General features: G+C 38.8%; 3 protein-coding genes across 4 annotated transcripts; 2 read left to right on the top strand and 1 right to left on the bottom strand.

Moving 5' to 3' along the window:
* The first annotated feature begins 27,980 nt into the window (after positions 1-27,980).
* On the top strand, positions 27,981-32,675 carry LOC113348075 (ATP-dependent 6-phosphofructokinase 6-like). The gene is made up of 13 exons (XM_026591776.1): positions 27,981-28,226; positions 28,683-28,729; positions 28,823-28,862; positions 29,028-29,090; positions 29,176-29,313; positions 29,795-29,953; positions 30,061-30,114; positions 30,479-30,547; positions 30,778-30,907; positions 31,019-31,272; positions 31,468-31,516; positions 31,608-31,762; positions 32,298-32,675. The coding sequence occupies exons 1-13, from the start codon at positions 28,113-28,115 to the stop codon at positions 32,475-32,477; spliced, it is 1,452 nt and encodes a 483-aa protein (XP_026447561.1). The 5' UTR covers positions 27,981-28,112; the 3' UTR covers positions 32,478-32,675.
* Positions 32,676-33,068: 393 nt separating this feature from the next.
* Positions 33,069-38,197, bottom strand: LOC113348074. Of its 2 annotated transcripts, none has more exons than XM_026591774.1 (8): positions 38,003-38,197; positions 37,803-37,847; positions 36,816-37,217; positions 36,614-36,687; positions 34,454-36,428; positions 34,164-34,371; positions 33,830-33,994; positions 33,069-33,354 (listed from the first exon to the last, which is right to left on the bottom strand). In XM_026591774.1, the coding sequence occupies exons 3-7, from the start codon at positions 37,195-37,197 to the stop codon at positions 33,868-33,870; spliced, it is 2,766 nt and encodes a 921-aa protein (XP_026447559.1). In that variant the 5' UTR covers positions 37,198-37,217; positions 37,803-37,847; positions 38,003-38,197; the 3' UTR covers positions 33,069-33,354; positions 33,830-33,867. The 2 variants fall into 2 exon arrangements, with proteins under 2 accessions (XP_026447559.1, XP_026447560.1); XM_026591775.1 differs by having other exon boundaries at positions 36,816-37,213.
* A 173-nt stretch (positions 38,198-38,370) lies between these two features.
* LOC113353556 (AP-4 complex subunit sigma-like) lies at positions 38,371-40,878 on the top strand. Its single transcript, XM_026597119.1, has 4 exons — positions 38,371-38,551; positions 38,761-38,847; positions 40,319-40,387; positions 40,505-40,878. Exons 1-4 carry the CDS (start codon positions 38,411-38,413, stop codon positions 40,637-40,639), a joined length of 432 nt encoding a protein of 143 aa, XP_026452904.1. The 5' UTR covers positions 38,371-38,410; the 3' UTR covers positions 40,640-40,878.
* Positions 40,879-72,089: the final 31,211 nt, after the last annotated feature.

Genomic DNA, 72,089 nt, shown 5'->3' with positions numbered 1-72,089 from the left:
ATTGGAGTTGGAGTTGTGCTCTTCTAGTGGTGACAATCTCACGATTGTTCACACAGGCCCACCTACTGTTGTTGATAACTGGGATAAGAGGAATGACTTCATTATCAACACTGGTAAACGAACCACCCGAGGTGATGAAAGTTCTCCAGGCTATATGAGTTGGTATAACAACGTATCACATCCTTTGGTTATCCGTGAAATCAAATCCAACACTACTGCGGCGTGTTCAAGTTATAATTGTATCATCAAAGACAAACCAGCTGGTTATGATAGACTGGTGCGTGTTCTTATATTTTTGTTCATTTTATATTGTTCCTATAAATCTTAGGTAATTACCGTTTGATGTTATGTCATTACGTATAAAAAACAGGTGAATAGGTTCAAGCGTGTTTCCAAAATGTTAATTGCATGCTTGAAGAGCGGAGATCCCATGCCAGCTGATAAGATCAAAGAGGCTAGAGACCTAGTTGATAATATGGATAACGAAGATTATGATGCCCAGTTTGGGGAGAAAGTCACGAAGAGGCATCCACCCAAGGTGGCAGTATCAAAGACGGGTAAAAGAACTCGAGCTTCATCGAGCGCTGAAGGTGCTCCAACTGAGGCTGCTCCAACTGAAGGTGCTTAAACCCGTGGTCGTGCAGGACTGGGAGGTAGTCACGGTCATAAAGTAAAGAAGAGCAGATAAATGACAATGATTTGTGTTGTACATTCGGGACTTTACAAGTGCCAATATAAAAGGTTAGACAACCCATATTCGGAAGTTTGGGTAACTGAGTTGACTTCCGATTATTGCAAGTTCAAAATTTGAAAAGTATCAGTTTTTCCCAAATTTTGATTTTTGGGCCATCGTACATTCGGGACTTTACAAAAAAAAATTGTCCTCCGAATATTACAAGTTCAAAAAAAACCATGCCATGGCTCTAGGTGGTTCCAAGGGCCAATATAGAAGGTTAGACAACCCATATTCGGAAGTTTGGGTAACTGAGTTGACTTCCGATTATTGCAAGTTCAAAATTTGAAAAGTATCAGTTTTTCCCAAATTCTGATTTTTGGGCCATCGTACATTCGGGACTTTACAAAAAAAAATTATCCTTCGAATATTACAAGTTCAAAACAAACCATGCCATGGCTCTAGGTGGTTCCAAGGGCCAATATAGAAGGTTAGACAACCCATATTCGGAAGTTTGGGTAACTGAGTTGACTTCCGATTATTGCAACTTCAAAATTTGAAAAATATCAGTTTTTCCCAAATTCTGATTTTTGGGCCATCGTACATTCGGGACTTTACAAAAAAAAATTATCCTCCGAATAATATAGTCGTGTTTAGAAATACCAACCTAATCGGTAGATAAAAATTTAAGTTCGCTACCGAATGTCCTTTTCGGAGGAAATACGTGTATCGTTAGCAACCGATTGTAGTGCATCATTGATACGAAACCTCAACGACCCTATTTTCAGAAACCTCAACGGCCATATTTTCAAAAATTAGAGCCGTTGGAACTCTAATCTATATAAGGAGGGTAACCCCTCTCAGTTATTATTGAGTAAAAAATCAGAATGAAAAACCTTTTCAATGACAAGTCCATCATCAATCGACAACATACTTCAAAGATGCCAGCAAACAACTACATCAATTGCAGCAATGGAAGAAGAAATACAAAAAAGGAACAAACAACCCAAAAAAATTAAACCATCGTTAGTGGCAACGAAGGAGGAGGAAGAGGAAATCAAGGCTAAGAAGCGAGGTCAAGAACAATTCCATCAAAGAGAAAGATTAAAACAAGTTAAGGAAGAGACCGAATGGATAAAAAATTATTACATTGCGAAAGATATACCCAAAGAACAGCAAGACGATCGTATATTTTGGATTAACGTTTCATTGGGTCCTTTTGTTGGTAAGTACAAGAAGCCACGCCACAATTATGAACCATCCCATGTTTCTTCAAGGGTGCACCATGTTATAAAATTGTGCACCGAGTACAACCGTATTCTTGCTAGGCACAGAGACGACAGGTTTGCGACACAAGATGCTTATTCCAAGTGGAGAGGAGAGTCGTTTCTACATTTTGTAGCCGCGTTGATTGTTGCATCTCGGACTTGGAAAAAAGAATAACATGTGATGTTTGAGTGCTGTAAATTCAAATTTTTAATATTAATCGGCGGTTTGATAAAATATGGAATTCCCGAATATGATTAACCGGATTGAAGTGTTATAATACTGTTGTTCCGATTACATAGTTTCAAAAAAAATTATAGTCGTGCCTCGAAATACCCACCAAAAAAACTCAAAACGTGTATCATTACCAACAGATTATAATATTCGGAATCAAAACGTGTATCAAAGAGCCCGATTCCTGCATTCAGGAGACAACATTGTATTTTTTGCGACCGATTAAATCATATATCTTCACAAAAAAGTTTCCAAAAAACTTGTACAAATTACATGTTCGAAAAAAAAACGATCAAACATCGTCATCATCCGAGGGGATCAATTCGAATAACTCAGCGGGAATTTTTTTTTCCATAACGCGATCCCAATCAACCATGTTGGACTCATATTATTTCACCCAATCCTTGCAGTGGTTCATCGGGAAGTAATCGTGCCACTTACTCAACGGAGGTAACAGACAATCTTTCTTTACTCTTAAACCGATAAAATGCATTTCATTCACAAATGCCATTACGATTCTTCTGTCTTTAACCGACTCGTCGCAAGCCGTTCTTGTGGGTGCAAATGTCATGCTAAGTCCATACATAGGAGGAACAAAGAAATGTACCACGTAATTCAAAACGTCCGCTAGGAGATATCCAAATTTAGGCATTGTCATCCAATACTTGGATCCGATTGTCTTCAATCCCTTTCGGCACTTCACACGTGCAACTAAGTCTTTGAACTCTTGTTCTTTGTCGTATCTATCTCCTCGCCTCATCATCTCCATATAAAAACCCTTGTCCTTCACTAGTTGTACCGCCATCTTATTTCTTAAATATTGGCATTGGGTGACATCTTCGATATCCGCCTCTCTAAAGTAACCCATTTGTTCCGTAGCAACGTGAAACCCACAATTTCCATCCCCATCAACCTCGTCGGTCGACAAAACAAATAGAATGATAAGTGGAGGGAGTTGTTCCAAGTACTCTTTGTATATTGTATATGTGGATCTATTTGGTCTTCCATTAAGATTTCTAGGGTAACGAAGAGTACCTTTGTCCTCTTTTATAGTAAGAATTTCCATTGGTTGGGTTTGTTGCGAGGCGTTCATTGACTCAACAACTTCTTCGACAACATTGGGTTGACTTACTTGAGAAGGCTCTGTAGAGATCTTTGGCCTTACTTGTCGGGTGGTTGGTCCACTTTGATCATTTCTTGGACGACCTCTTTTCTTAGGTTCCGGCTCATCTTCAAATTCGGCTTCCGAACGCTCGTGCCTAGACAATATTCTTTTATTAGACAAATACTCCTTCAACTCTTTTCTTTGGATGGTCCTCGACACTTTGGTGTTCGTCCTACCGGTGTTCTTTTGCTTAATAGGTTCATCAACCTCTCTTAAACAAGGGTGAAGGGCTTCCTCCAAATTATGCATCAATATTTGCTTTTTGGTGCCGTTTGATGTAGCGTAACGCTCGGCTATTCGTGCACACAATTCCGACTCCAAGAAAGACGGACCATCAACTACCGGGGTGTTTGGAGTGAAATTTAATTGCTTCCAAAATGGATGAATATCATTGATGTCAATCACTTCAACATACCTACCCAACTTATGACGACACGGGAGTCCAATACCTATCATATCCTTGCAAACACAAACCGTATTCTCGTCATCATAAGTTTTATATAACTTCAATTGTTTCATCATGTGATTTATTTCCCATCTTGAAACTTTATGAACAACTCCCCTTAGAAGCAATTTTCCTTAATATGTTCCATCGGGAATTGGTGTACACTAAATTGCATACATTTCCTAATCTTTACGAGATCACGATTGGTGAATTCATGGATTGCTTCTTGGATCGACACAACTCCATTTTGACGACCAATTAGTATTTTCTTTAGTCGACCATGAGACCCCTGCGCAATGCTTGTCGCCTCGTTCTTGAAATTACGATATTCATATGTCCATGCAAACACAAACCTCTCCTTAATCGTTAACCATTGTTTTTTACAATACTCAACCGGTTTTGGGTAATCCGTGCCGTATTCATCCTCAAATTTATTCAAGTTACATTCGTAAATTTCCTCGGTCATCGACCAAACGATTTTGTCCCATGCTTTCATGAACATTTTCCAAATAATTCCATCCTCCTTCCACTTTTCTTCAAATAACCTATCCTCTTCCTTACGTTCTTCCACGGTTAATTTACTAATGCGCTCATCCTCTTCCTTTGACCTCTTGGTACCCTTCCTTAGTCTTTTATCTTGGAAATGATGATGGCAATTGGTTTTGAGATTGCATTGAATGTGCCACGTACATTGCAAGTTTTGGGCTTCCGGAAACACTACCGCTATTGCATGCATTAATGCTTGATCGTTATCCGTTACAATAACCCTTGGAAAATTATCACTGTTATAAATGGACCTCAACGTCTCCAACATCCAAATGAAACTCACATTGTTCTCATGATCCATTAAACCCCATGCAATCGTAAACGTGTTTTTGTCCGAAGTATGGCAAGCAATGTTCAACAACGGCATGTTATACTTGTTTGTCTTATAAGTAGCATCTATCAACAAAATTTGATGAAAGCATTGAGCCAATTGGATCATTTCGGGATGTGCCAAGAAAATATGAACCACTATACCATCCTTTTCTTCCCTTCTCAAGGTGTAGCCGTGTAACTCCGCTAACCACTCCGATTGTTGCATGACTGTTCTACCATCCCATTCAGTCCTTTTGATCGTAGGTAGGGCCGACTTAATTGTAGACAAAGAAGACAAGTTGTCGGGGTCGTCCGCCTTTATTTTACTTAAGATCGCACTCGCTTTTTGGATCCGCATAGACCTCACCGTCTGCATTTGATGTGGTTTTAACTTGGCAACCATTACATGTCCAATTAAATCCAACGGATCATCATGGTTGTGACAACCGTTATCAATTTTATACATTTTATACTCTTTACCTTTAATACCATTGGGCTTATAGAAGACAATCTTAAATGGGCATCCTATCTTCTTGGTATTGTTTCGGTATTTCCTATTCGTCTTCCGTACGTACTTACTATTCTTTCCCTCGTGACTCTTTCGCGTCCCACCTCGCTCACAAATCATTTCAAATCGAGTGTCACTAACATGATTATTGTGAACTACCACGCACATGTTATCTTTTGCCTTGTTCATAAGCATTCCTTTGCCTCCTTCTTACTTCCAAATGTCTAAACGTGCATAAAACAAAACAAATCTAATAAGCATAACCATTTAACATATAAATTTTGAAAAAAAAAAGTAGTAATGAGTGTACCAAATCGTTTGCATAGTATAGGGAAGTGTCGGGCCTCAAATAGAAATCATCAACAAACTCTTCAACGGCCTGCATATGAAAGCAACAAATTATTATACAATAATCGAAGGTTATTAAATAAGTCAAACTGCCGAATATACTATATTCGGAATCCTATCGGTTACCCAAAACACCCGATTTATGCAAATGAATGTACACAATTTACTGAGTGCAAAAAATGATATAATCGAAAGCTAAAATATATAGTAAAACAGCCGAATATAAATAACCGGGAGATAATTTAATCGATAAACATCCGATTTTCAAGTTTTCGGAAATTTTATTTTGAGGCCACTGTTATATTCGGCAGTCAAATAATGTTAAACTATTACCGATTGTAAAGGATAAGAATGCTAAGTTTTGAAAAATTTTGAGGAATTCGTTTTTGGGGTCATTCGGGGGTAAATAACTCTACATAACTACCGAATGTAGATTTTTTTGGAAAACCAGTTTGGGGTTTTTTTCTCATATTCGGCAGTAAACTACTATCTTGGAACTACCGAATATACATATTTGGTACTATGTGTGTTATATTCGTAAGTTTATTCGAGAAATTATCTACCGAATCTGAGTAGTTCATGGCATTCAATGCATGCAATAATCGGTTTTTCTTGTTTACAAAAGCACACAAACGCATGCAAATCGAGTATTTGAGTTTCTTAACACAATACCTGTGTTTTACATGCATCGTTAGCTTCAATATCAGGCGATTCTCCATTTTCTTCCATGAAAGGGTCGTCTAGGTTTTCCTCTCCACAAAAGTTTGGATCATTCAACATATACCCCAGATCGTCTTCGCCATGACTCTCACCTTCTTCTTCATATCCATCCATTTTTGTAGTGATAAAATGGGTTTTCCCTTTTTTCCTTCACCTTCTTCTCTATAACTCTAACAACTCAAAAATGAAAAAGAAATGGAAAAAATGAAACAGAAATCATTCTAATACTGCACCGACTATAATCGGAAGTCTGGGTAATATTTTGGTTTCCGATTGAAATCGGAGGATAAAAATATTATCATATCCTCCGAATATATAAGGGTAATTTTGCCATTACGAATTACGCGAAATAAGGGCTGGCTACATTTTCCCTTTGGGTGACCTTTTTTGTTTTATTATTGGTCCCTAAATCCTTTTCAGTGGCCCTAAAAAAGCGAGGAAAAATAAAAGGACAAGAAGCTATTTTGTTGTTCTCTATCTCTCTTCTTCTACTCATTTGAGTTCCTTCTCACCACTTCAAAGAATGTAGCACTTCTTTTCTTATAGTGTTTTTAGAATGTTAAAAAAAAGAAGGGAGTCTTGCATGTGAAAAATAAAACAAAATAGAAAGAGAATGGAGTTTTTTGTTTTTGACTTTCTCCCTCTCTTTGAACCCATTAAAAACATTCTGCTCTTGTAGTGTTTTTAGACAAGATTCTCTTACAAAGAATTATTCTCACGTCAAGCAAGAAAAGGCACAAAAGCTTTTGTCTATTAAAAACAGAGAAATAGGTGAAAGAGAATGTGTTCTTCTAGAGTACTGATATTGTTGTAAACAAAAAAAATTCTAACGCGAAACAGAATTCCTAGTTTTTGTCAGTTAAGAGAAAGTCAGTAGGAAAACAAGTCTTCACGCGTGCATGACAAAATACATAGTAGGAAAACATGTACAAATTTTTTGTTTGTAAACTCGTGTGAAAAGGGCACTCACGTTTTAAACATTCACTTGAAAAAAAAGTAGGGATCAAAAGGTTTCGGGGTCAAACCAGATTAAATGTTTTAGTTGTTTAAAACCAAATTGTTTTTCCAACACATCTCCTTTATTGGTTTTTTATGTGTTTGGTTTGATTGTCACAGTTACTTGGATAAGCATTTTCAAAGTAAGTTTTTCATTTCTGATTCACGAGTTTATTAATTACAATTGGTATTTTGATTCAGAATAATTATTATGTGTCTTTTTTTGTATGAAAATTACTCATATATGCTTAGTTTTTTTCACTTTGGTATTGTTCTGTTTGGTTTTATGACCTTTAGGTTTAGGATGAAATCAAGCGGGCTTTTATTTTGCCAAGAATTACCCATTTCATACGCTACTAGGATTTGTAGGTTTTTGTACAATGTTATAAGTTTCTGCAGCATTATTCTTATACAAATTTTATACGGTCTTACGAGTATCTGACCAAATCTTACTTTGTATATGGAGAAGATGAGAGTGGTGATTGATTGAATCATAATCATGTTACTGTTGGCGTAGAGGCGTTTTGTTCAAAATTTTGAGTAGAAGTTATTATCAGCTATGAGTTGTTCTCTTTATGTTAGCAAATACTAATACAAATAAGTTGGTCGAATGTGTTTGTGAAGTATCCCAAGATGTCGTGTTCTCCTGAATCAAGATGTTCATTTTGTTCATGTCTTCCGTAAGGTATATCGACTATCTAGTAAGCTTTAACATGCACTTAATTGATGCTTAGGCAGAAACATTAGTTTGCATCCATTTGCAAAAGCCCCCCCACCCCACCAAAAAAAATAAAATAAATAAATAAACGTGTATGCTTTTATAAATATTTTCACTCAAATTTTGCAGCTAATGTTCCTATCTATCAATTGAAAACTGATTTGTACGAGAATGTTATCAAAGAATTAAATGATGCAAGAGAGTGGGGATTTCAGTTTAAGGTATGCGTTAACTTTGAGGTCTATCTGTTCATGTATCTTATTTCTTGTTAATCTTTAGTTTTTGTTCCAGGCTAGCCTGCTACTGCATTCAAGGGAGCTTATGAAACTCTACGACTTGATATATCTGGTAAAATGTCACCATGCTAAAGATCTGACACTGAATCCAGGTACTCACTATTTTAACCGTGGTCATGTGTTAATACATTATCTATTTATTTGAATGTAATAAGTGATAAGGTGTAATTGATTTCTTTGCATCGAACGCAGGCATTACTGGGTGAAGACTCTGACATTAATCCCATCATATGAAGGGAGATTTCACTAGAAAGTATATCCTTGATAAAATCGAAAGTGACCTTGTACAGGTTATGAAAAGATCGATTGCTTTTGTAACTAATTTAATAAAAGATTTAGAGGTTATAAGTATTTAATAAGTTTCAATGTTTTTGATTTACCGCATTTTTTTAAAACTACAAAAGAGCGAACATGATTTATATATGTGCCATACTGACTCGGGAAAGGTGTTTCTGGTCTGGAAAAATTTGTTAGAGCATTGCTTGGTTGAACTCGCATGCGTTGCTATCTCAAGCATGTTTGTCAAGTTTAGTTGTCAAAATTGTATGTCTTTATTTCTAGACTACTTATAGCTAAGTCTCGGTTAGGACAGATTAATGTAGTTAAGCTCCAAACTCCATGGAGATTATCTTACGAAGACGAAAAACTACTCAAAGAACCAGTGGAACTTCATCCGACCAAAAAGGTATGTGGAGACTTGAACTTATCTACCACTCAAAAGTCTATATACTTTATATCCTACTCTTGAGACAAAGTCGTAAGTATGATAGTTTTCATACATACACATTTGCTATTTCGAGCCGAGTTTACTCGCCTATCTTTTTCTCGAAATATATGTTGGTAAGCTTTTGCTTTAACCATTATTCATCTTATCCGTGACGCAAGTCATGATGACATTTCAATGTGAAAATAACTTTAATGACGATAGTCGTGAATAACGATTATAACATTAAAAGAATGTTTCATTGATTGAAATGTAGAGTTGAGATTACGTAACCTACAATGGGTATAAGCATATATAGTGTGTTCGCGCATTAGTGTATAAATCCATGTGCCGGAAACCAAGTGTGTGCATTCGTGCATACAGTATTGGCGAAAGAGACATGTTGGGTACGCGTACTTGCGGAAGTTTTCGAACCGAAAATTTCTGCTGAGGTTTGTTATTTTACAAATTGGAAAACCGCCACCTTTGGTATGCGTACCCGTACGCGTACCCTCGGAAGTTTTCGAACTGAAAATTTCTGCTGGGTTTTCAAACCGAATTCCGATAAAGCTAAAGTACACGTACACGTACCCAAGCTGGTTATATGTAAGGACCTTCAAGCTCTTCAACGCTATTAGACCGGTCAAGAGTCGATCAAGAGACGATTTATCCGCTAATAACTCGATTAGTGTAACACGAACGTTAATTAATAAAAAATAATCTAACAATTATTTAGATATAAAACTAGTATCGTTAGATAGATCTCGAAAATTTACGTGGAATGAGCTACTCGAACGTGTCAATCAGATACCAGACGAAGAAGTAATCATCAGATTGGTTTGAAGGGAAAAATAGTCTTTTAATAATTAGATCGACCAGACTCCCCTTATCATTTCGGAGGGTTCCTTTTATCATTTGTCTTTGGTCTTATCTCACCAGACCGAGCGGATAAACCCACATATTTTTCCTTCTTCTTTCTTTCTTTCTTTCTTTCTTCTTATCTCTTTCCCTTCTTCTTTGTTCTTCCTCCTCTGCGAGTGATGAGAGCTGGTTTGAGAGAGAGATACAATCGATGAGTTAGAGCAGATGAATAGATTATGTTGGTGGAGAGATGATGATGTTGTTGAGGTTTATTGAGTTCAGGAAGGAAGAAGAGATAATATCTAAAGAAATCAGATTGGGGTTTAGGTTGGTTTTTGAGTTTAATCAAGTTGATATGATAATTGAGTTCCTAATGGATGAATATTGAATGGGTAGATGGTTAACTGTAGTTTTGAAGATGAATCGGTGATGAATCAGTAAAGAAGAGAACGAATTAGGGTTGCAGATTGATTCGAAGTTTAAGTGAAATTATTAAGTTGATCGAGTTCTTCATAGACGAAGGATAAATGGGTTATTATTGAATTGATGATGTGAAGCATTCTGTTGAAGATTCTGCAAATTAGGGCTTCGTGTAAATGATCACAGATGTGTTAGAAGAAGAAATTGAAGTTGACGAAGACTGTGAGGCGTGATTTGAAGAGTGGTAGAAGCTGAACGTGTTAATGAATTGAGGTAACTGCTTTTCTCAGTAAACCTAGTAAAGAGATTTATTTTTATTATTAGGTTTATAAGTAAGTTCGTGAATTTAGAATTCTAAATGATGTCTGGGTTTATATGGGAGCTGTGTAGATACTTAAAAGGAATTAGTATTAATTGAGATGGAAATACAGGTGATGGTTCTGTACAATGAATGGAATTGGAGTTGCAGGTGAAAGGATGATGTTAGATATAGCTGGTTGTGTTGGGATGGAGTTACAGTTGTGGACAATGGTGGTACGCTCAAGAACAATGGCTATATGTTGCGAGAATTGAATGTGTTGCAGAATGGTGGCTGGTGGTGTTGGTGTTATTGTTCATGGGATTGGCAGTGATGCCAGTGTAATGAATGTGGTGGTATTATAGCTATGTTGGCTGATGCAAGTGGTGTTGCTTCAAGGAAATAAGTTAGTGATGTTGTTGTTGTTGCAGGAAAGGTGTTGGTGGATTATTGTATTAGTGGAAGGTTTGTTGTGGTGTCGAGATTGAGAGCCAGCATGGATGAGATGAAGATGAAATCTCAGGGTTAAGAAGATATTGAGCTTATCTGGATGGTTGGTGGTGTTTTAACTTTTAACGCAAAGAAGCTGGTTTTAGAATTGTTGTTAATCTTGTTAAGAAGAAGTCATGTTAATGCTGATTGAAAGAAGTGGAAATGTTGGTTGTTATTGTGGTATGTGATATAACTGTAATGAAGAGTGAGGAGTAGATTGAACGATTATAATTTGGTGGTTTCAGTGGAGGACTGCTTAGAACTACAATTGCAGGTAAACTGAATTATCACTTGTAATTGAGTTATAAAGTTTAATTAAGAAAGTGTAATGTTGAGATTTGTAGTGAAACAAAATAGTAACTGCTGATGAGAGTGGTTGGTTGTATTGATGTTTCAGCAGTGGCCCTAGTGAGAGCCTGCATCTGCAGATCTAGGTAAGCTTAATTACAGTTGTATTGAAGCTATAGAATTCTATTTGAATAAAGTTTATTTAAGATAAATTATTGAGTTGTTGTTGTTTAGACAAAAGTTGAATGAATGAATTGATGTATTGATTAGTTTGAATTTGAACTGGGTTAGAATTATATCTGTATGAGAACCTTTAGTCTGTCTGACTGAACTTATTCAGTCTGAATCAATTTTGCCCTTAGCTGACTCCGTTAATCTGGCTGAGTTGAATCGGTGTTAACTCACTGAGAATCTCTTGACCAGAGTTGACCAGTGCACCTGACCTTGGCCGAGTTGGATCGGTTGACTAGACCTGACCTTGACTGTTGACTTGACCTTTGACTGTCGTGTACCGTTAGTTGACCCGTTGACCGTTAGTGACTGTTAGTTGACTGAGATGGACTGGACTTTAGTTAATGGGCTTGTTTAATAAACTTGGGCTTAGGACTAGTTTAACTAGTTTGATGAATTAGACCCTTATGGTCTGAATTAGTCTTTGGCTTCTTCTACAAAGTTGTAGATATTCAGAAGACTTAGATAATGGACTATAGGATCAACCCAATTCAATTAGTAAACCTTAGCTATGCTAAAGATAGATAAATAAAATATGGAGAATCTTAAATGGGCCTATCATCATCAGAAAGACTTGTATAATACTTGTGTGAGCCATTTTGGCTAGAATCTTAGAATTCTTTTGTGATTAACAGTTAGTTATTAACAATGATCGATTCAAAGGATGAACCAGTGGATCGTGGATCTCGAGGTAGGCGTGGCTTGTCATCAAAAGAGGTGGGAATACATTTGACTCTTTGGTAACCATTAATGTTTTCCTTTACAAAAGCTTATGTTTAACAAACTCATGTATTTCTGTTTGTGCGTTCTATGCATTGTTTAACTTGTTTTTCGATAATTCTGTTGATTCTGTTAATCTTTCCATGGTTTGGAAAGGACCTGTAATGTTTGTTTGTCATATGAATTGTTATGGAAAATACGAATTTCCACTTGTGGTATATAGGATACGCTCCTTCACATTTATAGCTACATGAATTCAGCTTTTATGCTTATATCGGTCGACAGTTTGCGAGTTCGGAATTGTCGACATCCATATTTACGATTAGGTGTGGATTTGCGAGTTCGGAATTGCACAACCATAGTATACATTGTTTGAAGAAGGAGTTTGTCCATATACATGTTTGTTTACTTCTGTGAGGATATGCTCTTTCACATTTATACCTAAAGCTTTTATGATATGTTGGTCGACAGTTTGCGAGTTCGGAATTGTCGACATCAATACTTATGATTAGGTGTGGATTTGCGAGTTCGAAATTGCACAATCAGAGTATACATTGTTTGAAGAAAGAGCTTGTCCGTATTCGTGTTTGTGTATCTTAGTTATTTGGTCACTATTTAATGTCTGAGAAAACATTATTGTTTTTGTTAATCTTGTTTATGATTACTTAGAAGTTAAATGTTAATTATTTCCACTTTCAGTTTTCAGAGACAGATCAGAGTTGCGCAGCGAAAGCCACAAGTGTTGACTCCGTTAATTAGTTAATTTCCGCTATGTTTATTATGTTGTTTATTGTATCCGTAAACGAATTGACTATTATATATGTATCATTTGAGAGAAGTTCATGTATATATATTCTGAGTGGGTTTAGTTTTGGGATAAATTTTGTAGCAGATTTCTTAATTGAATGTTTAAGTATTTGAATTAGATTCGTAGTGCCTCTTTATTTAGTTAATCTCTTGGATTAGTCAGCTGCTAGCTTAGGGGGCGCTACATTATATCTCAAATCGGTAGCTCATGAACTTAAAACAATAAATCATTAAGGAATGCAATCTGCAAACAGTGGCTATATTGTTCATGGATTGATTCAAGTAAATCAAACCGATTTTGTTTCAATTGTGTCTATTATAAAGATCTAAGCAATTGAAAAACTCTTGAACTAGTTCTTTTTAATTCATTTGAACTAGTTATGAAGAAGATGAATATGATTAATATGAAAGTTACTCATATGGCTAACCATTGGTCAACCATTCGTGAACCAACCAAATGCATACGTTTAGGTACGGTTACTCAAACCTAAATAAAAGCATTTCATTTGTGTGTGACAAGCTAAGTTTCGATCTAGCGGTTGAAAGATATTACCTTGGAGAAATCAGGTTTTTCATATGATGGTGAATATTGAATGTTTTGTTACTAAGCTAACATAGATTGCAAACCCTGATTTGAAAACTATATAAGGGAAACTCTAGCATCTGTGCAAAACTAATCCCCACACCTCCTGTGTGATACTAGTTGGTTTTGCTAGAGCCGTTTCTCCTTTAACCGTAGGTTTCTTCTCGAGACCCTTTCGGTTAACGACTAAAGACTTCATTGGGATTGTGAAGCCAGACGAAACTACTTCTCTTGTAGTTGAGCGATCTGATCTTGCCACTTTCTATCGTACGAGTTCAATTATAAGATTGGCTTGAGATTTATCTCCGATATAGCAAGATATAAAAAGTAATCACAAACATCTTCGTCTCATCGTTTGTGATTCCGCAACATCTTGTTTCGCTACCATACGATTAAGATTGTTGTGGGGTGATTGATAACTCTAGGATGTTCTTCGGGAATATAAGTCCAGATTATCAATTGGTTCTTGTTCACCTTGATTTATCAAAAGACGGAAGAAAACCTTTGGGTTTATCTGTGGGAGATAAATTTATCCATCCTATAGACTTGTTTGTGTGATACAGATTTGTCTATTCAAGTCTTCGACTTTGGGTGGTAGCAATTCTTGGTTGTGGGTGAGATCAGCTAAGGGAATCAAGTGCGTAGTATCCTGCTGGGATTAGAGATGTAAGGAGCACAACTGTACCTTGAATCAGTGTGATGTTGATTAGGGTTCAACTACAGTGCAGACCGAAGTTAGTTTGTAGTAGGCTAGTGTCTCTAGCGGCTTAATACAGTGTGGTGTTCAATCTGGACTAGGTCCCGGGGTTTTTCTTCATTTGCGGTTTCCTCGTTAACAGAATTCTGGTGTCTGTGTTATTTTTATTCCGCATTATATTTGTTATATAATTGAAATAATACAGGTTGTGCGTTGTATCAATCAATTGTGAAATCCAACCTTTTTTTGTTGATTGGAAATTGATTGATCCTTGGATATTGGTCTTTGGTACCATCCAAGTTTATTCCTTGTATTTTATTAAGACTCGCAGATTTCTATTTGCTTGAGTAAGATCAAATCAAGAGAAGAGATATTAACCCCTCGATATACTTTCGCCTAGATTGAGTCTGACTGTCTAGTTGATTCTCTAGAAAGTATATTGGAGTTAATCCATACAGATTTCTAATCAAAATATTGGGTGTGGTTGTTAGACCCCCGCTTTTTCAATTGGTATCATAGCAGGCAAACATGTTCAAGACCTCAAAAGTATGTGTTTGTAGCGATCTGACTCTATGGACAGAAGTGCTATCTCTATTAACGTACCACCAGTCTTCGATGGATATAATTACTTATGGTGGAAAATTGTTATACGAGCTTTTCTTCAATCGCATGATTTTCAATCATGGGTATATGTTGTTAATGGTTATGATGCTCCCGTTGTTGCAGTAGGTAACGTTAATGTTCCAAAAAATATTGGTGAATAGGATGCTGCTAAGATACTTGTTGCAAAGCAAAACTACGATGGTTTGAATGCCATCATACATGCCATTAACCCAAATCTTCAGCACCATGTGTCTAATTACACTAGGTCTAAAGATGCGTGGGATATCTTAGAAAACGTATTTGAAGGAAATACCAGTGAAAAGGAATCTAGGCTTCAAAACCTTAGTTCCGATTGGGAAAACCTTCGTATGGCAGATGAAGATTCATTTGATGAGTTTAATCACAAAGTGTATGATCTATTAATGCATCCTCTGCGTTGGGTAAGACTATTCCTGAAAAGGACATTGTGATGAAAATTCTCAGATCGCTGCCATCTAGAAATACTAACTCCTATGTTTTTGTTATGTTATCATGTTCCTACTATAGTTTGACATTGATTTTTATCTTCTCAATAACTTGTAGATCTATTTTCTTTTAACATGTATTCTTGTAGTGACCTGCTGGGGTTGGGTTTATAAATGGCTTTTATTCTTGTCAGGATCCTTGAATGTTATCACCAATATTTCTAGTAGATGCAGTAGCAGGTTTCTGAACTAATAACTAAAATGGGTTATCTGAAGTTCAGAATTTCCGACATTCATCTGAAATCGCATGACTAATAACATCAATGGACCAAGTGTGATCTTGATTTGTACAACTATTTATCTTACTTTTTTTTTTGTAGATGTAATTTAATCTAACTTACTTTTAGTGTTATTAGTTGTTGATCGATTGTTCGTTCATTGTAATCAAATTTATATCTTTGTTTTATGGCTTAACAACGACAAGGCAATGGAGTTGAAAAAACAACCCCTCGTACTAGTAAGGAAAATAATAGAAATTTGAGCAAATATTTTTACATGTTTGGACTTTGTCCTTCTTTTTTATTTTTTTTGTTACCCATGCACAAACTTTACCCTGTTAGGCCGCCTATTCCTATGCACTAGGTCAAATAATTTTATTTGCTATACCGGGTGGTATGACAAATAGGTTGTGCTAATATGGCCTACTATGGGAAAACTGTTGAGCGACAGTCTTTTTAGCAAACGATATTTGACAATATCGTGTGCAACAGAGTCTTTATCGCTAGAGATACTCAGAATATCGCTCAACAAAAAGTTTAGCGCCAACAACTGGCTCTTTGTCGCCTATAAATAGGTAGTTTTCAAACTAAAAATTTACACCAAATTTTTTACACAATTTTTTTATTTCTATTGGTCTCTTTCTCAATCTAAATTTTTTCAAAATTTTTCAACTGACAGAATTTCAAACGCAACTTGATTTTTCTGGAGTAGTGATTAAAGGTGTTGTTAAGAAGATATGTGATAGTTCTAAAGAAATAGGTAAAAATCAAAGAAGGCCAAGCAAATTTGAAGACGAAGAAGAAGATAAACAAATGAAACTCCATTCATGAGAGCATTGGTTGGAAGTTCTGTGAAATGAAAAAGATAAACAAGATGAAGAACATTGTCCCCTATTTTTATTTTTAAAATCCATATTTTAAATTATTATTGTCTAGTTTTATGTCTTGTAAAAAAATGACTGTTAATGATTCATTTGAAATTTATCAGAAAAACTCACTTGTTCGTGAATTCTTCTGTCACAAATATCAAACTCAATAGTAGGAGTTTCCTTAACACCCTTAGTTCCAGTGTTCTTATCATTTGAGTGGTCATTACTAACAGATTTTTCTTGACACCCCTAGTTCCACTCTTCTCACCATTTGAGTGGTCATTACTAAAAATATGCTTATCAGACTGTTAACCAATCATATCATTATCACCATTCGTTTCTGCATCCATATTTTGTTGTTTCCTTCGACTTATAAATTCTAACAGTTAGATGTCCTACAATCTTGCAGTGATTGCATACTTCAGGTCCATTATGAATGATAATTGTTTGAAATAACCCGCCAAACTTTGTTTTTATCCAAATCTTACTGGGAATTAGATTTCCAAAATCAATTTCAACCAGTAAATTTGATTACTTGGACAGGAATTTGATTCTCAATTTCCCAACCTCAATTTCTGATTAATTGATTCCCATGAACCATTTTTAATATACTTCTTTTCTGTTTCATTATCCAACTAAATAGTGAAAAAACTTCTTCCTAATGGAATAAGTTTACAATCTCCAACTAAGTTCATTGACTTCTTGAAATTACCGCAACATCAACAAATTTTGATTTTCATGTAAATCCAACCTTCCTTACAAAGAAAACCTCCATGGATCTAGACCATCTTCAAAAAAAATCATCTAAGTAAATCGAGCGATGGAAATTTACCATTATTACAATTTCACGGAAGATGATCCGGATTTATCATCTCCAGATTTGTAACTATTAACTAGATTTAACAAGAAAACTAAACATATCATGAATGCCTATTATTAACAGAAAATCATTGTTAAGAATCCACCAGATATTTGCTTCAAATCAAAGAAGAAATCTAGAATTTTCAACTCCGACTTTAGTCAACATCGTACAAAAATCCTTCCCTTTAACTGATTAACTTCTTATAATTCTTGTTCGAAGGTTTGGTTTTTGGATCACGACCTTTTCGAACCAATTTTAATCGAGAACAACTTAATATCTAGTGAAATATCTGATCGTCTTGATGAAAAAAAATCGAGTCTTGTTACAGGGCCTTCATCCCATGGATGTGCGGTCCAAAACAGAAGTCTTTTGGTATTCCCTTATCCATGTATATAAGGATATTGTATCCATGTAACCAGACAAACTCTAATCAATGGAAAATCCTTCTCTTTGTGTTCTTTATCCTTCTGTATTATTCACTGCAAAACGTTATCGCCACGATGCTCAACCACCGCCGAAAAGAACGACAAGAAATTAGTTCTGTTTTTTGGGTCCTATTCAATCTCTTGTTAATGGAAAAAATCTCTTGTTCGTCTGCTGGGTTCCTCTTGTTTGCGACGTAGAAATTCTGATACTATCCTCTTGCATTTCACCTGTTGGTGATGAAAACAAATTTGGAAAAAAAATAAAAATAAATCTAATCTCGTGTACGATTATGATGCCGTCTGCTGGCGTTACAAATTTGGGCAAGGAATTAGTTCTGTGGCCGTCTCTTGGAATCCTCTGGGAAAAGAAGAGAATGAAAATCCCTTGTTCCGATCCGGGAAGGTCCATTATAGCCTGGATTTGGTACTTCCCTTTGTTTTTGTTCTTCCAGTCGTACGTTCATTGAGAAGCTGGAATCAAATCACAGATAAGGAAATCTGTTGTTTTTTTTTCTTCTCTCTGTTTTCCTTGATTTTGGCATCTCATAATAGTAGTATGTTCAATTTCATAGTATTATGATAATGATGTATTCGTGTTTATGATATGATTGATTGGTGAGACGGTTGGAATGGTCGGGGAACGAGGAGAAAGGAAATTTGAGATATGTCCTGTGAGAGACGGAAGTTTGTGCGAGGAAAAAGAAACCATGTCACGTGGGTAATACCCGGTCCATCCCTGATCGGTCCAACCCACCCTTTCCGGTCCATCCAAATCGGCCCAGGCGAACCGAACCAACCCGATTCAGGCGAACCGATCCAATCCGGCGGCCTTATTCCTGGTCCCCTGTTCCTGTTCTCCATATGGGACGTGCGCGACTAAATCCATTCTGGTTATGTCTATATACAGGGGGAACCAACAAGGTATGTAACTATAACATTAATGCGCGCTTTTAGATTAAATACTTTCTAGGCTTATATTTTTGTTTTTAGAACATGCCTAGTTTTATTTATTTGTGTCTTAAGATAAGTCCATATTGGTTATAGTTGAATAGTGTCTTTTGTTTAATTAGTCGTACCAACTCAATTCCAATGTATTTATTTGGGGTTTAGAAGTACTTGAGCACGATTATTGTTTATTTGATATTTTATTCCCAAATTTAAAATGTTCTGAGGGATGCAATCCACTGGCTTCGTCAAGGCTTTGTCCCACTGGGTTTTCCTTGTCAAGGTTTTAATGAGGCAACATATTCAAATCCAACTATGTTCTAAGTTTGCTTAATACTGTACTCTTTTTCTTTAGTTCAGATTTTGTCCCTCTGGGTTTTCCTGACGAAGTTTTAATGAGGCAATTAACTTAGACTTGTCGGTCTTTGAAGATCGTATTGCATGTGATGAACTACATGAAAATTACGAGACAATATGTGAAGTACTACGTGTGAAGAGTTGCAACAAGGTTTTATCCCACTGGGTTTTTCCTTGTCAATGTTTTAGTAAGGCAATTGATTTCGGCAAAAGTCATCAAGGAGAGGATGACATTTGAAGAACTACATTCAAAGCACTATATATGAAGCACTATGTATAAAGTTTTGCTATTGAACCACACAAGGGGGAGTGTTACAGGGCCTTCGGCCCATGAATGTGCTGTCCAAAACAGAAGCCTTTTCGCATTCCCTTTTCCATGTATATAAAGGATATTGTATCCATGTAACCAGACAAACTCTAATCAATGGAAAATCCTTCTCTTTGTGTTCTTTATCTTTCTGTATTATTCAAACCACCAAGTTTTAAATTTAAACAACCGAGTATTTACTCGGTTGTGGAATCACAAGGTTCAGATCCTACTAAATATTAATGATTGTCTAATGAATCTGGACTTTGGACCATTTAATACGAAAACGAACCCACTGTTTAGCCACTGTTTAGTTAGTATTACGTACATTTGGATGAAATCGTTTCCCAAATGTAAAAGAATTCGCATTGCTTGTTGCTGATTGTTTTAGATTGCGGTTGTAAAAGTCGATGGACATCCTGCCGAGCTACGAAGAACGAAACAAGAGAAAAATGTATGATGACATCCCAACGACATCCATAATTCTAGTGGGAGGGGAAAGCATTACCTCCATCTCCACTATTGGCAAGATATAAATTTTGCAAAGTTAAAAATGATTGTCATGTTAGTTACAAAGATAAAATATGAAGTCGTTAGTATGTGAATGCTCTACAACACTATGACAAAGATTACCTTCTCTCTCATCTTTCTCACTTCTTCTTCTTCCCCAACAAAACCATCAAAAACAACCCTTCTCTGCTCAGATCTAGTCCATCTTTTCATTTTTGGACTAGATCTGAGCAGATTTTTTCATTTTTACTTGCTTTACAGGTTAGTTAGTAGACTTATTTAGTTTTTATTATGTTTTCTACTTATCTACACCGTTTTGGTGGTTTTATCTACTATTTTGAGGTTTATCTTCGCTTTAATGATGATTTTGGGTTATTGGGTTGAGTTCTAAGATCAATAGTGATGCTCCCCAACGGAGAAATCTCCATCTTTGTTGTCTCCGACGACGAACTCTTCATTGGAATCTTCATCATCAACTTATCCGGCGACGAAATCTTCATCGGTGGTCTTTTTGACGATGAAAACCTCATCACTATTTATAGGAGATTTGAGAAAATCACTCCTACTTTGGGAGCATTTCTTTCTAAAGAAGAAAAACAAACTAAATGATAGGAAATTAATTCCGAGAAAAACCATCCTTCTTCAGATGTAATGGGATATTATTCATACTTGTATTTGTCTTACTCCGGTAATCCTTCTCTTTCTCTTGTCGAATTTCTCGGTATTGTACTCTTATGGTATGTTCTTGTTACTTTGTACTCTCTTATTTTCGATCTTAAACTCATTGTAACCTTGAAATACCATTAATGAAAAGGTTCCTTGTTTATCAAAAAAAAAAAATGTCATTAATATCTTTTTTTTTGTTTAAAAAGTAAACCACTCTTGTGAAAACAATGGATGGATTTTTAGAAGGTTAAACTTTGTTGTCTAGCCTCTTACTTGGTTTTGTCAGACATGTAGATACCGAGACTTAAATGTTTAGTACATAGTGGCGAGTTTCTTGGCACGGTATCCTGCGAGTGCGAATTCGTGCACACTCCTTACCGAGTGTATATTTTACATTTCAATCTGTACCATTGATTTAATTTAGGGGGTTATGTAACGAAGGTTGTGATTCTAAACATGGAGGCTAATGGAGCCATCAGTTAAATAATCAACCAATCAGAAGAACATGTGAAACATATACTCGTTAAAGGGGTGTGAACAAATTTGGACTCGTCTCGAGTGCCTTTGGCTATTTTCTCTTTTGTATAGTTTGAACAAGCACAAATGATTCTCGTCCTCTCTAGTATGCGTGAGATGGCTTGAGTGGTGAGTGGTGACCAATATGCCCCGTCTCTTTTGGTGCCTTGGGCTATTTTTTCGCAACCGCCATTTAACACCCCGTTTAGCCAGTTATTCCCGGGTGAACGGATTTCACTTGTAATTCTTGGAAATGACTTAAAATAATATTATTAGCTAAATATCGAGAACTAGATAGTATAAATATGGGTACAAAAATATCGCACTTATGTACCCCACACTTACATTTTGCTAGTCCCGAGCAAAACAAGAAAAAATATATCGTCTACACAGCTGGATATCGAGAGACATCTGCTAAACAGCTAGATGGAACCACTAAACAATGATTGAGCAATGTCTTCTAAATAACAAGACAAATCCGCTAAACATCTGGATTAAAGGTGTTCGCTAAACAACAAGACGAATCCGCTAAACAGCTGGATTAAAAATGTACGCTAAACAGCTAGACAAAACCACTAAACAGTGGTTTAGAAATACCGCTAAACAACTGATCTTACCATTATTTTTTTAAAACATTTAAAATGTACAAGCAAACAAAGAAACAATGAAACCTGAATATGTAGACAGAGAATCAAAAAAGCATGGATTTAATGTACCCCACCCACAACCTAATTTCTACATTGTCCCCAATGTGGCAGTGGTTCAAAACAGTTCAAAGGTGGAAGGGGTAATAAGCCAAGCACAAACATATTATTCATGATAAAGAAAATAAAGAAAAATAAAATAAAACTACATTATTTTACAACTGTCGCAAGTCAGTTCGGTTGCATTTAGCCCATGCAACAAGCCTTTAAACCTCAAGCTCGCACAAGAGGACGAGTTTTATCTCGTGAGGGCTTCCAGCTGTGATACCCCACAAATACAAGGATTGTCTCCCTAAAGCGCTGAATCTTATGTCTCCAGCCAGACATCTGTAAAACACATCCAATCAAATATAAGAAGGATCCTCCGAAGTCGTGGTATCGACTTTTGGATTCACAAGTTCCAAAAATAGCTTCAACCTATGCCCATTAACCGTACAAATATTGCCATTATTTAGATTTTCAATCTCAACAGTACCATAATGAAAGACATTCTTAACAATAAATAGACCTGTCCATTGAGATTTAAGCTTATCAGGAAATAAATGTAATTGAGAATCATAAAGAAGAACTTTATATAAAGGTTCAAATGTTTTCCTAAAAATATGCTTATCATGAAACATTTTCATTTTAGCTTTATAGTTCCTGGAAGTATTATAGGTCTCGTTTCTAATTTCTTCGAGCTCATTCAGCTGCAATTTTCTATATTTACCAGCCTTATCTAGGTCAAAATTAAGTTTCTTGACTGTCCAGACGTTGACTTCGTTGACCGTTTATGACCAGAATGTAAATTTTTATAAGTTAACCTGCAAAATGTATAAATAATTTTATATTTCATGTATAAAATCTTTTCTTTGTTTCTCGATACTAAGAAATTCTTTATTACACATCTTTTTTCTGGAGAATCGGACGATGATCAGGATGAACTACTAAAAGCTGCAAATTTTGCTCTGAAATCAAGATGTACCGACCTTTCATTATATCTGGTTCCCATCCTTTGCTTTTGCAAAACAAGGCTTCATTTTCTTTTATTTATGGCTATTATTCTGGCTTGCAGATCATGCTTGCTCAAGTTCGTTTTGGAAGAAAGTTGAGTTTAAAACAAATCTTATGGGAGTTAAATATATATAGATAGGTAGAGTGGAGGATCATGAGGGAATTGAAAATATAGATAGAGTGGAGTATCAGGAAGAAAGAAAATCTGTTTGTGAAAAGCAGGAGCAAGAAGAAAGAATTCTTCGGAATTATGTAATGTCTGTATTAAAAGAAGGTATCAAGGTTGAAGCTATGCTCCCAAGAGTCCCACTTGAAGTTTCCATGCAAAGTGAAATCAAATAACTCTACAGAAACGAATCTTATTTATGTTTTTCTGATTTTGTTCGAAAAAAATCAGATCCCATGATTTAAAAAAAAGTTTGAAAAATCTTTTCATATAAACTTTACTTATTCTTCACCAAAGATCTGATTTTTCTTCTAAATTTTTGATTCAGAATTGGATTAGATGTTAGATTTACAATCAATAAGTCTTGTTCTACAAACCCATTTGACTAATTTTGAAAATAGTAGATATCAAATTTTCGATTCGGTTTGAGGATTTTCCCCTAGTAATAAAATAATATCTTGTCGATAGTCTTCATTACCCATTCGGCGAAAGAAGAAATGGATTGAGATGACATGATTCTACGGTAATGGAGGATTGGTTTCCTAGTTTTAGATTTTGATGGTGGATGAGCTGGTTGTTTTGTTTTAATGAGGAAGAACTGTTTTGTTTTATTTGATAATGGTTGCGGCAATTTTGGGAAGAAGGGGAAGGTAAATGCATGATTACTGCGTAAATATTAGTATATTAATGGGTTTTATTGTAATTTCATTAAATAATTACATTTTATATAAATTTATTAATAATTAATAAACCGAAGTTAGGACTTAACATAGCTGACACGGGTCAACGTCCACTCCAGGCACTATATCCTAATGTTGGACAAATGTTAGACCAAGGCCTAGTATCCCTGGAAAAAACCTGAATAAAAAAGTCCAATTATCCCTTAATTAATTCTTGTAAGCTTTTACTTAAATATTTTGAGGAGTAAAAGCGCCTACACATCCACAGGGAAGGATTATCTTGCTAAAGGGAAGATAGAGTATACATCCTCCGTCGTGGGATGACTGTCTTCCTTTTTGGTAAAACAGTCGTGTTAGAGAGAACATGTATGCTTACGAATTCTAAATTTAGAAACTTATTGTAAGGGCTGTTGAATCCATAGAGGGGCTTCACTCATGATTCTAATGTGTATTTAGTTAGTTGAGGGGTGTCCCGAAGGTATAGTAAATGTCTAAGTTACCCTTTCATCAATTAAACTTAAATAATAATATTAAGAAAAAACAATTCTCTGATTCTAATCATCACTGCAACAAAGAAAAAATAATCATCACACAACAATTCAAAATCAATCATGATCAACAAACATTCCATCAATTAAACCGTTAAAATCAATCATTATCAACAACCCTTCCATCACCTAAAAAATCAAAACAAAAATAATAACCTAATTCTCTAATTCTAATCACCAACAACCCAAAATCAATCGATTTCATAATTAAAAAAAAAAGGTCAGGTTCGTCAAAACTTTTTTGAATATTATGGTTGCAGATGGAGTTACGGTTGGTTGTTCTTCATTAGCCAACCATAATACGTAAAAGTTTACGGTTGCTGTTTTGATGCAACAACTAACCATAACAGCTACAGTTGGTTTTGTGCTAACCTAAGATCAACTAAGTTAATCTGTGTTTAACCATAAAATCACTATATGTACAGAGAACTTACGGTTGCTTTGAACACATAAAGATAATAACTTACGATTGGAAATGTAATAACCAAAATAAACCGTAACTTACTTACGGTTAGTGCCTATAAGACAAAAAACCATCCATAACCTTGTTACGGTTGGATACTCGAAAACCCAAAACTATTCATAACACATTTACGGTTGGTTTCATCAGGACCGAATACCAACCGTAACTGGTTCAAGATTGAAATTTCCCAAATTTTAACCAATTAGGGTTGGTTGTTCTTCACAAAAATAATTGTTGTTACAGTTGGTTTCCATAATTAATTTCAATCGTAAGTTGCTCTGAAAATCTTTTTTTTCTTTCCCTTTACATTCTTCCACCAATTTTGATTAACTAAAAGGACATTGGAGCCACATTAGAGGTGTAATTGATTATTTTCGTCCATTGATTTCTTATTGTGGTTGAGTGAATCACAACCTCGAGTTTTTAAAAGAAATCTCAAAAAGAAAAAAAAGAATCTCTCCACTTGTTCTACTAACCAAAAAAACTCTTATTCTGATTTAGTGTTTTTTTAGACTAAATATAAAAGAAATCATTAATCTAATCATTAACTAATTAAATGATTTACACTAACTAAACTAGGACAGTTTAACCATTATGAAAAACACCTAGATAAGGGGCTTTTCAAATTACTAAATGAAGACCTCATTTTATCTTATTATAGCAGTCCATTCAACGGATTCAACATCCCCTATAACTTTTTGGGAACTCTCACCAGCTTTTCACTGCTTTTAGCACCTTTCATAAATGGCTCAATAGCTGGATTTACAATGACAATCCAAACTCTAGCTGAAATGCTACTTTTGCTACTATCTGTTGGTTTATCTGGAAAGCCAGATATGACATGGTTTTCAGAAACACTAGTTCTTCTGCTGAGAGTACTACTCTGAAGATCACTCAACACTTATGTTCTTTTAATAGAGTGATCAACAACCCAGGACATATTCTGAATAATCCTTATTACCATGCCACTGATAATGAACAACATCCGAGATTAGAGAGCTTGGTCATAAACCACAAAGAGAAATTTGGCATAACTATTAGCTTTAATATCCTGGAAGTTAATAACAACATGTCTAATGGTGATCTGCAATCATTCACTAACTTTTCTCTTGTTGCTTTGTCCTTCTCAGGTCAATGTGTGGGAGCACGAAACTTCAAAGACCCTACAATTGGACTCAGCAGAACAGGCAGAGGAGCTCAACTAGCTCTGGATTGGGGCAAGGAGATGCAGAAGTCCAATATCGACTTTGCTGCTGAAGATGAAGAAACTCTACAAGCCATAAAGGAAGGTTATCAAATTGAAGTTCAAGAAAGATTTCAAGGAAGTTTCACCCTCAGCAATGGTGGAAATTTTGAAGCTACTGATTTTGTGCTAGGTAAACTAATCTACCTAGCTCCTAAACAAAACACTAATGCCATTAGATTGGCTCACATATCTAGCCACTCTACTTTACTCCAGAACTTAAACTGGAAAGGTCCAAACCAAGGTATTGAAAGCGTGAAGCGAAGCGTTTTTTATTTTTAAGAAGCGATGCGTATGTTGAAGCGTGAAGCGTCGTTTCATGATTGATGTTTGAAGCAGATTTTTTCCTATAAATAATAGTAGTACGTTATTAATAATTTAATATGTAGGAAGATAATAATTGTATAAATTTAATACTAGTCCAATTAATTTCAAAAACAATAGTGTGGCACAATGGTTCACTTTAGTTTAAGTAAGTTGAAGGTTCGAAACCCCCCTAGAAATGACTTGACTAAGTTAAAAAGCGCATCAATTAAAGGGATCTTTCGCTTCTTAAGAAAAATCTTGAATGAAGCGTAGCGTGAAGCGGCGGTTCATGGTAGATTCGCTTCATAACTACGCTTCAGAGCGAATTGGAAAAATCTGGAGCGAATTGGCGCTTTTAAAAACCATGGTCCAAACCTTCAACTGTTTTTTGATGCTTTACAGTCTATTCAACTTCCCACTGCTAAGGATAACTATAATAACTTTATTCAAGATCATCTTGGTGCTAGATATAGTTCATATGGCCACCTCATGTACCAGTGAGGTAGTTGCTCGGTTGAGCTCTTATCTCAGTTTTTCTATTAGAAAAAAAAAGCCCTCTATAACAGGTAGGCCTGTCAATGGAAGAATATCCGTCGGATATTTAGAAATCCGATATCCGACATGTTAAGCACTACCGGATATTCGATATCCGATAATATCCTATAGGATATCAAAATCAGATATCGATTCCGATAGGCTAAGCTGTCGGATATCCGATAAATATCCGATAGTATCCGGTTATAACAAAAAAGCTTAAAAACCCTTGTAAAACATTTTCATAATTGACACTTATGGGATATTTATCCGACAATATCCGATAATATCCGATACTAGACTCGAAATTAGGATAAATTATAAATAAGTTCCTATACTATCGGATATCGGATATTAACATTTCGGATGGGGTCTAATCCGTTTCCGATATGTTAAGGAAGAAATATCCGATAAAATATCCGATCCGATATCCGACATCCGATAAAACGGATAAAATCCTATAAGATCTCGAATACTCGGAAACGGATACCGGATATCGGACAAATATTGACAGGCCTAATAACAGGTCCCAAATTTTAATAATGATCTTTTTCCTATTAAAAAAAAAGGGTCGCACAGTAAATCCAAAAGATCCGAGATACTGATGGTGGTTTTAGACTCTGGCTGTAAATATCGGTCGCCATCCTGCCCATGAAGAACGAAACAAGAGAAAAACGTACAGCATCCCAACAATCATAATCCAGTGGGAGGAAGTGGAATGCATAGCCGCCGTCTCCCCTATTGGCCAGATTCAGAATTTATAACTTTTGCACGTCAATTCAATAAAATAACATAAAATGATTGTCATTTTCTTTTTGGAAAGTAAACCACTCTAGTGAAAACAATGGATGGAGTCGATGGACTCCAGAAGGTCCAAGTTTGTTGTTGTCTAGTCCAAAACTCCTGGTACCTGGTTTTTTAATAAAATCGAAAACATTACCTAATTGCTTCTGACGAAAACATGACACGTAGAACCTCAGACTTGAACCTTTAGTGCACAGTGGCGAGTTTCTTGGCACAGTCTCCTGCTTTCCAGATCGTAGTCGAAGAATCTTACATACTTTTACGGTTTTACATCACCTTTTAGTCCCTCAAAATTATTAAAATTCTTCTTTGATCCTCATTTGCCTTACGTTTTAGCCCCTAAAGATTTATTAAATCTGTTTTAGATCCTCTCCGACTCTCTCCCTGTAATAAACCGCTTCATCTTTTTGGTTGTCGGGCTTTATTATACGAATACAACCTCTTCTCAAAACCAGAAGCGAAAACGTAAAACCAGAAACCTCTAAAACTCGATCGATTTTGATCAAAAACGGTAACCCTTTTCCGTTTTCTTGTCAGTAAGTATGGGTGATTCAACGACAGAAAACCCAGAGATTCATCCCAAGTTTGTTACTGGTGAAGCAGGATATATTCTTGAGGATGTTCCTCACTTGTCTGATTACATTCCTAACCTCCCTGTAATTACTCCCCTCTTCCTTCTGTTTCTTGATCTTTATTTCTTACTCATTATGAATGTGTAGATTTTTGTTTGAATTCTTGAATTTTTGAAGCAGAAATCAGAAGATGGTCCTCGCTTCTGTTCAGATTTTTCATGTTTGTTTTCATTCAATATTGTTGTTACCTCCATTATTTGGGTAGAAAGTTGGTTTAGATGAATGGGTTTTTTGACTAAATTGAAAATGAGGGTTAAAAGGTGGTGATCTGAATTAAAGTTGTTGTGGAATTTTTAAGTCGGTTCTTGGGTTTGTATAGTAGCATGATAGTGATTTTGATTACTGAAGCAAAAGAGATTACAGAATGTATATGTGATTTTAAGGGTTTGCAATGATTTTGGTGAATTTTGATTGTTGGAAATTGAGAGGATGAATGTAGTGTTTTGAGGATTTATATGTTGGATTTTTGTAATTTTGCAGACATATCCCAACCCATTGCAAGATAATCCAGCATATGCTGTTGTTAAGTAAGTTATCGAGTTCATTTTGTTATATGTATCCTAAAAAATTTCATAGTATTTGCTGATTAGTCATTAATGTGATTCTTTATTGTTTTGTAGGCAGTATTTTGTTAATGTGGACGATACGGTTTGCCAAAAGGTGAGTAGTTTAATTTCACATTATTTCAGTATCTAAAACCATTCTGCTGATACTTATAAGAGAACGAAGCTGTCGCTGGTTTCACGAATTTGTTTGATTTAGTGCAAACATATTATCAACTTTTGTATGATTACTTATTTCGTCCATTGTCTATTTGTTTTGTAGATTGTTGTGCATAAGGATAGCCCAAGAGGGAAACATTTTCGACGTGCTGGTCCACGTCAGAGGGTATGTGTAGTTGGCTAATAAATGCATGCAAACTTTATCAACACCTCAATCTGAGACTAAAACAGATGTTCTGGTACAATGACAGGTGTATTTCGAGGCAGATGACGTGCATTCATGTATTGTAACATGTGGTGGATTGTGCCCTGGGCTTAACACTGTGATTAGGGAGATTGTTTGCGGTTTGTACCACATGTACGGTGTCACGAAAATTCTTGGAATAGATGTAAGTAATCATTGTAAAATCTCTCCATCCAATAATTTACTTGAAGTATAGCTTAAAAAAAAATCTGGTTTGTTTTTACTATAAGCCTATCTTTGTGCTGGCTTTTGTTTTATGCGATGATCATTTTGATTAATGTGCATCCTAGGGTTGAGGCTTCTTGGGAGTGGTCACCGTGCAATTGTATGCACATATTTCATGATAATAATATGCTTTGGCACCTAAGATGTGTAACAGGACTGTTGCATGCCTTTGGCATAAATTTCCATCACCTTTTCTGCTCCTTTCTCATTCTTTTTCTTTCCGTTGCATGCACTGTATAGCCAAGCAATCGTATATTGTATTGTAATTCATATCAGTAGCCAACTTGATTTTGTTGAAAGATAGATTCGCTCATTCATTGTAATCATGGTTAACGCCAGGTTGGTAAGCTTGTCTCGCATTGATTTATTTATCTAACTGGTTCTGGTACTGGCATCTGTAGGGAGGATACAGGGGTTTCTATTCTCGAAATACCATTCCTTTAACACCAAAGGTTGTAAATGACATCCACAAACGTGGTGGCACTATCATAGGAACCTCACGTGGTGGCCATGATACCTCAAAAATAGTCGACAACATCCAGGACCGAGGAATTAATCTGGTATCTAAATAAGGGTTCGTTTATTTGCAGGTTTTAGCTTTACAAATAGGACTCTGTATTATATAATCTTGCCAATCTAAATCTTTCTCTTCACGTTGTCCTGTCAGGTCTTCATTATTGGAGGAGATGGAACTCAAAAAGGAGCATCTGTGATTTTTGAGGTAATACTCTTTAAGTAAAATGGAAAGTATAAAGTGTTCTGATCTAAAATCTACAAATGTACACCTATTGTGTCCGGGTTATGAACTTTTGATGGCATATAGCGCATTAAAAACGTAGTAGTGAAGAATATGATGTTGTTTGAACAACCGTACTAGAGGATCAATCCATTCTAAAGGAAACAAGCAGTTTAAGGTCATCTTGTTCTTTGGTTTTACGTTTTTGTTTAAGCCTTGAGAGCAATTCGCAAGTTACCTTTTTGATTATCTTATCAAAGATTCTGCATTTTTTTAATTTGATTATTGGGATGATGGTTGCATCACATCTATTTAATATTTCCTGCTAACACTATTCTTCATTATGCAGGAAATTAAAAGGCGAGGTCTCAAAGTTGCTGTTGCTGGAATTCCAAAGACCATTGATAATGACATTCCGGTAGTTCTTTTAGCACTGTGCAATCTTTATAAAATTCCTTTTGGGTTGCATAGGATCAATTTGGCCATATAGTGTTGGTAAGGGAAGATCTGGAACTCAGATCTGTTCTTATTCTGGGTTATTATATGCAAAAGTTGGTCACAATAACTCAGTACGTGGACTATCATCAATGTCAAAACTGTGAGACATCTTACGAACATTTTTGTCTAATTGGTATCTTCTTTAACTAGGTTATTGATAAGTCCTTTGGTTTCGACACTGCTGTTGAAGAGGCTCAACGGGCCATTAATGCAGCACATGTTGAATCTGTCAGTCAGGAGAATGGTATCGGTCTTGTCAAGTTAATGGGTCGCGACAGTGGTAAGATTGAAACCCTATTATGGGTGAAATTTCGTCTATAGGAGTTCCAATTTGATTCTGGTACTATAACTTGGTCCTGTTTTTAGTAATTTTGTTGGACTTCTGATGCAGGGTTCATTGCAATGTATGCTACTCTTGCCAGCCGAGATGTGGACTGTTGCTTGATTCCAGAGTCACCTTTTTATCTTGAAGGACCTGGGGGACTCTTTGAATATATTGAAAAACGTCTAAAAGAAAATGGACATATGGTTATTGTGATAGCCGAAGGAGCAGGACAGGATGTTCTTGCTAAATGCATGGAGCATGATGCTTCAGGGAACAAAGTTCTCCAAGATGTTGGACACTGGTTATCCCACAAAATCAAGGTAAATAATTTTGATTTTCGGGTTCTTGCCACTACTATTTTCTATTGAAATCAACAACGTACTTTCACCCCTCGTTGGTATGGGTTTAAGGTAGCTCTTTGGTCTTTATAATATTTTCTCTGTGCAGGGTTTTCCTTGGCGGGTCTTCAATAGTTTTTGTCTGATGATATAACAAATTTTCTTTTGTTTTTGTAGGATCATTTTACAAAAAAACACAAGATGACCATAAACCTCAAATACATAGGTTGGTCTCACGTCCACTTGACTTTGTTCTTCCTGCTCTAGCGTTTTCATTTTATCCAATAATTGATGGCAGTGCACTTATTATTTGGCAGATCCAACATACATGATCCGTGCTGTTCCTTCAAATGCGTCTGACAATGTATACTGCACGCTACTTGCTCACAGTGCTATTCACGGTGCAATGGCAGGGTACACTGGTTGTATTACTGGACCTGTTAATGGCAGACACGCTTACATACCCTTCCAAGTATGTTATCATATAACCTCACACTTACTTATCACAGATGGTCATATATTGTAAAAAAGACGGATGTTAGGGTATCCAACCTCTAATAAACGTCCATGTTTCACATCTAATTAGAATACCCACATCTTGTTCTATTTCGGCAAGTTCAGTAGGATGTGTCGAAAATAAACAAATAAAGTGATATGCATGTTGAGTGCCACCAGTTCAATTCGGGTCCTAGCTAGACTCCAAAACCGCAACTTGCATGTTCAATGGCTTTAGTTCTTTTACGGGCTTCAGAGTAGTAAGATCCAAAAGTGGGGTGACTGTTAGTTTGCGTCCCTGCATCGAACTCTGTTGGACGAAATACCTCATCTCTTTGAGGCTTGATAAAATGAACCTTTAACAGAAAGGATGGGCAGGCTGGAGGATCATGACCTTAGACTGTAGTGTGGAGTTGGTCTTCGTGCTCGTTTTGTTGTATTAGTCACGACATCTTCATTTGTAATTGATTCTTCTTACCTTTTTTCTTTAAATCCTTTTTTGCTTTGGCCAGCGAGTAACGGAGATCCAGAATAAAGTTGTGATTACCGATAGGATGTGGGCAAGGCTGCTGGCTTCCACAAATCAACCAAGCTTTATGAGCACGCAGGATATCATGGAAGAGAAGAAAGTGGAAGAACCACGACCAACACAGCTTTTGGAGGGGGAAAATTGCAATGATGTCAAGTGTTGAGTGGACTTTGAGAGAATTGCTGGTTCAAGTTGAGAGTTATTGTGCATTTTATACTACGCAGCTGTTTCTTTAGTGTTGTTGTCATCTGTCACAGTCAACATTTATCTTAGTTGTAGAGATTCAATGAGTATATATATTGGTTTGTAGGAGTTGGTTTTAAGTAGTTAAATAAAAGTAGTGTTGTTGTCATTTGTCGCAGTCAACATTTATCTTAGTTGTAGAGATTCAAAGAGTATATTGGTTTGTAGGAGTTGGTTTTAAGTAGTTAAATAGAAGTAGTTTACGTTGTGCAGAGGTGAGCTGACAGAGGAATTTACTGTAATGAGCGCCTAGTATGGCAAAATGCCGGCTCCGCTCTTGGTTGCAGCAAAGACAAATTAACAGAAAACTTGTTGTTTATCCTGGCGACACTGCGGCCAGACGGATTTTCTGCTTACTGAATAAATAAGGAAATTAATTTCCCTACTCCCTAGATTGTCTCAGGGTTAAGCAGATTTGGTTCCATCCCAGAAAAAAAATAATGTACCGAACGATCATTTTTCTTTCATCCAAGAGAAAACAGGATATTGTAAGCCACTTAGTCATGAAGTGTATGCACATTAAGAGCAAACAACCCTTAATGTCTCTCTAAAATTGCTGAATCTCCATTAAACCATATTAACTTTTCTAACAAGGAAATATGTTAAAAAGTGACTTGCAGATTACAAATATGTTAAACAGTGACTTCCAGATAACAAATGCCCGGGGAGTTAAGGTTACATTACAAATGTCCCATCTATTATACTTCTCTTTACTATACACAACTAATATTAACTTACAGTTAGGCTTCAGACTCGTCAAGCAACTTAAGTACAACAGTTGAGATCTGATTAAAGTACTGCAAAGAGAAAACAAAAACTTAAGTTTATTTCAAGTAAGAAAATGCTAAACCGGCAAGGGGAGAAAAAATCTCACGTCTCTCTTACATGGATTGTTCCGAACACAGACACTTTTATATAAAACCAAATGGTCAGAGGGACTAGAATCTCGCCTTTATGATTTATAGATTAACCACGAGTAAAATGAAGGATGATAACAAACAGTTGGAAACTTGGATCTAGATCACAGAAAATAGAAACTAAAAGAGTAGATGATACTTTGGCGCAGCATATCAAGTTAAATAAAGGATCACCTAGATAAGCTTTAAAGCAGGAATGATTTTATTTCTAATGACAACAATGAAATCACACGTAATCTAGTCTATGGTTAGCATTTAGTAATCTGCCAGCATCTTCAAAGAAAGCCAGCCAATAGAAAAGATGTAAACCTACAATAAACAAACATTAGTACTGTAACAGGGTAAAAATTATTACCATCAATATTGACGTTGTGGGTGACCTTAACACCGTCTTTATCTACATAGAGTAATAGATGGGTCTTGGATCCAATCTCCTGCATTGTCATCCGTTGCCTCCAAATCCAAGCATGTCAGATCTTGACTGTCTCTCAATATACCCTGTCGGCTAGCTGACGATTGCCTAATAAATTTTATGACAAACATAGTTTTCATTAGCCTTGTACCCAAATAAGATTGAGCCATCTTTTCTAGTCAACAACTTGGAAAAGGTTTGGGGTTCTGAATTAAGATGAAGAGGCAGAGAACAGCTAGTTCCCAATTTTCTCCACAGGGAAAGGAGCATAAATTACCTCGCTTGAAGCCTTAGATTGTAGTGGACAAAGACTATGTCAGTCAACCTCTTTCCTTCCAGTCGATTCCTGTGCATAAAATGGACATTATCTAACATGCTGCTACAGTTCCTCCCAGGACGGACCACACTGCATGTCTGACTTAAGATCCTGAGAGCAAAACGTTGCAGATCTGGGTATTCTACTGCATAAAGGGACCACCAAGCAGCTGGAAAACCAGAAAGACAAGTTAATTATTACTTCACTGCAGTTCACAGCTAACTTGGAAAAAAGAACAACTCAAAGTTCACCTGGGGCCAAGGAATCTCGAGCCCCCCTTGCCATGGGTTTACCAAAACTACCTTCAGCATCCTCATAAAATTTCATGTGCTTTATAAGTATATCTTGGGCAGATGGGTCAGTCTCTAGGGTCTCAATGCAGTCAAGTAAACCCTTCCGCATCACCTTGCTGTTGGAGAAACTAGGGTTGTAGAATATTGAAGGATTGAGATAGTATCCAGCTGCATGAAGAGGGCTATGAAGCTCCTCTTCCCAAATATGATCAACCACTTTCAAGTACGACGAACATTCAGCTTCTCTGTTGTTAAAGGCTACTATGATACCGTTTCTTGCATTTTCAATGGCATCGTATATGAACCCCATTGATGACCTCTCTTCACTATCAAGTAACTTCAAAATGGCAAGAAGAGGTTTTGCTACCATTAAAATTTCATCACACACTGTCCAAAATAGTGGATCTAAAACAATTTCAGACACGTCAATTCCTCCCTTTTCATTAGAGAATGATGACTGTATCCAAGTCTTACTACTAAACATCTGATGTAGAGGTTCCTTCAAGCACATGAGATTTTCCAGTGTTAAGAAGTTAGTTGTAAACCTCGTAACCGAATGCCTAACTATATCTCCTCCACCAATTTTTTCCTTCATCAAATTGTACACCCACGAGTTATTATAAATGAATTGGCTTATCCTTTTGGCCTTCACAAATATTTCTCTCACATTTTCAATTTCACCCAATTCCTCGAGCATTAAATCAATACATTGCACTGCACAAGCACTCCAGAAGAAGGTCTTATATCTGTCTACTAACATATTTGCTGCTGCTTTGAAGTTGGGTGTAGTGTCCGTCACAAAATTTACAATATTCTTAGGTCCCACATCTTGAACAACAGTATCGAATAGATCCAAAAGTGCCAAGGGAGATTCTGAGATCAGTGACGCATCAAAAGCTTTAAGAAACATGGTACCCTTGGAACAATAAACAAAAATTCTAACAACCAAACATCCTGTTCTGTCTTTTGACCTATCTGCCATCACTGAACACCCAGTCACCTCCCATGATTTCCTTAGTTCCTCGCAGAGCCCTCCTGCTTCTTTTACACTCTCGTCCAGTAGCATACCCCTCAAAGATTGATATGAAGGCATTTTATATCCAGGACCTGCTGCTGCAATTGAATCAGCCATTTGTTGAAAATACAATGAATTTGCTGCACTGAATGGTAGCCCTGCATCGTATACAAACTTAGCAACAGCCCTATCCGCTTCATCTATGCTTTCCTTGGAAGCAGAAGTCAGATGCAGAGGGCGCTGAGTTATAGGAGTAGCAACTAAAATAAGTTCCTCCGTTTGTTTACTCTTCTTACTCCGAGTTTCTTCCTTTATCTTCTTTGAATTGCTTCTACCACTATTAGCTCGTGTCTGCATAACCTTAGGGCTCATATCCAAAGTACCACTACTTTCTTCTGCCATACCTTGTAAGCTTGGGATCAATGTATCTGTGATTTTAATTGCCTTCTGCTTCTTTGGCCTTCCTCTACAGCTTAAACTCTGCAACAATTTTTCTCTAACATCTTTTGGCACATTCTCACATGGGGGGATGTTTCCATTTAACCCAGCCAAATGTTGCTTTAGTGTAGAAACTCCACCTTCATCGATTACCCTGTTACACCATTCACACTTGGTCTTTTCCCCACTCCCATTTTCTGTTCCATGAGCCCAACCAGTGTCTTCTAATTTATTCTGCTTCTTTTGCCGTTCCAAACCGTTACTGCCTAAATGTTGCTGCATTTTAGCTCTAACATCTTCAGGCACATTCTCGCATGGGGCAATATTTCCTCTATATCCAGCTAAATGTTGCTTTAGTCTGGAAATTCCACCCCCAAGAATTACCTTGTCACAATAGATACACTTAATCTTCTGCCGATCCTCATTTATCATTTTTCCATGGGCCCAACCAGGATCAGTAGCTCTAGGAGGTGCCAAACCCTGTAAAGAATCACAATTTGAAAAGAATAATCATACAGAAAATCACAATGTATGAATTACGTACTTGTGTGAAAACTGTGTACTAGAACATGATGAACTGATCTGGAAATACTTGAGAGGAAAGTGGAGTTTTATATAACAAACCAAAGGAGGAACATAAAAATTGCAATGAGCACCTAACTTACTTGCTCATTCTTGTGGAGAACAACCGATAAGGTGTCAACAATTTCCCGAGTCTCCACAGCGGGCTGTTGAGGGTCTGAGTTATTAGTCATATGAAACATAAAACAGAATATTAGGATATTATGCGAAAGAGTAAGTAACTACCTGATATAGCAGTAATAGCGAAGCATAACAAGAAATCAAGAGCGTAAGGATGTAACAAACCATTGGTTTTCAGTTGGCAGGTTTCTTCTGAGTCATGCAACGTCTTTAATGTCTCCAGTTTAACATTTGTCATTCCTTGATCTGATTCCGTATGCTTATCTTCGGACGAGTGTTCTCTCACAGTTTCAGGGTCTACCGTCTTCCGCTTCTTTTCCACTGGTTTTCTCATTTTCCTTGTAGCCAAGTGTTCTTCAATGAGCTCTCTAACTTCCTTTGGGACAGCCTCACATCCCTTGATTTCCCCCTTAGTACTCGCTAAGTGCTTTTTGAATCGAGTAACACCTCCAATCATGGTCCTATGACAATAATTACATTTCACATGGTGCCGATGTTCTCCTACCATTGTCCCATGTTGCCACCCTATGTCTTTGGCACGCGGCATAATTCTATGCAAAGTTCTAACTACAACAAAAACAAACAAGTTTTCGATCAAGAATCATGCTGAATTGCAAACCTTGAAAAGTAATAGGTTTCACTCTCTTAGTAGGAAAATATTTGAACATTAGACAAAGAACTACGAGAAACAGTCCTGTGGAAATAGTTGACAGAGTTTCAGGTACAATTACATGGGGTGAAACTCTTAATCCTGTGGATATATGGGAGTGTATGTCTAACAGACATTGTGGACAAAGGGGAGATACTAAGTTTTAGATATATACTGTACCTACAGTTGAAGTCCTAGATCTAGTAATCATGGAGGTGATTTTTGTTACAGGGAGGTGAAACGTATTCAGTTTTAGTCATCTAGGTTAGTACAATTAACAACAATTTCAATGGTCACTACTAGAAAAGAAGTGGTACAGAAGTATCATGAGCTCAGTGAAATCCCTATCAAGCTCATCATGAAGAAATTGACATGAATTACAAGAAGAACAAAAATGTGGTGGATCATTCTCACAAACAAACTAGGTTTGAGCTCAGAACACACAACTTACACCCAAACAGAAGAAAGAAAACCCTAAATGCTGACATAAACCTCCAATTTACCTGTTTTGGAGCTGAAATTTCAGAGAGAGGGAGAGAGGTGAAAATCTGAAAGAAAACAAAAACCCAAGAGGTGTTTAGTAGATCTTTAGACAAATATTATTTCTAAAAATTCAGAGAATTGATTTTCAAAAAGATCTCTGGACTGATTGATAGTAGTGATAAAAGAAGTGAGAAAATGGTAAAAAAATTAGGTCTCCTGCCTTTAACAACTGTGAATCATCTGGAATATATGGACAAGAATTTCATCACAAACACAATATCAAATCAAAATGTTGAGAAGAAAAGAGTGAAGGTAGGGAGAGACAGAGGCTACAAGTTGTTGAAGATGAAGAAAAGTAAGAAACACTGGTTACTTCATTAATGCCTGGATCGGACTCTGGACTCTCTATGTACATTTTTTTTCCAGTGAGATAATTGGTGCGTCAGGTAAAGGCATACTACTTAAAAGCGTGCCGCGTGCCGCGTGCCCGGGACACAAATAGCATAATTACTATAATGCCCATGCAGTACTTTTTTTCTCCTTTAAAGGAGTAGTTTGAAATCAAATCCCGAAATTTAGACCAGAGAGTCCAAGAGGAGTCTTGTTTTTTTTGAATCTCTCTGAAAAAATGGGGATCAGATTCATATTGATGGTGAACAAACAAGGTCAAACTCGACTGGCTCAGTACTATGAGTATCTTACGATTGAGCAAAGAAGAGCTCTTGAAGGTGAAATTGTAAGAAAATGTCTTGCTCGTACTGAACAACAGGTAAATTCTTTGTCTATCTGTCTCTTAATCTCTCGATCTGGGTTGTATTCTGTTTAAATTGTTTTGATTTAGTGATTTCAGTTTCGGATTCTTCTGATTTAGGAATAAATTTCATAATTTATGTCCACCAAAATCTTTAAGTTTTGCCCTAGATCATGATCGAATATGAATGATACTGATGTTAGGATTTTCTTTCTGTTTGAATGAAGTGTTCGTTTGTTGAGCATCGGAATTACAAAGTTATTTACAGGCGTTACGCATCGCTGTTTTTCTTGGTTGGTGTAGACAATGACGAGGTAAAGTCTTTTTTCCCAGTGATGGATTGGACCTGGAATTATTCATATGGATATGTTTAATTTTCTTTTCAGTGCATGAATCAAGTTACACTCTTAGACATGGTAGTACGTTATTTTGACATTTTTATTGCATTATGGATTACAATTTCACTTCGATTCATATGTATAACTGGTTAGTTAAGGTCAGATTACTGAGAAGTCTAATGGGTTGCTTGCATTTGTTTGTGTTGCGGTTTAGAACTGAGGTCGAGTTCTACTAGCACCTTTTGCTTTTGCATGACCTTCTCTTTGGTAATAACTCCGACACACTGGTGGTGGCACTGACCTCCTACTTTATTCCCAAAGTCCCAGTTAGTTTTTTCTTTACCACCATTAGTATGCTTAAATAATTATAGCTTACAGGTGTATATTTGTTGAAAGTATGTGTTCTGTGAAATTATATTTTCAAAGAGCTCTGATCTTTCAGAGGTAATGTGGAGCACATCTTTCAGTAGTTTTATTGCTTATGCAAGTCAAGTAGTATTTTGGCCATACACATATTATAGAAGTCACTTCAGAAAAAGAATTACCTTATTCTTGATCTACACATAGCTAAGCAACTCTCGCTCACCTGCCACCAACATCATGTCACTTCCCTACAAACCTTACCACCTTCATGTAACTACCACTACCCTCAACCTTTGCTGCTCTATAATCATCACAGAGCTGTTTTCCGCCACAAAGTCGCATGAAGTCACTTTCGCCTCACCACCCTTTCATCACAAAGACTACACCGATTGCTAGAAATGTTGCCACCTCATTCCTGTCTGCTAACACAAACACCATGATCACCTCACCACCCACTCCACCGAGTGGCAGTCGCCGTCCCTTCTACTTGCCCTGTTATGGTTGTTGTGTAGTATTAGTTATCATTAACCTCTTGGTCAGACTCGGGTTACTTTGTAATTCATACATCATTATATTAATCTGTGATTACTGCTTTTCGATCCTCGACTAGTTATGCTTCTTAATTTTCAGATGATATACGAATGGGCCTCCTGTTAGGCTAATCTTTTATGTTTAATAGTTTCTCATATAACCGTACATCTAGGTATCTGTCAAGGTTGAGTTCCATATTCTGTTTGATCAACAAAAACGGAAGTCCCCTTATTCTTAGCCTCACTTGAGAAACTTTTTTGCATATGCTATTGCCTATTGCTAGCATCACCCCCTTTCACTTGATTCTTTCCCCATATTAGGTCTCTAATAGTCGATCCACTTGGTCACCAATTAGGTTTCAGAAAAGTTCATAACGTATCCTCTCATATCTGGGAGACATTTCTCACCACGTTCACCACGTGTTTTTCATCCTTGATGTGAAACTTTTACCTTAACAGTTTTAGGTCTCAATTAATCTATTGTACAGAAAATATCTTCTTTAGTCCTTATCCCGTCTTTCCTCACATGTCCGTCTTGTTCTTCACTTTTGCAGAATGAGCTGGCTACTCTGGAATTCATTCATTTGTTAGTTGAAACAATGGACCGCCACTTCGGTAACGTGGTAAGTTAATCTTGTTCTACACTGCCAGCTTTGTTTTGAATCTTATCTTTGTTCATCCACTTGATACTCGGCTCTTTTCTCGGTCTATTTTTCTGCAAAAACTCAAATAACTATCAGTGTGAGCTGGATATCATGTTCCACCTAGAGAAGGCGCATTTCATGCTGGAGGAGATGGTGATAAATGGGTGCATTGTCGAGACAAACAAATCGAACATCCTTATGCCAATCCAGCTAATGGATAAAGCTTCTTAGTCATTCCAATTCCAGTGAAATCAGTTTTGAGTTTTCAAGTTAGGTTTATTACTTTACTGTTTCATTTGTATTATTAAACTGTAGGGTGTAATTTCTTTTTTTTTTTTTTTTTTTTTTCATTGGCAGATATTTGTTTGCGAGATGTTATTCTTGCGGATTTGCTGTGTTTTATAGTGATTGGTGTAACCGTGGATATTTATTTTTTTCACTTGAAAGTAGAGAGCTTTGTTCCGAGAGCAGTAGAGCCCCATTAGAGCATGATAATGCCTAATCTTTTTTTTTTTTTTTTAATAAGAAAGGAATTATATTGCGGTGAATAATACATGTTGTTTAGACATATCATTAATCCACTCAGGTATGTTATCGGATAAAACAAAATAACTATTTTCAGACCTTGCATATTTTGCAACTTCATCAGCTAAATGGTTTGCCTCTCTTTTAAAATGAGAGTATTCCCAAAACTCAAACTCTCTTAAAATTATTAAAGCATCAAAAATAAGATTATAGGTAGTCTAATTCACAGCCGTTGAATTTTCTTTTAGAGCATTGATCACGTTGCTGCAGCCTCTTTCTAGGTGAATTTTTGTTTTCCCCTCTCCTTTAATCCTGATAATGCCTAGTCATGTAATTGGCACTATCACCATTAGAAGAGCAGTACTGTATTGCTTTTGGGCCTGCTCTCAATCTTTCAAATCACGTGATCTTTGTCAAGTTAGTCGGGAAGTATTTGTTTAACTGGTTGTCTGCATTGATCCTGATTTCTAAGGATTAATCCCTTTTTTAAAATTGAATCCAAACTCTTGTTGGGAATATTCGTCAAATCAACTAGGTTAAGAATATCATGTGGTTACAGCTGGTATGGAGCTGATAGCAGTATTTATGCTCTCTACTCCAACTCTCCAAGGAACAGAGGACTCTGTCAATGCAGGGATTTTTGTACGGGTATTATCTCATGGGCTTGGTAGAATTAGAGCTGGACTTAGATTTGGATGAAGACTTTAAAGATTGAAACCTGTTTTGAGGCATACTTATCCATTATCCCATCTAGGTTGGGTTTATAAAGGGTGTCTAAAGGATAGTGCAATAACCTATATATCCTCAAACGATTAAAATTACTAAAGTGCTCTTACCCTTAAAAACCTAAAATCAAAAATCAAAATCACCTTTAAACTTAAACATATTCTCTTCTCTAGCTTTAAAATCAAAAATCAAAATCGACATTTTTAATTGCCACAATTAATCATTGATTCATTAATATTTCATCGTCTATTAAACGTAGATAAAAAATGACTCACACAAAGAAACAAGCACTAGGTAAGCGTTCAAATTCTTCTTCTAATTCGTCAATTGAAGAACAAGGAGAAGTTGAGGTGGTGAGAGTGAAATTCAGTAAAAAATTCAACCGAGTGAAGAACCGACTCTTGAAATGAGTATTAGAAGATATTTTCTATAAACCTGCTTCTTAATTTGTTGTTTTTGATCAATAGAATATGTTCAATCATAAAAGAAAACCTAGTTTTTTGCGATTACAGAGTGAAGTTCGGCTTATAATTGAGAAGAATTTGTAGACGAACATCACTCTGTTCGTCACCCTAAAGGTGCTTACGAACAGATCGGCTTATATGTTTATCTCAATTGTCAGCCGAACCTAGTTTAACATATTGTTTGAGGGTGAAAACGATTTCTGCTGATTTTGGTAATTTCGGGTGTCTGGGTGAGAAACGAGTTTAAACCCTAAACAATATACTGCAAGGGAGTACTTTAGATTCGAGAGATCAATCTGTACAAATACGTCCTAAACCAAGAACTGGCTGTTCCAGACTTGCTTCGGTCACAAAGTGAAGGAGAAGGGTTGGTTTTGGGGAAGGAAGCGAAGAGAGTGTTGAGACCAGAATAGTTGATTCTGTAAGAGTAGTTGTTTCACGACTTGTATCAGAAAGTGGGAAGCTAACAGATGGAAAGCTAGCAAATATTTTCTGAGTGTTGTATCCTCCTGACCTGAACTTGTTGTTTGGTGGAAATAGGTAAAACCTATTTATACAAGTCGAAGTGAAACGTACTCTGGTCTCGTAAGAAATGGAAAACGAATGCGTAAATGGGATGAGGTGGTAACCGGTAACGCTTGGAATTGATGTTCCATAAAAGAAAGCGTTTCACCATTACTCCCTGTATTTACTAACCGCCTCATCCTTATGACACTGTCTTATAACAGGCGTAGTGTACGCCGCACGCTGTAAACCGCCAAACCAATACCCAATGAGCATCCCCCAGTTTGTGACATGTGTTGATGTCTCGAGTGTTTTCGTGGAAAACATGTAGCATGTTGTTGTTCGGCAAGTTGAGCTTGGGAGACTTGCTGGCTCGGTGGTGACCTTCAACGGTCGAGATTTTGCATCTTGAGAGGAAGCGTAGCCGTTGATTATTGCAACCCTTCGTTTGGTAGCCAGTGGCATGAAATCATGGCCGATACAACTTTAGTATAGCCTAGTTTAGGCTCGGCCAAAAGTTAGAGTTTTGGCTTCGTTTGGGCGCGACCAAACTAGGGCTTCGTGTCGGGCCAAAGGTTGCCATGCGTTAGCTGGTAACCTTGGACGACTAAGATCTGCATCTTAGATGGAAAAGTCGTCGTTGATCTTTGAAAGACTTTGTTTTGGTAGCCGCATAGGGAAGGCCGACATGGTATGGCGCGACAAGGTGGTTGGCATGCCATTGGCACATGTGGCATGGCTGGCATGCCTTGGCGCGGTTTGGGCGTGGCCAAAACAAAGGTTTTGGCGTTGGGCCAAAGGTTACCATGCGTTGGTTGACGACCTTGGACGGCTAAGATTTGCATCTTAGATGGAAGGATGGCCGTTGATCGTCGCCAGCCTTTGTTTTGGTAACCGCATAGGGAAGGCCGACATGGTATAGCGCGGCAAGGTGGTTGGCATGCCATTGGCACATGTGGCATGGCCGGCATGCCTTGGCGCGGTTTGGGCGTGACCAAAACTAGGTTTTGGACCAAAGGTTACCATGCATTGGTTGGAGACCTTGGATGGCTAAGATTTGCATCTTAGATGGAAGGATAGACGTTGATCATCGCAACCTTTGTTTTGGTAACCGCATAGGGAAGGCCGGCATGGTATGGCGCGGAAAGGTGGATGGCATGCCATTGGCAATTGTGGAATGGCCGGCATGCCTTGGCGCGGTTTGGGCGTGACCAAAACTAGGGTTTTGGCGTTGGGCCAAAGGTTACCATGTGTTGGTTGGTGACCTTGGACGACTAATATTTGCATCTAAGATGGAAGGGTGGCCGCTGATTGTCGCACACCTTCGTTTTGGCAGCCGTGAAGGGAAGGCCGGCATGGTATGGTTTATGCGTGGCAAGGTGGATGGCACGGCATGCCATTGACACATGTGGCATGCCTTGGCGCGGTTTAGGCGTGGCCAAAACTAGGGTTTTGGCATTGGGCCAAAGGTTACCATGCGTTGGTTGGTGACCTTGGACGGCTAAGATTTGCATCTAAGATGGAAGAGTGGTCGTTGATTGTCGCACTCCTTCGTTTTGGAAGCCATGAGGGGAAGGCCGTCATGGTATGGTTTAGGCGCGGCAAGGTGGTGATCGAAATTTTGATAGTGGTAAATAGGTTGTCGTTCACTCGGACTTGTTGAGAAATTGTTCAAAGACTTAATAAAGAAAATAAGGAAAATATATACAAATATGATGACAGGATGAGGGAGGCTGGGACTCAGGATTCTACTGTTTTTCATGTTCATGGGGTTCAGAAATTAATTGTACACATTTATAGCTCAAAACAAAGGAAATATCAACTCTATGCTTTGTCAAAGTAGATTTCATAAAATATTACGCGTAGGTCATAAGCATGGCGCATCAAAATTACTTAGAACTAAGCATGCTCCATCAAACAAAGTCACGAGTAGTTAATAGAAATCGTAATTCATTAAAAATCAATGCAAATAGTAAATAAACAATTAATTGAATTACCCCAATGGTGAAATCCAGCTTCCTCCATTGTCCCAATGTTGAATTTTAACTCCTCATATTGTAGAGACACTCAAAATTTATTTTTATTGCTCAAAAGTGCCTACAAGAGGTGAAGAGATAAGAAAACTGAGTTTCGCAACGCTGTAAAGCCGTTACAAAACTGTTATAATGAATATTACATAAAACTATTGTTCTTATCTGTCGTAGAAAACTGTCGTTCTTGGTAGAAACAGTGACAGTTTTAAACGACAGACTACAAGCGTAGTCTGTTCTTCTTCTTTTCTGCAGCAACAGAAATATCTGCTGTGCAACCCTCTGTTCTTCTCCCCAGTCACTCGATAACCTTTCTCTGATCCCCAACACACTATTTATACTCAACAGGTCGCCAAAATCCTTGTAATAACTCCATATATTCTCTATTTACTTCGCTGCATGTTAAGAGATTTTCTTTCCATTCATTTCTTTCTCACGCGTCCGCAGTTAGTATATTCTCCCTTTTCAACTTAGTCACGCTCCAAATGGTAGCTTGAGTTTTCCAACACGAGCAGTAAACGCCCAAACTTGTGCTAACTTCCCAAAAATATCTCGATCGAATATTCTTTCCCTGTTTTGTTCCAACCGAATAATCATCTCACAATTATCAAACTTGAAGCAATTACCACCTTCTGTTCACCGTGACAGCTCGATATCAAACAAATACGGCAAGAAAATCTCACTAAATCTTCTCCGGTTATTGGAGAATATCCTACCATACAACGTACTCCCCTGTTTTCTGCGAATCTGAGTATCCATCCCATTCTATTCGAAACCATCGACCATACCATTCCTTTTTGGTCCAAACAGGCCCGAAGCAACCAAAACCACTGGTCGAGTCTCACTGAAACTTGTCAAAATTCCTAACAGAGTTTCCGCAGGAAGAAAACTCGAGAACCTGTTCAACCATTAAATCCATCATTCTGGACAATTCTGGTCCAAAATACGACCATTACCAGCTCTGTTAATCCAAAAGAAACAAACCCAATGAGTTTAGGCCCTTGAATCTCCCTAGAACATGATTAAAATTAGAACCCTAATTCTTCCAGTTCAAGAACCAGTTTCCCGCCACTTTCCCTTTCAATCTGTTTTCTTCAAATCACCATTCTAGACAATGTTGATCCAATCTATCGATCATATTAGGCCTGTTTAGGCTTAAGGAAGATGCATATTCAATTTCAGCGCTTTAGTCTTGGTGAAGTTATGTGATTTGTAGATAGTGGTAAAAGTGGTTCGATTCTCAGACTTGTGAAGGATATTAATTAGACTTAAATCCTAATATTAAAATAGAAAACTCACTAAAAATTATAGCAAACTCAATCAAGTATGATATCAATACTAAAAGAAACACTAAGGCTAAGATTCCACTATTTTCCAATTTCAAAGTGATTAAACCAATACTTATATTTATGCAATTTTCTTGTTTAATTTGATTCTAAAATATTGCAACAAGTAGATTTTCAAAAGTAATAATTGTAAATACCAAGTATGAAGCATCAAAAGTCTTAAAACTAAGCATACTCCATCAAAATAGATCACAATCACTCAAATAAAAATCATATTCAATAATATTTCAAGGCAAATAATCATATAATTATTGCAAATAAAAAGATAAAATAGAATATACCACTTTTTGTTGGAAAAATAGCTTCCTCTATCGCCTCAGCAATGGGGTTTAGCTCCTCATATTAATCATGATCTCAAAATATGTGTTTGTTGCTCAAAAGATGATTAAAAGAGTGAAAAGTAATAACATAGACTGTTTGCAACAGTGTATTGGTGTTGCAAAACAGCTGTTACAATGGAACTGTTACAGAAAAACTGTTGCTTTGTCGCTGATTTTAAGATCCTAGAATAAGACTGCCCTGAACAGCTTAATGTTCTTCAGCTGTTAAACAACGACACTTTTCTGCGACTGTCTACCGAGGGTCAATGTTCTTCGCGTTCTTCTTCTTTAACAACAGCAGCAGCAGAAACAAAGTTTGGTAAAGCTCTGATTTCTTCTTCTCTGGCTCTCCTTAGGTTCCCAAACTCTCGACACCTCTTCTATATGACCCAATACATCTATTTATATCAAAAATACCGATTAAATCTCTCCCAAATCTTCCAAAATCTCTTTCCTTCTCTTCACGGCCAAGTTGCGACAATTTCTTGTTTTAGGATTTCTACGCGTTTCTGAGCTTTCCTTTTTATTCTAAACTCTTCCCTAGATAGATACAAGTCTTTGGGAAGGTTTACAGCGTTTTAATCACTATAAAATTCCCTAAAACAGGTCACACACGTGACTTTCCATATTTTCTTGTTGTGAGAAAAATCCGTCGTTTGAGCCCATTCTAATCGATTTAAACACCCATATCAGATTCCTAGACCCATAAGGAGTTTATCCTATGAAAATCAGAGGTTTAATCGACCTCAAACTCCTTCAAATCACGATTGCCAAAACTGCTCTTTAACTGCATTTTTTTCCCGCCAAAATCCTTTTTTTTTGAATGTTGAAGATGGTCGCCCCTTATCCAGAGTAGGGGTGCGATTAGCAACTGCCTGGAAATGGGATGCCCCTTAGTAATTAGTTTATCCCTTATCCAAAGTGAGAGTCCGAATAGCAAATGTCCTCCGGGTGCTTTCCGACAACTTTTCGAGCCATTTTTTTCCAAAAATGTTTATTAGCCAAAAATACCTACAAATAAATAAAACACCATAATAAGTACAAAAATGAGCCCTAACAATATATAGAATCGAGACAAATCGGACACAAAAATGTGTCTATCATGAAGCCACTTCAATTATCAAACCCTAAATCTGCAACCATTTTCACGCCAAAATTCAAAATTCAAACGAAGAAGATGACTGCCCCTTATCCAAATCCAGTGTCCCTTTAACAATTCTTGGAGTGCGAACAGAAATTTGTGGGGTATAAAGAATATTTTTGGGCTGTAAATAGTGAAAAACTCTTGGGTGCCTTTAACAACTCTTATGAGACATTTCTTGGGGTGCTCTTATCCAAAGTTGGGGTGCCTTTAGTACTTTTCTGAGGTCCAAAAACCACTTTTCGTGATGATTTCTCCATAAGAACTTATTTCCTTGAAAACACTTAAAACAAGTTAATTAGCAATAAAATGAGGCCTAGCTAATGTAGTTATGGGTGAAAATGCGTCACACTTGCGTGCTCATCAAATTCTCCCACACTTACATTTTGCTAGTCCTCGAGAAAAATAGAAAATTGACCCGCTACACAGCTGGTCAAATAATAAGAGAGAAAGAGAGACCCGTTACACAGCTGGTCATATAGTAAGAGAGAGGGAGAGAGACCCGCTACACAGCTGGGCATATCATTTTTATTATTTTTAGACCCGCTATACAGCTGGTCATAATATGCAAGAAAAAATAAAAAGACCCGCTACACAGCTGGTCATAACTTTAATAATATATATTTTTAGACCCGCTACACAGCTGGTCATGGAAATTCGAAAAAGAATGAAAAAGACCCGCTACACAACTGGTCATAATCCGAACAATCATTTTTCTTTTGTAGAAATCTGAAAGGTTAACCACTCTCCCACACTTGAATCTAACATTGCCCTCAGTGTTTCAAACAGTGCAACCTGTAATGGAATGCAATCAATATTAATAAGAGTAACAAATGTTAATCAAAGAGAAGTGATTAGAAGATTTCACCTTATTGACGCAAGAAAAGTATCATTCTCTGTAACACAAGTCAAAAGATAATAGTAACAAAGAACAATAAAAATCAAATAAAAGCAAAAGGACTAAGGAAAATGTAAAAAAAAAAAAAACTACTTACTGGATATGCATAGAAACGGATCCCCAAAAATTAACAGCCTGAAAATTTGGGGATCAACCCAAAATACAGTATTTACAAACGACAACTTCACAATTAACTTATGAAAATGCAGGGACACTGAAACTGTCAGAAATAGAGGATTATCCCCAAACCTAGTTTTTACCACACAAGGAAGTGTGTAAAGCACATAATATGGGGATATTATTGGGACATGGAAATTTTCAATTAGCTCATGCACGGTATCAGAAACAGAGACGTCCTCTGGGTATTTGGATGCAAAGTAATCCAACAAATTTTTTGAAGCACATAATTCTAACCCTAAATTAGGTAACTTTTGGAAGTCTAGGGGACTAGAAACAACCTCTAAGTCGGGTGAAAGATCTTGCGAGATAGATTCTTCTAATAAATTAGAAAAATCATCTACACAATCATTCACAGGGTCATCTAAAATTTTTGTCTCGACCAGAGAGTCACTATACGACTGATCATCATCATCATTAAATAATTTTTGGCATTCCAGAATTCTCAATCTTAGTTACAAGCTAAGTGGTGTGTGTTTATAATACTTCTCATATATCTCTAGAGGGTATTTTTTACTTACCACATGTGGATCAAAAACTCCATACCGTTGCCTATGCATGTATTCACCAAGCGTCATCTCAGATGAGGATGCCTGCTGATTTGAATTTCTACGCTTATATTCTTCCAATGTCATCTTAGGTGACGTCTCCTCGGAAGAAGTCATCATCCTCAAAAAGTCACGGAAAAGAAATACAAAAAGAAACACATAAAAAGGAAAAAAGAAAAACTAACTGTACAAAATAAAAATATACCTAAAAATTAATCTAAAAACAAGTCCACGTCCGCGGCGCCAAAATTGATCGAGATTTTGATAGTGGTAAATAGGTTGTCGTTCAATCGGACTTGTTGAGAAATTGTTCAAAGACTTAATAAAGAAAATAAGGAAAATATATACAAATATGATGACAGGATGAGAGAGGCTGGGACTCAGGATTCCACTATTTTTCATGTTCATGGGGTTCAGAAATTAATTGTAGACATTTATAGCTCAAAACAAAGGAAATATCAACTCTATGCTTTGCCAAAGTAGATTTCATAAAATATTACGCGTAGGTCATAAGCATGGCGCATCAAAATTACTTAGAACTAAGCATGCTCCATCAAACAAAGTCACGAGTAGTTAATAGAAATCATAATTCGTTAAAAATCAATGCTAATAGTAAATAAACAATTAATTGAATTACCCCAATGGTGAAATCCAGCTTCCTCCATTGTCCCAATGTTGAATTTTAACTCCTCATATTGTAGAGACACTCAAAATTTATTTTTATTGCTCAAAAGTGCCTACAAGAGGTGAAGAGATAAGAAAACTGAGTTTCGCAACGCTGTAAAGCCGTTACAAAACTGTTATAATGAATATTACATAAAACTATTGTTCTTATCTGTCGTAGAAAACTGTCGTTCTTGGTAGAAACAGTGACAGTTTTAAACGACAGACTACAAGCGTAGTCTGTTCTTCTTCTTTTCTGCAGCAACAGAAATATCTGCTCTGCAACCCTCTGTTCTTCTCCCCAGTCACTCGATAACCTTTCTATGATCCCCAACACACTATTTATACTCAACAGGTCGCCAAAATCCTTGTAATAACTCCATATATTCTCTATTTACTTCGCTGCATGTTAAGAGATTTTCTTTCCATTCATTTCTTTCTCACGCGTCCGCAGTTAGTATATTCTCCCTTTTCAACTTAGTCACGCTCCAAATGGTAGCTTGAGTCTTCCAACACGAGCAGTAAACGCCCAAACTTGTGCTAACTTCCCAAAAATATCTCGATCGAATATTCTTTCCCTGTTTTGTTCCAACCGAATAATCATCTCACAATTATCAAACTTGAAGCAATTACCACCTTCTGTTCACCGTGACAGCTCGATATCAAACAAATACGGCAAGAAAATCTCACTAAATCTTCTCCGGTTATTGGAGAATATCCTACCATACAACGTACTCCCCTGTTTTCTGCGAATCTGAGTATCCATCCCATTCTATTCGAAACCATCGACCATACCATTCCTTTTTGGTCCAAACAGGCCCGAAGCAACCAAAACCACTGGTCGAGTCTCACTGAAACTTGTCAAAATTCCTAACAGAGTTTCCGCAGGAAGAAAACTCGAGAACCTGTTCAACCATTAAATCCATCATTCTGGCCAATTCTGGTCCAAAATACGACCATTACCAGCTCTGTTAATCCAAAAGAAACAAACCCAATGAGTTTAGGCCCTTGAATCTCCCTAGAACATGATTAAAATTAGAACCCTAATTCTTCCAGTTCAAGAACCAGTTTCCCGCCACTTTCCCTTTCAATCTATTTTCTTCAAATCACCATTCTAGACAATGTTGATCCAATCTATCGATCATATTAGGCCTGTTTAGGCTTAAGGAAGATGCATATTCAATTTCAGCGCTTTAGTCTCGGTGAAGCCACTTCAATTATCAAACCCTAAATCTGCAACCATTTTCCCGCCAGAATTCAAAATTCAAACGAAGAAGATGACTGCCCCTTATCCAAATCCAGCATCCCTTTAGCAGTTTGGGGTACATTTAGCAATTCTTGGAGTGCGAATAGAAATTTGGGGGGTATAAATAGTATTTTTGTGCTGTAAATAGTGAAAAACTCTTGGTGCCTTTAATAACTCTTCTGGGACATTTCCTGGGGTGCTCTTATCCAAAGTTGGGATGCCTTCAGTACTTTTATGAGGTCCAAAAACCACTTTTCGTGATGATTTCTCCATAAGAACTTTTTTCCTTGAAAACACTTAAAACAAGTTAATTAGCAATAAAATGAGGCCTAGCTAATGTTGTTATGGGTGAAAATGCGTCACACTTGTGTGCTCATCAGGTGGCTGGCACGGCATGCCATTGGCACATAGGGAAGGTCGGCATGGTATGGCGCATAGGGAAGGCCGACATGGTATGGAGCAGCAAGGTGGATGGCATGCCATTGGCACATGTGGCATGGCCGGCATGCCTTGGCGCGGTTTGGGCGTGACCAAAATTAGGGTTTTGACGTTGGGCCAAAGATTACCATATGTTGGTTAGTGACCTTGGACGGCTGAGATTTGCATCTAAGATGGAAGGGTGGCCGCTGATTGTCGCACGCATTCGTTTTGGCAGTCGTGAAGGGAATGCCGGCATGGTATGGTTTAGGCGTGGCAAGGTGGCTGGCACGGCATGCCTTGGCGCGGTTTAGGCGTGGCCAAAACTAGGGTTTTGGCGTTGGGCCAAAGTTTACCATGCGTTGGTTGGTGACCTTAGACGACTAATATTTGCATCTAAGATGGAAAGGTGGTCGTTGATTGTCGCACGCCTTCGTTTTGGGAGCCGTGAGGGGAAGGCGGCATGGTATGGTTAAGGCCCAGCAAGGTGGCTGGCACGACATGCCATTAGCACATGTGGCATCGTTGGCATGCCTTGGCGCGGTTTAGGCGTGGCCAAAACTAGGGTTTTGACGTTGGGCCAAAGGTTACAATGCGTTGGTTGGTGATCTTGGACTGTTGAGATTTGCATCTAAGATGGAAGGGTGGCCGTTGATTGTCGCACGCCTTCGTTTTGGAAGCCGTGAGGGGAAGGCTGTTTAGGCGCGGCAAGGTGGCTGGCACGGCATGCCATTGGCACATGTGGCATGGTCGACATGCCTTGGCGCGGTTTAGGCGTAGCCAAAACTAGGGTTTTGGCGTTTGGCCAAAGGTTACCATGCATTGGCTGGCGACCTTGGACGACTAAGATTTGCATATAAGATGGAAGGGTGGCCGTTGATTGTCGCACGCCTTCGTTTTGGCAGCCGTAAAGGGAAGGCCGTCATGGTATGATTTAGGCGCGACAAGGTGGCTGGCACGGCATGCCATTGGCACATGTGGGATGGGCGTCATGCCTTTGCGCGGTTTAGGTGTGGCCAAAACTAGGGTTTTGGCGTTGGGCCAAAGGTTACCATGCGTTGGCTGGTAACCTTGGACGGCTAAGATCTGCATCTCAGATGGAAGGGTGGCTGTTGATTGTTTCAACCCTTTGTTTTGGCAGCCAACGACATGTAGCGGGGCCAACATGGCTTTGGCATGGAATCGTGGTTGGCATGGTTTTCCATTGGCACGGTAGCGCGGCTGGCATGGTTGGCATGCCTTGGCGCGTAGGTGTGGCTGGCACGACATGCTATTGCCACATGTGGTGCGGCTGGCATGGTTGGCATTCCTTAGCGCGGAGACGTGGATGGCATGGTTTACCATTGGCACGGTGGTGCGGCTGGCATGGTTGACATGCCTTGGCGCGGAGATATGGCTGGCACGACTTTCCATTGGCACGGTGGCGCGGCTCGCATGGTTGGCATGCTTTGGCGCGGAGACGTGGCTTGCATGGTTTTCCATTGGCACGGTGGTGCGGCTGGCATTGCTGGCATGCCTTGGCGCGGAGATGTGGCTGACACGGCATGCCATTGGCACATGCGACTGGCATGGTTGGCATGCCTTGGCGCGGAGAAGTTGCTGGTATGGTTTTCCATTGGAACGGTGGTGTGGCTGGCATGGTTGGCATGCCTTGGCGCGGAGACGTGGTTGGCATGGTTTGCCATTGGCACGGTGGTGTAAGAACTTAGGGTTTGGTGTACGAAGGTGATGTCGGCAATACTAAGGGTTCTACCGTGGAACATGGCACATATATATGTAAAAAAAAAGGTATCCTGGTAATTCTTACGTAGGAGTGTTGAATGATTCAATAAATGTGCTAGTGGTCCTAGTGACGTCATGTCAAATGTAAGGTTTTACGATTTTAACCCTAAGCTAAAAACCTCCATCAACATTAAGTCCCCTGCTTAGCTCGTAACAGTTTCATTGTTGCGAGGTAAGCATAAGATGGTGACATGCGAGGACAAAATCGAAATGACAAGTCGTGAAAAGATGGCCAAGAAGACCCGATTAACCTTTTTCGAGAGGTAAGGAGAGTTCGTGATTCTCGTGTTGGCGGCCTTGCATAGATTCTACTTGTGGTGTTGCTGGCTAGACCGTGAAGTGGTGAGATGTAGATTGTCGGCTTGGAATGGGATCCGCAGGCGTTGGTCGACTTGGGATGGGAGCCACAGGCATTGGTCGGCTTGGAATGGGAGGAAATTGGCTTCAGTCAGTGGAATGGTGGAAACTGTCTTCAGTCCGCAGAATGGTGTAAACTGGTTTCATAAATTCGGCAACCAAACGATGGTGATGACGCTGGAACTTCGGTTATCAAATGGTAGTGATGGCGCCTGGCAACTTTGTCGAAATCAGGGTTTGGGATGCCGAAACCCTAATTAGCACTCCTTACTAAAATCGTTGTAGAATTCTCGTACAAACTCGGATTTTGACGGTCCTCCCCTCCATCTGACCGGAAAATAATTTCCTCTCTCTTTCCTAGGGAATAATTAGGTTTTGAGCTCGTTTAGGAGGTGAAAACGGCCCGACAGTGAAACTCAGGAAGAATTCAGGAGGGATGTTATGGGCCCGGGGTAGCATAGTCGCGCCGACATCTGTTCCCGTTCATGGAGCAAGAAGGGAACTGTATTCTGTGAAAAAATTTAGAGACTCCTTCCGTATGAAAAGTGGTATTGACCTTCTTATGTTTTCTGTTGCTTGTTTGTATCCGCGCTTTCGTCTGCAGTGTCTCTCCAGTGGATTACAAAATTTACCAAACTCCATTGCATTCTTGGGACGGATGGATGGAATATATGCTCGGAAACGATCATGTCAGGGTTAATCTTGGAGATTGTGGTTGTGTTGTCGGTCCATCCTCGGCTTTTGGTTGTTCAGTGCCTAGACCTTCTGATCGTGATGATGATGTGATGTGAATGCTTGTATGGTCGAAAACTTCTAGCGCCCCGGATGAAATAGGGAGACGTTCCGTTCCCAATGTGCTGCTATCAAGTCTTCCAGTACTTTGTTCCAAGCGACATCCTTCGAACCATCTTCTAAATCTTGGACTATCGTATGGAATGAGATGTGGTAAGAAGTCCCCAGTTATACTTCGGTTTGATCCGATGGCATGGATGAATATGTGAATGTATCTTTGTGGCGTGCTCTTGAAGTCTTCGGTGTACATGTACGGCTTCGTGTTGAGAAATTCCTGCGGCTCGTGAAACTTTGACAATGATGATGTTGAAATCAGAAATAACTTGGTTGAGGGGAGTGAAAGCGCTGGTAGTCCCCATGTGTATCCTATTTTCATTGCATCGGCTTGAATCCACGTCCACGTGATTTGATACAAGCTAATCTTACTCTTCTGGATGTGACGCTAGGATGCTCAGGATAACGCATGGACAAAATATTTTGGATAACGAAGATGTAGGAATGAGAGAGTTATGTTGTTTATCATGGATCCCTCTGTTTCTTCAATAAAATATTTCAGCCGCTTCTCTGGAGTTATCTCATGAGTCTTTGATGGTCGTCGATGGATTGCGAAGAGAAGTCCCCAGTCGTATTTTTCTTCAGTTTCTGAAGTTGTTTTCTTCTGAGCAGGATTGGGATCCTCCGCGGCCTCGTAAACTGTTGAAGGCTTCTTCTAGACAGAGAGGTGATGATATTCTTGTTTTGTACCCTTGAAGAGTAGATGACCTTGTTGCGGCTATGGCATTTTGGTTGATTGTGTCTTCTAAGCTTTGACAGTGAAAGGATTCCGTGTATATCCTCAGTCCTCAAGTATGGTTTACATGTTTCCATCTTTGTAGTGATTGCTGCTGTGGTGAAGCTCTGGATGGTATCAACAATGAGCGGCAACAATTCTTGGTAGCAGATGTAATCAGAAGAGACTACATTATCGTGGTAACAAAGTAGGTTGTCTGGAATTGTATGGGCATCCGTGGAAGTAAAAGGATTGGATGGATGCATAAGCGAGCAAACTTTCCATGACTCCGAAGATTGGTTGGCTGTGATCATGATCCTTGACATGGGGAGCGTGGTGGTAGGACCCTTTGTATGAAGAAGCGTCGTTGAAGCAGCTTCGGCTCTTGGAAAAGATGTTGAAACTTAAGAAGCCGAACGCTGAAGCCTCGTCTTCGGATCCTGGAGAAGCTTATGGAGAGAACGCTGAAACGGAGTGGCTGTCTAAGTGATCGTTGAAGCGGAGTCGCTGCTGGAGGATGTTGAAGCGGAGCGGCTACGTTAATCAGTATGCTGTCAAACTGAACACCCTTCAAGCGAACAGTGGTTAGGAGTCCCCAGTTCCATCTATAAGGCGTGCTTTCCAGGAGAGGTTTGGGTTTGGGAACGACTTCTCTGGTTGGAAACAGCTGCTTCCCTGATGCAGTGCGGTTGAGGGATGCAAATATGCCTTGATGTTGCGCCTTGGGGAAATATATAATATGACATAAATGTTTCATCATAGACTGCAAAATTTTGTGGGCGAAGTCCCCAGAAATCATGCATCTCCTGACATGGAAAAGAGTCTTTGTGAACTCAGGGGGGTTGCTGATTTTTCTTTGCTTCGATTTTGGAGAAGTCGTTCCTGATCTTTTCGTGTAATGAAATTAAATTGATGATTCCCTTCTACTGGGCGTTCAAGAGCAACGCTGGAAGGATGCAAGCTGCTGGCGCAGGGAAGATGCAAGCTGCTGCAAAAATGCAAGCTGTTAGCGATGGAAAGGATGCAAGCTGCTGGTGCTGGAAAGATGCAAGTTGTTAGCGCTGGAAGGATGCAAGCTGCTGGCGCTGGAAAGATGCAAGTTATTAGCGCTGGATCGGCTTGGAATGGGCGCTGGCTTGGCGTGGACGCTGGCTTGGCATGGACGCTGGCCTGGATTTGGTATGGCGCGGACTGTTGGCTGGGCAGGGCGCGGACTGTTAGCTTGGCACGACGCTGGATTGGCGTGGCGCGAACTTGTTCTTGCGGGCCCAGTTGCCTATTTCCATACGTAGCTCAAATAGGAAATCATTTCCTTATTCAAATTCCAAAAGTGTTATGCGTTTGAAAGGGGTTGGCTCTCCTTTTTATCTCTTATCTTTGTTCTCACGTCCTGGTGTTAGTGGTAGCGCGGTAGCAATAAAGTGGGCAAGCATATTCCAGCTATGTACTCCAACGTTTCTCTTTCAATTTGTTTTCTTGTTTTCTTGTGTTGGTGCAAACCCTAGTCATAGGTATGCCTTCCATAAATCTGTAGAAATATTGTTCTTCTGAACTGGTGTAAACCCTAGCCGTGGGTATGCCTTTCATAAACTTGTAGAAACACTTCGTCATAAACAATTCCTCTTCGAATATCACCATAATAACGTCGGTTGCCTCATGAATAGTGACGGGTAATCATTATTATGCAAAGTAGGCACATACGGGTAGGTGACTTTTTTTTTTTTTGAAAGGCAAACAAAGAGCTTGGTTTATGGTTTTGATTTTCTGGATTTTTGGGTAGATAGACAAGTATTACCCCTAAGGGTTTTGGATTATTATTTGGAATGAACTGTTTTAGAATATTGATGTTTTTGGTTATGAATATAAGTGGCATGAGTACCCCAGGGAAGTCATGGAATTGTGAATGTTGTGCGATAGTAGAAAGCATGAAACACGGGAAAAATATGGCTATCGGTTTTTTATCTCCCCTGTGAAGATTTGAAGTAGTAGACCATGTATTTTGTCTAGCAAAACTTACTCGGTTTTTCGGATCTCTTGATGAAAAGGAATATCCCGGGTGTAAGACCGAGTTTTGTGGGAAGCACCGCCGTGACTGTGGAAAGTCCCCAGTCATCCCTTGTCGTGTCATGACTGGTAACCGGGACGTCTGGTAACTGAGCGGTCGATCCCTGGGCGGGTCGTTTGGATTTTTCCGTCCTGACGTCTAGGTCGAAATATGAGATCGAGGATTGAAAGTTGACATTGTAACCGAAATAGCAATCTCCCACTGTGGTCACCAATTGTTTGAGAGTGAAATCGATTTCTGCTGATTTTGGTAATTTCGGGTGTGTGGGTGAGAAACGAGTTTAAACCCTAAACAATGTACTGCAAGGGAGTACTTTAGATTCGAGAGATCAATCTGTACAAATCCTGCCAAAACCAATAAATGGCCATTCCAGACTTGCTTCGGTCACAAAGTGGAGGAGAAGGGTTGGTTTTGGGGAGGGAAGCGAAGAGAGTGTTGAGACCAGAATAATTGATTCTGGAAGAGTAGTTGTTTCACGACTTGTATCAGAAAGTGGGAAGCTAACAGATGAAAATCTAGCAAATATTTTCTGAGTGTTGTATCCTCCTGACCTGAACTTGTTGTTCGGTGGAAATAGGTAAAACCTATTTATACAAGTCGACGTGAAACGTACTCTGGTATCGTAAGAAATCGAAAACGGATGAGTAAATGGGAGGAGGTGGTAACCAGTAACGCCTGGAATTGATGTTCCATAAAAGAAAGCGTTTCACCATTACTCCCTGTATTTATTAACCGCCTCATCCTTATGACATTGTCTTATAACGGGCGAAGTGTATGCCGCACACTGTAAACCGCCAAACCAATGCCCAATGAGCATCCCCCAGTTTGTGACATGTGTTGATGTCTCGAGTGTTTTCGTGGAAAACATGTAGCATGTTGTTGTTCGGCAAGTTGAGCTTGGGAGACTTGCCGGCTCGGTGGTGACCTTCGGCGGTCGAGATTTTGCATCTTGAGAGGAAGGGTAGACGTTGATTATTGCAACCCTTCGTTTGGTAGCCAGTGGCATGAAAGCATGGCCGGTACGGCTTTAATATACCCTAGTTTAGGCGCGGCCAAAAGTTATGGTTTTGGCTTTGTTTGGGCGCGACCAAACTAGGGCTTGGCGTCGGGCCAAAGGTTTCCATGCGTTAGCTGGTAACCTTTGATAGCTAAGATTTGCATCTTATATGAAAAAGTGGCCGTTGATCTCCGCAAGCCTTTGTTTTGGTATCCGCATAGGGAAGGCCGACATGGTATGGCGCGACAAGGTGGTTGGCATGCCATTGGCACATGTGGCATGGCTGGCATGCCTTGGCGCGGTTTGGGAGTGGCCAAAACAAAGGATTTGGCATTGGGCCAAAGGTTAACATGCGTTGGTTGGATACCTTGGACGGCTAAGGTTTGCATCTTAGATGGAAGGATGGCCGTTGATCGTCGCCAGCCTTTGTTTTGGTAACCGCATAGGGACGGCCGGCATGGTATGGCGCGGAAAGGTGGCTGGCATGCCATTGGCACATGTGGCATGGACGGCATGCCTTGACGCGGTTTGGGCGTGACCAAAACTAGGGTTTTGGGACAAAGGTTACCATGCGTTGGTTGGCGACGTTGGACGGCTAAGATTTGCATCTTAGATGGGAGGATGGCTGTTGATTGTCTCAAGCCTTTGTTTTGGTAACCGCATAGGGAAGGCCGGCATGGTATGGCGCGGCAAGGTGGCTGGCATGCCATTGGCACATGTGGCATGGACGGCATTTCCTTAGCGCGGTTTGGGCGTGACCAAAACTAGGGTTTTGGCGTTGGGACAAAGGTTACCATGTGTTGGTTGGTGACCTTGGACGGTTGAGATATGTATCTAAGATGGAAGGGTGGTCGTTGATTGTCGCGCGCCTTCGTTTTGGCAGCCGTGAGGGGAAGGCCGACATGGTATGGTTTAGGCGCGGCAAGGTGGCTGGCATGGCATGCTATTGGCACATGTGGCATAGTCGGCATGCCTTGGCGCGGTTTAGGCGTGGCCAAAACTAGGGTTTTGGCGTTGGGCCAAAGGTTACCATGCGTTGGTTGGGGGCCTTGGACGGTTAAGATTTGCATCTAAGATGGAAGGGTGGTCGTTGATTGTCGCACGCCTTCGTTTTGGCAGCCGTGAGGGGAAGGCCGCCATTGTATGGTTTAGGCGCGAAAAAGTGGCTAGCACGGCATGCCATTGGCACATGTGGCATGGTCGGCATGCCTTGGAGCGGTTTAGGCGTGGCAAAAACTAGGGTTTTGGCGTTGGGAAAAAGGTTACCATGCGTTGGCTGGCGACCTTGGACGTCTAAGATTTGTATCTAAGATGAAAGGGTGGCCATTGATTGTCGCACGCCTTCGTTTTGGCAAACTTAAAGGGAAGGCTGGCATGGTATGGTTTAGGCGCGGCAAGGTGGCTAGCACGGCATGCCATTGGCACATGTGGCATGGTCGGCATGCCTTGGCGCAGTTTAGGCGTGGCCAAAACTAGGGTTTTGGCGTTGGGCCAAAGATTACCATGCGTTGGCTGACGACCTTGGACGACTAAGATCTGCTTCTCAGATGGAAGGGTCGCCGTTGATTGTTGTAACCCTTCGTTTTGGCAGCCAGCGGCATGTAGCGGGGTCGGCATGGAATCGTGGCTGGCATGGTGGCGCGGCTGGCATGGTTGGCATGCCTTGGCGCGGAGACGTGTTGGCATTGTTTGCCATTGGCACGGTGGCGCGGCTGGCATGGTTGGTATTCTATGGTGTGGAGACGTGGCTGGCATGGTTTGCCATTGGTACGATAGTGCGGCTGGCATGGTTGGCATGCCTTGGCGCGGAGACATGGCTGACATGGTTTGCCATTGGCACGGTGGTGCGGCTGGCATGGTTGACATGCCTTGGCGCGGAGATGTGGCTGGCACGACTTTCCATTGGCACGGTGGCGCGACTGTCATGGTTGGCATGCTTTGGCGCGGATATGCGGCTTGCATGGTTTGCCATTGGCACGGTGGTGCGGCTGGCATGGTTGGCATGCCTTGGCGCGGAGATGTGGCTGGCACGGCATGCCATTGGCGCGGAGACGTGGCTGGCATGGTTTGCCATTGGCACGGTGGTGCAGCTGGCATGCCTTGGCGCGGAGACGTGGCTGGCATGGTTTGCTATTGGCACGGTGGTGTAAGAATTTAGGGTTTGCTATACGAAGGTGATGTCGGTCAATACTAAGGGTTCTACCGTGGAACATGACACATATATATGTAAAAAAAAAAGGTACACTGGTAATTCTTACGTAGGCGTGTTGAATGATTCAATAAATGCTCTAGTGGTCCTAGTGACGTCATGTCATATATAAGGTTTTACGATTTTAACCCTAAGCTAAAAACCACCATCAACACATGTCTGGCGAACTGCATGTTCGGATGATTAGATAATATGAAAATAAAGTTGAACCATACAATATGGTAAAAGATGTATTTTTGCCAGTTCGGCTGATTTGAAAAATTGATTTGTTAGCGGAACCTTATGACTAATTTCCAAGGGTGTATGTATGTAAGGTTCGGCTGATTATTTAGTTAATAAGCCGAACTTATTGTCTAAAAATGGTTCGGATGATTCGTTATTTAGTTTATATGTAGAACCTTTAACTTGTGTTTTTCTCAAAATAGAAGTTCGACCAACAAGTATTATTTTTCGAATGAGACGAACTGTTCATCTATGTATCATACCAATTATCAGCCGAACTCTCTCTGGTTCGCTAAACTTGCATGTAAAAAATTATTTTTTTAATGAATTCAACCTATAAAAAAGACATTAAACATAGTTATGTATTATATTCTGTTTATGATATGAAGATTCTCCTTCATCATTTGAATCGCTCATCTTGAATTTCAATAATCTCAAAAATCTATGTTTTTTCACTTCTTCTTCCTCTAAAAAAACCCAACTCTCTCACAAAGATTTGATTTCTCTACTAATATAACACTAACAACTTAACTTTAATCAATCATTAACATTACCAAGTCACTAAATCTAAATAAGTAAGGGTAGTTATGCCATTATGAAAAAAGGGTGGATAAAGGGTGATGATGCTTTTTATCTAGTTACCCTATTTTGGCACCATTAGGTATACCTCAAAAATAATGTGTATGCCTCAAAACATGTTTCTAAAGATCTGGACTTGTATATAGAATCTTTGAAGTGGGCTTGAACTTGGAAAGCGAAGAGACAAGGATTCTGTCCCGTGAAGGATTTGCAAGTGAAGAGAGGTCTATAAAAGGGAAAGCTAAGGCATAATTCAAGACGGACCTCTCTACACCACTGCACACAACACTTTTCTTTGAGTATTTATTTGCTTTCTCGTATCTATTTATTATGAACTCCATAGCATGAGTAGGTAAGTTTTTAATAAATTGAGAATGAATTCCTAGTTCTTGGCATGATTTAAGTTTTCGTTTTAAATCTACTTTGAAGTTTTTCACATGATTATGGTTTGCTTTTAATAATATAAATTTTTATTCTTGCATGATAGATCATTTAGGTGGCCAACTGAATTGGTTTGATACTCAATCTAAATCTAGTAGAATTTAGGGGATAAGTAATAGTTTCTTGACTCTTTACAAAAGTATAAAACACGAGACCTTGCAAAGGGATTTTGTGGAGCAATTGTGCGTAAAATTAACACTAGTAAGTGAACCAAACGAAATGAGTTTAAGAGCTCTGATACCACTGATCAGTTTCTTGACCCCAATATGATAGATATAAAATAGCCACACAAATAGAATTAAAGTACTTGTAATTTGCAATAGAACACGTTAATTATATTACTTCTGCGTGTGTCCTATACAAGAACTCTAGGTCCTTACTTATAGATGATATTTATGGTAAAACTAGTAATACACAGATTAGGTAATTCTCTCTATTTTGTAACCTTCTAGGAATATAACTCCTACTTTTCCTTTTAGGAATAAAAATCTACTTCTAGAATTACTTGGAGAGTAATTTAGTTGTAATTTGGACATAGGTTTACGGTATACTAATGGGCCTTTACCTAAAAAAAGTATCAAACCTCCACCATTTGGAGGCTTTTGTTCCCTCAAAAGCATTGAGTTAAGCTGCGAGGAAGTTTAACTTGAAGCTCTTGAGTACCACTTTGCATGCTTTAAACTTTTTCCGTTAAAACATTCTCGAAACAATTGTTGTTCTCCAATTGTAGTTAATCGTGTCTTCTTGATAAGATTCAGATCTTATTTTGTTACTTCATATAGAGCTAAGTCTTGCGCAACTTTTAATGATGGCGACTCATTTTGCTCGTCAAGTAGCTTGATTTCTGGTTCCACACGCTGTTTTGGTGGTAACTTCTACGGCTGTTGCAGGGTGTCTTCAATCCCTTGTAACAACTGTTGTAGATTGTTCTTTTCGGTTTTAGTGCACTCGCAAGAGTTTGCAAAAACCAATTCACTAGATTCTTTGATAACTTTTCGAACGGTGAGTAAGCTAAATTTCTGACTAGCATTTACCAAGTGTTTGGTTTGCCGTGCAGACAGAAGTCATAGTTTCTTCTTATCCTTAGAAGCCAGAATGTGAAACTTTTTTCCACTTTTTACCAGCCTCCAAACTCTTTCTCGTCGTGAGAAAGTTGCATCTCTGTCCCATAGGTAAGGACTACCAAATACAATATGACAAACATCCAATGGGACAACATCACATGTTACCTGATTTACGTATTTCTTGTTGATGGTGAATCCAAAGGTGCATTGAGCAGTCACTTGCATCTCTATTTCGTTCTTCAACCATCCTAACGGGTACGGCTTAGGGTGTGGTGTTGTCTTCAACTTCACTTTCTTCACTAGTTGTTCGGATATTAAGTTTCGTTGTGATCCGCTATCAAATAGAGTGAGCACATGTGTTTCATTAACTTCTACATTCACCTAAAATAGCTCTTCTTTAGTAGATTCAGAGATCGATTTTGGCCTAGTGACTTTTCCTTTTGTCGCAGTTAAAACCCATTTTCTTGCCATCATTACAACTTTGTTGTCGGGATTTGGCGATCCGTCAATTATCTCATCATTATCATCCAATCTGCAAGAAAATGCAATGGAAAAATTGGAGGAATATATGAGAATAATGAAGAATGATATGCCAGAGCTAAAGGAGATGCTAAAAGGATTACAATAAAAATATTCCAAATCAAAAGATGGTTCAAAATCAACATTCAATATGGAAAAACATCCGGAGTTCATAGATAATTCACCATTCAAAGTGGAGGCAAGAATTGAAATCCCAGCATACAATGGGGATTTGAATCTATAAAAATTAGATGGTTGGCTCAAGTGTTTGGAGGTTTATTTCAGCACCAAGGGTTTTACTGAAGAGCAACGGGTAAGTTACGCTAGACTAAAACTTGATGGACATGCCCTAGGATCAAATCTAAATTCATAAAATTTAATGCATTCAATTGGTTTACATCTTGTAAATGAACCTCAAGTGGTTCTTTAGAATAGAACCCGGAAATTAAGCGAACCAGTTACTCAGTGAAACAATGAATTTTGGGGTTAGCTAAGTGAGCCTTCTTTCCTACAGTTGGTGATGGTCCGTGACTAATAACAAGTGGATGAAAACATAACTTGAATTATTGTTTCATAACGAAGAACTTCGAACTTATCTCTCTTATTGATTTCAACGTTATTTTTGAATTTCTTTGTTTCTTTATTTTTCTTTTCTAAAACAACCCACCTCTTGCTCCTCGCCGGAAAGAACTTAACTACCATTATATTACCTGTTAATTAAGTGGAAAATATTCACTAATTTGTTGTGGTTACGACACGCATCAATGAGCCTGAAACTTTAGTTAATGACTTTTTCCCTATAGAGTTCCTCATGTAATCCAACGAGCCAAAAATCACTCAATTCCGAGCCAAAATTCATTCAGTTGATCCCTTTTGTATTGTTTTTCATATAATTTTCCCTGTCAGAAATCTATTTTCCCCCTATTACTTCTTAATTTTTGTAATTTACATTAATGTTTCTCAAATAAAAAAGTGTATTGTTAGTATTTAAAGATGGACAAGAATACATTATTAACAGGGTAACAAGGGGAAACAAGTGTTATTGCTGATTTGAAGTGGAGGATATGTTTGTATCTACGTAGACAAATCCTCTTTACGAAGGTGTAACATTTGAAATGGTTATCAACTTCAAATTTCATTCGTGCTGAAATCTGTGAGTTTTATTTTTAATACGGTCTCAGCAATCAAGTTTGTGGTTGGGGATGTGAGAGGAACATCACAAAATTATGAACACTTCATCCTTGAAAAATACGACACCATCAACAATTCAAGAAGGAAGATTAAGGAAGTGCAACCACCTTACGTAGAGGGTACTTTCAGAACCAAACATGATGGCCCAAATGTTGCATCCACTATTGTTGATTATGGAATCAAAGATAACAATTATGTGTAGTTTAGAAACTAGAGGCTGAATCCTTATTTGGTGACGTTGTTGTTCGCAATTAGTGATGAGTGCCAAATATTGTATATATTTATCCCTTTTTGTTGGCATTTAACTCATCTTTTATGCATTAATTCTACATTTTATCCCATATTCTGTATTTTCATTGTTTTCGAGAATAAATATTTTTATTAATTAATTTTTGCATTTTTAGGTAATAAATAAAGATTGGATGAGTTGCGGAGCAAAAAGAGCAGAAAAGTAGTGAAAAGCCGGGAGAAATCACGCAAGGAAGCCGCAAAGAATGGAGCGCACGTCCAAAAAGCTGGAAATGGGCTCAAGAAGAAGAAAGTTGTTCTTAAAGAAGAAGTGGGCTCAAGGTTTTCCAAGCCCAAACTCATTTCCCAAACCCATATTCTATACCCAAAAGCCTAAAACCCAAATCCATACCCGCTTGCGTCTTCAGCCGTCAGATCAGTTCTCAGAAGCATCCGACGGTCGCTCCCTTGCTGTGCATCGAAGTTTGATATCTCCGCCTAACACTACAACACCTAACTCCATCTGGCGTCGTTGATTTTGTTGTATTATATAATCCAGCGGTCGCTACAAGCTTCACTTCATCTCACCGTCCGATTGATCTTTCATCTCCCTATCCCACGGCTCAGCGTCGCAGTTCATCAAACTCGATACACTCGCCTCACACCCAAGTGCCGAACACCCTAGACCTCAAACAAACGCACCCTTCCCCTTTCTCCATCGAACCCATCTCCTCCATCACCCCCCTCTGCAGAACCACCATGCCCCGTACCACCACCATGTCCGTCTCCATCACCACCACCTCACCCCAAATCACTCCACTAATTTCTCCCCAACTCTACTCTACCTAAGCCCATCATCACCATCACGTACCATCTCTTTAGCATCACTAATAATCTCAATTTCTCATCTCTCTGCTCACTGAAACCCTAGGTGAGAAATTGGGGATATAAGTGATGATTAAAGCAACAATTGAAGCATGAGAGGAACGAGAAGAAGCAGGAGAAGAGTGGGTCGACGAGATGGAGCGAGTATCTCATCAACAGTAGGTAAATCAATTTCACCAAACCCTAGTTCTACTGATTTTGGGGGAAAATTGGGGGAAAACCCTAAATGGGTAATTGGGTATAAATTGGTGTTGTGGGGAGTGTGTGAGAGACACTGTATACCTCTCTGGACTAGCCAGTAGAGAATTGAGCTAAATTTTAATGCATTTCAAATTTCAGTGCTTATCAGTGACAGTTGAGTATTGCATATGTTCTTGGTTATCTGATATGTTGCTAAATGTGTATGAATTATCTATGTTAATGTATGTATGTTGCCATAATATGGTTAGCATGAGCTAATCAGCTTCAGGCCAAGGCTCAGTGAAGCCTTGTGCACTGTCAAGTGTAAATGAGCTAGGATAGTTACTTCCTTGTATGTTCTGATTGTGCAAATGAGAGATGCCAATGCTCATAGAGCCTGTGATTGGCTGTACTGTCAAAAGACAGCCAATGCTAGGGGTAGACTAGTGAGCAATTTGGTGTTCTTCCATTTCTAGATGTATGCTTAGGAACAAACATAACCTAGAAACATGTCATTTGATTAGGACACAAGGTGGATCATAAGCCTTGGCTTACCCACCAATTCCCTCTCAGAAACTTGCATTTTCAGTCCTGTGTGTTTGCAATTCAGTTAATTTTCTTGCCTTTTATTTTCTTGCACTTTGTAGCTTCTGTGCACTGAAGTCAGTGCACAATCCTGCCCTTGCCCTTGGCTTCCAAGCCTTGGTTCTTTGCTTATCTTTCCCTGCTGTGGTTCTTAACTGTTTCTTTATTGCTTTACCTTGCATCTTTGGTTCATGCCATTTCCCTTGCTTTGCTCACTGCCATAGTGCATTGTCACCATTGTTAGCCTAGGAAGACTTCTTATATGCTCCTCTCCCTGTGGACAAACCTCCACTCATCACTATATTATAAATCTTGACCTTGTATACTTGCAAGTGTTTTGTGTGCATCTTATCATCACACCAAGTTTTTGGCGCCGCTGCCGGGGAGCTGGCTGCCATATTTTTGAAGTTTTCATAGCTGTTGTGGCCTTGTTGTGCTTGCATAGTTGTGTGTGTTCATTGCTATCTTGTTCACTTGCTAACTGCTGCTGGAGCTGTGCATTATTTGTTGTTGCTGCCAAGCCTGCTGCAAAGCCTGCTGCTGCTGTTGCTGCTGGTGCTGGTGCCTTCTCTGCCAAGCTGTGCTGTGCTGTTGCTGCCAAGCCAAAGTCTGCTGCTGCTGTTGCTGTTGCTGCTGCTGGTGAACCAAAGCAACTGCTGCTGCCAAGTGAAGCTGCTGGGCTGCCAACTGAAGTGAAGCTGCTGGGCTCTGCCCTCTTCTAGTGGGCTTGTACTTTTCTGAATTGGGCTTCACCAAGTGCTGCTGGGCTCTGCCTCCTTTTGTTGCTGGGCTCGTGGTCTTCTGTGAGCTGGGCTTCGTTGCTGCTTCTGCTGGGCTCTGCTCCACCTGTTGCTGCTGGGCTTGGACGTGAGCTGCTTAGGACGATCCTAAAGCCCAACTGGGCTGTGCAACTAAAAGGGGACTAAAAGCCTATTTTTGGGCTTCCCTCCAAAAACAAGTAAGCCTAACCCATGAGTTAACCCACTTGGGCCTCATTTAAATTCAAATTTGGGCTTGTAATAATTAATTTAATTATTTATTTGGGATTGTAATAATTTTTTTTTCTTTTTCTTTTTTATATTTGGGACTGTAATTATTTTTTTTGTTTTCTTTATTTTTCTTTTATTTTTCTTTTTTTTCTTTTTTTTCTTTATGGGCTTGTCTTAATTATTATTATTGTTTTTTATTTTCTTTTATGTTGTGATTTATGCTATTTATGCTAGGTTTAGTTCAAAATTTTTTTTCAAAACCCAAAATTTTTTAAACCAAAACAAAACCCCTTCTTTAAACCAAAACCCATTCAAAACCAAATCTTCATAACCCTTGTGGGCCAAATTGTTTCCGATTGCTCTGTCTGACCAACATGTTAGTTAAGGTACCTACTAGGACATGATTGTGACCTACAGAGACCAGACAAACAGACTTGTTAGAATTAACCCAGACGAACCTATCGAAATTCTAAGTTCTGAGGGAGACAGTCCAGATCAACCAGAAACAATGGGAGAACCACGTACCCTCAAGGATTATATGTACCCAACTAGAGCCAGTCAACCTTCTTGTATTTTGCTGCCCGAGGCTAATGGCCATTATGAGCTGAAATCAAGCACAATACAGATGCTTCCTATTTTTAGAGGTGTTGAGAATGAAAACCCGTACCACCACGTGAGAGAATTCGAGGAAATTTGTGGAACTCTGCGTTTCACTCAAATGACCGACGAAACCCTGAAGTTAAGGCTTTTTCCTTTCTCCCTGAAAGATAAGGCAAAGGCCTGGCTCTATGCTTTACAGCCTCAATCCATCATGACATGGGATGACCTCATAAAGGAGTTTTTCAAAAAGTTTTTCCCGAACCACAAGACTGCGACAATTCGTCAAAGTCTGAATAGCTTTGTGCAATTAGAAGGTGAGACCTTAGCTAGATACCTGGAGAGATTCAATGAATTATTGCTCCAATGTCCCCATCATGGTTTTGAAAAATGGAGACTTGTGCAAATTTTGTATGAAGGTCTAGATGTGTCCACCCGAACAACGGTTGAGTCGATGTGTAATGGTCTATTCGTAGATAAAACTGCTGACGCGTCTTGGGACTTCTTGATTGAAGTAGCTGAAAAGACGCAACAGTGGGAATCCATCCGTGAAACCAGAAAGACTACATCCGAAGCAAAGGCTTTTAGGATTGAAGCGGATTTTGAGGGTAGCAAACATGGCATCAATAGTTAGGAGATTAGAAGAGTTAGAACTACATAAAAATTCAAAACCTTCCACCACTACTCTCCGAGAACATGTCGCTTCGTCTGTTTGTGCTGCTTGTAACGACCCCAACCATCAATTCCAAAATTGTCCAGATTTGCTTGCAGTCCAGGAGTCTAGGCTTGAACAGGCACATGCCATGTTTCAAAAACCAGAGCATAACCCTTATTCACAGACCTACAATCCAGGATGGAGAAACCACCCTAACTTTTCATGGTCAAAAGGACCCACTCAAGGAGGACCATCTCAACCCAATCAGAGCTATCAAAACAATCAGGGATATCAGAACAATCAAGGTTATCAACACCCGAGAAACCCTCAACAACAATCAAACTCTCAACAACAATCATATCCTCAACAAATACCGACAAGAGATTATCCACCCTAGAGGAAATGTTCCAGAGTTTGATGCAAAGTCAGAAAAATCTAGATCAAAAGATGGATCAAATATGTGAGAGAGAAAAGGGTAAACTTCCGAGCCAACCCCAACAAAATCCAAAGAGGATATTTCAAACAGGCACAACATCCTGCACTGAAACCTCACCTGATCAAATCCATGCCATTACCACCCTCCGAATGGTAAAGTCATCGAGAACAACGTGGCGAACCTAATGAGTCTGATACAAATTCCACGTTGTCTCCACAACCCCAGAAAACCAAAGAATCTGAGCAAGTTGGAAAATCTGACAATTCTACTGCTGTGAATGTCCCTTTGCCAACTCATCTTCCTGTTGCCCCATTTCCTCAAAGATTGATCTATCAACAGAAAAGTACCCATTACAATGAGATGTTAGATCTGTTCAAGAGAGTCAACATCAACATTCCTTTTCTTGAAGCAATCAAGCAAATCCCTGCTTATGCCAAATTCCTCAAAGACTTGTGTACTCAAAAGCGCAAGCTCAATGTGCAAAAACGTGCTTTCTTAGCTGAGCAGGTGAGTTCCATCATTCTGAACAAAACTCCACCCAAGTTTAGGGATCCAGGATGTCCAACAATTTCTTGCACTATAGGAGAACACACGGTCAATAAAGCGTTATTAGACCTAGGTGCAAGTGTTAACCTACTGCCATATTCTGTTTATGAGCAGTTAGGTCTTGGGGAGTTGAAACCAACATCTATCACTCTACAACACTGGCAGACCGATCTGTCAAGATTCCTCGTGGAGTGGTCGAAGATGTTTTGATCAAGGTTGACAAATTCTATTTTCCCGTAGACTTCATTGTCTTAGACACTCAACCTGTACAAAACCCAGACTGTCACATTCCTGTCATCTTAGGACGTCCTTTCTTGGCTACGTCCAACGCGATCATCAACTGTCGGAATGGAGTGTTAAAACTGTCTTTTGGTAACATGACGGTAGAATTGAATGTGTTCGATATTAGTCAACAACCTGTGAATCTTGATGATGATGATGTGCATGAAGTTAATATGATTGAAGGATTAATGCAAGATTCGTTGACTAACATTCTATCCGTCGACCCCTTTCAAGCATGTATGGAGAACTTTAACCCTGATTCCTATGATGATGCATACTGTAGTGACGTCCTATCTCTGCTCGAATCTGTACCTCAAATGGACGTCACTGAAAGGAAATATGAAGTGGAACCACCCCTACTCTCTGATTCCAAGCTTATTCCATCCATTGTTGAGCCACCCAAGCTTGAATTGAAACCATTGCCTAGTACGTTGAAGTACGCATTCCTAGGTTCTTCTGATACTTTACCTGTCATTATTTCATCATGTTTAGACACGGAACAGGAAAGTAAGCTTTTAGAAGTACTTAAGGAACACAAAGAGGCCTTAGGATGGACCATCTCAGATCTCAAAGGAATTAGTCCCACCATTTGCATGCACCACATTAACCTTGAAGAGAATGCCAAACCATCGAGGGAAATGCAAAGGAGACTTAATCCTAACATGAGAGATGTAGTCAAAGGAGAGATCCTGAAACTACTTGATGCGGGTATCATATACCCAATTCCCGATAGCAAATGGGTTAGTCCCATTCAAGTTGTGCCTAAGAAGTCAGGCATTACTGTTGTTCAGAACGACAAGAATGAATTAGTCCCTACTCGTACAATCACAGGATGGCGAGTATGCATCGACTACAGGAAGTTGAACACAGTAACAAGGAAGGATCACTTCCCGCTCCCTTTCATTGACCAAATGCTAGAACGTGTGTCTGGACACAGTCACTACTGTTTTCTAGATGGCTTTTCCGGTTATAACCCCATTTTGATTGTGGAGATTTTTGATGTTTGGGGGATAGACTTCATGGGTCCATTTCCCATGTCTGACAGCAAGTTGTACATCCTAGTCGCAGTTGATTACGTTTCTAAGTGGGTAGAAGCCATAGCAACCAGAACAAATGACCACAAGGTGGTACTTTCATTTCTAAAGGAGAACATATTTTCACGTTTTGGTACCCCTAGAGCTATCATCAGTGACGGCGGTTCACATTTTCGTAACAAGTACTTTGAGTCTTTAGTACGCAAGTATGGCATAACTCACAAGGTTGCTACTCCGTACCACCCTCAGACTAGTGGACAAGTGGAAGTGTCTAATAGGGAAATTAAGCACATTCTGGAGAAGACGGTCAACCCGTCCAGGAAAGATTGGTCATTGAGATTGAATGATGCTTTGTGGGCCTATAGAACAGCTTATAAGACACCAATTGGCATGTCCCCCTATCGTCTAGTGTATGGAAAGCCGTGCCATCTACCTGTGGAATTAGAACATCGTGCCTACTGGGCAATCAAAGAGCTGAACTTTTCTCTGGACGAAGCTGGAATTCAACGGAAACTTCAACTCAACGAGTTGGAAGAATTGAGAAATGAGGCTTATGACAGTGCCAAGCTGTACAAGCAGAAGATGAAGATATTTCATGATAAGCGTATTCTGCGCAAATCCTTCACTCCTGGTCAGAAAGTCTTGCTGTATGACTCCCGATTACATCTTTTTCCAGGAAAACTGCGTTCCAGATGGAAGGGTCCGTACCTAGTACGCACAGTTTTTCCTCATGGAGCTGTAGAGCTGGAGGATGTCTCCAACAAGAACGTTTTCAAAGTCAACGGGCAGAGATTAAAGCCATTCCTTGAGCCATTTCCACCCGACATTGAAACAACCGACCTGGAGGACCCAGTCTATGTGGACTAAACTGGTCCACTCTTTCCCTAAATAACCAAACAGTTTTCCAAATGTTTCCCTAAAAACCAAAATTTTTCGTTTTCCCATCAAAACCAAATGTTCCCAACAAAACCAAATTTTTTCCAAAAAGTCCAATCCCATTAAAAACCAAAATTTTCTTGTAGATAATGTGTTAGTTAAATTTCCTTTTGTATATTTTGTGCTCATCCATTGTGACTGCTAATATGATGGATTTTTGCCTTGAAATAACGGAGTTTTAATCGAGCTACCACCGTACAATCGGGTATTCTCTCTCCTTTTACTCTACTCAGCATGTTCCTCTTCATATATTGTTTTATAATTCTTTCCATATTGAAACATTGAGGACAATGTTTAGTTTAGGTTTGGGGGTATAGAGTAGATACCATGATAATT

Source organism: Papaver somniferum, chromosome 2, assembly GCF_003573695.1.
Source record: "Papaver somniferum cultivar HN1 chromosome 2, ASM357369v1, whole genome shotgun sequence".
Classification (NCBI taxonomy): Eukaryota; Viridiplantae; Streptophyta; class Magnoliopsida; order Ranunculales; family Papaveraceae; genus Papaver; species Papaver somniferum.
This window is presented reverse-complemented; position numbering and strand designations above follow the sequence as displayed.

What these genes read in the sequence shown, in the direction of transcription:
- LOC113348075 (XM_026591776.1), top strand. Translation starts at nt 28,113, where the DNA reads ATGGGTGATTCAACGACAGAAAACCCAGAGATTCATCCCAAGTTTGTT. An exon ending in CGAAAATTCTTGGAATAGAT is followed by an intron (nt 29,314 to 29,794) that starts GTAAGTAATCAT and finishes TGGCATCTGTAG; the next exon opens with GGAGGATACAGGGGTTTCTA. An exon ending in GGTTATCCCACAAAATCAAG is followed by an intron (nt 31,273 to 31,467) that starts GTAAATAATTTT and finishes TTGTTTTTGTAG; the next exon opens with GATCATTTTACAAAAAAACA.
- LOC113348074 (XM_026591774.1), bottom strand. Translation starts at nt 37,197, where the DNA reads ATGCCGCGTGCCAAAGACATAGGGTGGCAACATGGGACAATGGTAGGA. An exon ending in TTCTCCACAAGAATGAGCAA is followed by an intron (nt 36,429 to 36,613) that starts GTAAGTTAGGTG and finishes GATTCTTTACAG; the next exon opens with GGTTTGGCACCTCCTAGAGC. An exon ending in AATCTAAGGCTTCAAGCGAG is followed by an intron (nt 33,995 to 34,163) that starts GTAATTTATGCT and finishes AAAATTTATTAG; the next exon opens with GCAATCGTCAGCTAGCCGAC.
- LOC113353556 (XM_026597119.1), top strand. Translation starts at nt 38,411, where the DNA reads ATGGGGATCAGATTCATATTGATGGTGAACAAACAAGGTCAAACTCGA. An exon ending in TTGCTCGTACTGAACAACAG is followed by an intron (nt 38,552 to 38,760) that starts GTAAATTCTTTG and finishes GTTTGAATGAAG; the next exon opens with TGTTCGTTTGTTGAGCATCG. An exon ending in TTGGTGTAGACAATGACGAG is followed by an intron (nt 38,848 to 40,318) that starts GTAAAGTCTTTT and finishes TCACTTTTGCAG; the next exon opens with AATGAGCTGGCTACTCTGGA.